Source organism: Amblyraja radiata, chromosome 4, assembly GCF_010909765.2.
Source record: "Amblyraja radiata isolate CabotCenter1 chromosome 4, sAmbRad1.1.pri, whole genome shotgun sequence".
In the NCBI taxonomy this organism is placed as follows: domain Eukaryota; kingdom Metazoa; phylum Chordata; class Chondrichthyes; order Rajiformes; family Rajidae; genus Amblyraja; species Amblyraja radiata.
This window is the reverse complement of record NC_045959.1, coordinates 44,355,319-44,427,407: the sequence shown is the minus strand read 5'-3', so window position 1 is coordinate 44,427,407 and position 72,089 is coordinate 44,355,319. Positions and strand designations below refer to the sequence as shown.

General features: G+C 43.9%; 1 long non-coding RNA gene across 1 annotated transcript; it reads right to left on the bottom strand.

The window, feature by feature from the left end:
* Positions 1-19,211: 19,211 nt before the first annotated feature.
* LOC116972023 lies at positions 19,212-36,959 on the bottom strand. The gene is made up of 3 exons (XR_004411699.1): positions 36,949-36,959; positions 30,454-30,458; positions 19,212-19,408 (listed from the first exon to the last, which is right to left on the bottom strand). It is a non-coding gene; the product is annotated as an uncharacterized LOC116972023 (long non-coding RNA).
* Between the last annotated feature and the right edge of the window lie 35,130 nt (positions 36,960-72,089).

Genomic DNA, 72,089 nt, shown 5'->3' with positions numbered 1-72,089 from the left:
CCTCCGCACAGTCTGCTTAGGACCTCCCAGTTGCTAAACACTTTAACTACCCCTCCCATTCCCACACTGACCTTTCTGTCCTGGGCCGCCTCCGTTGTCCCAACACTCATGGAAGGAACAGCACCTCATATTTTGCTTGAGCAGCTTGCAACCCAGCAGTATGATTTTTGATTTCTCTAACCTCACGTATCCCTTGCTTGCCCTCCTTCTCTGTTTCTCCCCCACCCTAGTTTGACTAGTTTCACTGCCCTTCTGATTAATTTTACTGACGGTATGCCTCTTAGTTACCTTTCCCTCGGCTTCTTCTTCTTATCGAGTCCACACACAAGATTAGAAGTTGTTCAGCCAGAGCTGAACACACTTCTCGGCATCCGCATACAATGATGTCTGTCTTGCGCTTCTTTGCTTCTTGTGCGTGGTGGTGGAAAGATTGGTGGAAACATGGCCGCGACATGAATGCTTTTTCCTTGACCCCCTTCCCACACCTAACAATGAATCATTCTACATTTCTGTGTGCTTTGATCTGTCATTTTCATACTCAACTTTTCCATATCTCTAGTCTCCCTCTCCCCTGACTCAGTCTGAAGAAGAGTCTCCATCTGAAACGTTATCCATTCCTACTCTCCAGAGATGCTGCCTGTGCCGCTGAGTTACTCCAGCATTTTGTGTCTGCGACTTTATAATGAAACACATTTCCATCTGCGATGGTGGCTCAGCCTGGTTGATATTTTTCCTCGATTTTTAAAAAATGTCTTTCCTCTGGGAATGGAGGAAAAAATAAAGGCCCTGTCTATCCAGCCGGGCAGGACCTCCTGTATTTCACACCTGCATTCTTCTGTCGAGTTTTCCTATGTACGTGTTTTCACTTTCCCCTCACTGATCAGATAACCTTGTTTACAGTTTATCCCTTTGTCAGCCCAGTTTTACCCATCAGAGGCACCCATCAACCCAACGCTCCCACACTATATTTCTTTGATCTCCTCCCCAGTTCTGACAAATGGTTTTTGAACAGAAACATTAGCTCGGTTTCTCTTCCCATGGATGGATGCAGCCTGACCTCCTGAGTATTTCCAACATTTTCTGTTTTTATTTCTTATGAAACTATTTGGGGAAAATGGGGTTGGGCGTAGTAATATACAGCATGAGAATACACGTGCTGCTCATTGAATAAACAAGTATGATTACGTCAGTCAATGGGAACTGTATTTCTTCCCCCTACCCACCTCTCTCCTGTGCCACACCTAGATTAGTACATATTTCTCCTCCCTCCAGTATCCACATCCTCTAACTTCACAATTTACAATTCTTCAATCTTTCTGTCTTTTCATCTCTTGACTTTGTCCACCATCTGCCTATCAAAAGCCCCATTCATCTGTATTAACCTATTGGGAAGGTTGGCCGGTTGGGAAGGGATAAGTGAACCAAGTAGTTTTGGAGGGCGTAACCTCTCCAGTAAACTGAAAGATATCAGAGATAGATAGATTCTTGATTAGTACAGGTGTCAGAGGTTATGGGGAGAAGGCAGGAGAATGGAGTTAAGACGGAGAGATAGATCAGCCATGGTGGAATGTTGTAGTAGAATTGATGGGCTGAATGGCCTAATTCTACTCCTATTCATGACCTTAAAGGGGTGGGGATAGGAAGATGTGACTAGCAGTGGGATCACATTGACGGTGACGGAAATGTCGGAGAATGACATGTTGGATGCTGAGGCTGGTGGGGTGAATGGTAAGGACCAGGGGATCTCTATTCTTGTTGTCTGGGAGGAGGAGGAGCGAGAACAAAATTACGGGACTCAGAGATGATAAGGGTGAGGGATCCATCAAACCCATGTAAAGAAAGAGGACATCTCGGATGTCTGAGAGTGGAAAGCCTCAAATTGGGAGCAGATACGGAGGAGGTGGAGAAATTTAAAGTAGGGAATGGCGTCTTTGCAAGAGGCAGGGTTGGAGGAGGTGTAGTCCAGAGAACTGTGGGAGTCAGTGGGTTAATCGTAGATGTCAGTCAATATCCTGTCCCTGTAATTGAGACAGAGAGAAAGGGGGAGAAAGGTGTCAAAGATAGTCAAAGTAAATTTGGGGGCTGGGTGGAAATTATTGGTAAAGTTGCCAATGTAACAGAGGAAGAGTTGGGGGTGGTGCCATTGCTCCATTTGATATAACCAACAAAATGGAAGCCATAGCTGTGGCCCATTTGAGTGCCCATGGCTACACCTTTAACTTGAAGAAAGTGAGCAAAGTCAAAAGAGATTTTCATGTCAAAATCTTCCTCCTGAATCCACCTATCACTAGCCTGGCGCTGTCTTGTCCCAATCTCCCGGCTTTCCTCCTCTGCTACAATCAGTGTGAAGAAGGGACCCAACCCAAAATGTCACCTATCCATGTCCTCCAGAGATGCTGCCTGAGCCATTGAGTTACTCCAGCACTTTGTGTCTATTTTTATAAACCAGCGCCTGCAGTTCCCTCGGTCTATTTGGCACATAAGATTCACCAAGATTTAATCTGTCTGAGAGACCTAAAGTTGATGTAGCACATTGAGTTCAGAAAGCACGCTCAGGGATTGGAGCTCCACCAAGACAGATTATCCTGAAATTTACTGACATAGCAGTTCTTGAAGTCATCATGAAGAAAGTGACAATCGGAAAAAACCTGCTGTTTGAAGGAGAAAGCATAAGATTCTTCAGAGATTATCCAGCAGAGGTGGTGATGAAACGTGTCCTTTTTACGAAGACTCGTCTGATTCTTAGAGACATTCCAAACCTGAGATATGGATTAATGTATCCCGCCAGACTGAGGGTCACATATGAAGGCTCAGAGCGTTTCTTTATTGACCCAGAAGCCGCATTCAAATATACCCAAGACTTAAAAAAGGGACTCTAAAGGATAAGTAGAATGCCACGGCTCTGTTTGATTAGCAGGGCTACTGAATGCTTACTGAACCCGTGGGCTAAACCGCGTGTTTAATGTACACCTTAAATATATATATTTATAAGGGGTAGTTTGAGAGAATATGTTTTTTTACATAAAAAGATATATAAAAGTTGCAAATAAGATGGCCGACAAACTCGCACCTGCTTATCTCTGACACTCTTATCATTGATAGATTGGAATGTGAGGGGATAGAATGTTCAAGGCCCTCGTGTTTACCAAGAAAAGGTCCAAGACTCTTGAATTATGCAGCATAGAAAACAATTTAAACCGATGGGAACGTAATAAACTACAAACAAATTATATAATTAATTATATCATTAACACATAAAAAACTAACAATCGTACTAAACCATTTATTTTAACCTAAAACCTAATGTTATAACCTAATACCAATCCGTTCCTCTTTAAAGCTAATACTGAATAGCTTCTAGATTTATGACCTCTAGCCTATGTTCATTGTATCGGTATATATCAAAAATATATTTAATATCTATTCGTGGGGGGAGGTTGGAGCTTCCAGAAACTGCCAGGCCAAAGCGAGAGAGAGGCGTTGGAGCTTGGAGATGGGAGGAGCAAGCGAGAGAGAGAGCGAGACTCGCTGGGCGGGCAGGCAGGCCGGAGATTTCAGTTAACCCCTTCAAGCCAGATGGTTTCATTCGAGTATGAGTTTAAGATACGAATACCAATAAGTATGATATTTTGTTAATTAAAATCGGGTATTTTAATAGTAAATACCCACTTAGACCTAGTTAAGAAATGTACTCCTCTTAGAGGGAATTACTCACAATCCCACAGTCTTTCACACTGTTTAACACAGGATTATTAATAAGCAAAAAACATTTTCTTTTAATTTAAATACAGCATTTAAATAGTAAATACCTACTTAGTCCAACCTATTAGATGAACTACTTACAGTACATGTTCTGTTGTTTTTTCTGTGCATATAATATCCGGTTCTGGCCTGTTTTTTCTTTTCTATAATATTAATTTGTAAGGGGCGGATCTAAATGAGATTTACACCTACGGAAGATCACATGAATTTTTCCACCAGTGGGTGGTTTCAAACAGTATACTTAAATACTGCTTTTTTTGTATAATTTATGTTATTTAGCACCTTTTTCGCTTTTTCTTTATAGGGCACCTTTCTTTGGGATATACCATCAGTTCTGAAATTGGGAGCACCCACCCAACACCCAGAAGGTTGAGTTATTGTGTTGCACCATCTGAAACAAGGGAAACCATGTAAGCTATAATGCAAGACGACCCTCTGAAGAAAACTGGAGGAATTTCTTTCTGTAGCTGGAATATTATGGGCGCTAATGAGCCAATTAAAAGGGGTAAGATTCTTGCCCAATTAAAATCAATTAATGCTGACATAATATTTTTACAGGAAACGCATCTTAAAGCTCAAGCTCAGACCAGGCTGTAGGCCAATTGGATCGGTCAAATATATCACTCCTCCTATCTCTCCAAATCCAAAGGTACTGCAATTATAGTCCGTAAGGGAATACCATTTAAACATAAAAACACCATTGTAGACAAAGATGGGAGGTATGTCATAGTCTCTGGGGAGATATATTCTACCCCACTTACTATGGTAAATATTTATGCTCCTAACTTTAACAACCAACAATTTTTTAATAAAATCTTGAATATAATTTCAGATTCCACCCAGCAAAACCTGATAATTGGGGGAGATTTCAATTGCGTTTTGGATCAATAGCTCGATAAATCCGCTCAACAAAAGAGATATAATACAAAATGAAAATCCAGTCAACTCTTAAATACGTATATAAGAAATACAAATATAACAGACGTATGGAGGATTGCAAACCCATCCAGAAGAGAATACTCCTTTTACTCATCAGCACATAAAACCTATACACGTATTGACTATTTTCTAGGGGACACTAAATTAATGCCTTTCACAATTAATCCCAAATACCATAATAGTACTATTTCCGATCATTCCCCGCTAACCTTCTCCTTAAAACTAGAAGGAATGTTTAATAAAAAATCGTTCTGGAGGTTTAACCCTCAAATACTAAATAATCTGGATTGTAAAACAACAGATGGAACTCTTTTCTGAGACCAATGACACCCCAGGTATTTCACCCTCGTTATTATGGGAATCTTTTAAGGCTTTTATTAGAGGTTCTATCGTTTCATATCAAGCATATCAAAATAAAAAGAATAGGACGGAACAGTTGCAATTAGAAGAACAGATCAGACAACTTGACTTAGAAAACGCGATAGATTTAGGAAACATACATCTGCCCCTACTCTTAAAATGTGGATTACAAACATGTCTAATACGCTACATCTTGAAAATATTAGACTTGTCTTAGCAGAAAAACCAGAGCATTTTTCGAAGACATGTACACCATTCATTGATCTATTACAAGGATAGTATGGTGCAACACAATTTTGGAGTTAAATCTAATTACGGGTTGGGTGATGGGTGGGGAGGGATGCGAGGCAGGTATATCATCACCTTTTGTTTTTCTTTCTGTTTTTGTCTTTTTATTTCTCTACGTCTTTCTTATTTCTTTTACTTACTCACTCTTTGGCTTCACCAATTTGGTAGTCTAGGGGTTCTATCCTTGCACATCCACTTTTTCTCTCTCTAGATTTTTCTCTTTTCTTTTCTCTTAAATATAGCTAAAAATTAAAATTGAAGCTGTACAATAACTGTATCATGTCATATGCCGCGGGTTATATTTTTGTATACTGCTTCTAATAAATTAAAAAAAAAAAAAAAAAAAAAAAATCACCAAGAGACAAGGAGTTACATTTCATCAAGGCTGGTTGAAAGATAAATGTAGCCAGTTCCATGAATTTGTTCCGAAGATAGACATAAAATGCTGGAGTAACTCAGCGGGTCAGGCAGCATCTCTGGAGGAAAGGGATGGGTGACGTTTTGGGTTGAGACCCTTTTTCAGAGCCTGAAGGCTCTGGGCAATCAGGGCAATCATGCTTGTTTTTACAGTCCATTTCTGAATGCTATTGCAACAAGATGAGGATTTGTGCTCTTATACAGTGCAACATTCAGGCCCACAGTCATAGAAACATAGAAACATAGAAAATAGGTGCAGGAGTAGGCCATTCAGCCCTTCGAGCCTGCACCGCCATTCAATGTGATCATGGCTGATCATCCAACTCAGTATCCTGTACCTGCCTTCTCTCCATACCCCCTGATCCCTTTAGCCACAAGGGCCACATCTAACTCCCTCTTAAATAAAGCCAATGAACTGGCCTCAACTACCTTCTGTGGCAGTCAAAGTATCAACAGGAATTAGGAATCCCGCAGTGACAATGGCTTATATTTCCAAGCACAAATGAACTGAAAATATCCATGAAATGCATGCTTCCTGTTTCAAATAATGTGGAACAGATATTCCAAAACCCGTCTGTATTTTCATGAATATTACAGTAATATAGAGAACACAGCGATATGTGTAGGTAAGCAATACACACCCATTGTCTAAATCATTAAAAATCACAAGTTTGGCACTTATTTGGTGCTGGAAAAGTTTTCTTAGAAAAGAGATGTTTACTTTGTTAATGCATTTGTTGCAAAATGACTTTTTCAAAAGCAGAATCTATTATCTTGGAACAGAAAGGCGGTGCATATCAAACCAAGTAAAACTGCTCAGCAGATAGATTCAGACCACCCAGTGCTGAGGGAGGCAGACAGGGCAAAGAGGAGAAAAATGTGAAGAAAGAAAAAAAATCAGTGGGCACGTGTGGATCGTGGATCTCTGGAACTCCCTGCCACAGAAGGTAGTTGAGGCCAGTTCATTGGCTATATTTAAGAGGGAGTTAGATGTGGCCCTTGTGGCTAAAGGGATCGGGGGGTATGGAGAGAAGGCAGGTACAGGATACTGAGTTGGATAATCAGCCATGATCATATTGAATGGCGGTGCAGGCTCGAAGGGCCGAATGGCCTACTCCTGCACCTATTTTCTATGTTTCTATGTTCCCTTTTCTCTATCAATTGTACTTGTTTGATTTGATTGTATTGATATTCAGTATCAATCAATCAGTTTGGATAGCATGCAAAACAAAGCTTTCTGTACATGTGACAATAATAGCCATAAACGATGAATGATACAGAATTTAACTAACCAATAGATCAGTAATACTACTTCACCACTGTGCTGCTCTGGATTTTGAAAGGCAATCCTATTAGTTGCCGTCCCTTGCTCTTTCATCATAGCTCTGCAAGTATTTCATTTGGATGCATACATCTAATCCCCTTTTAAAAGATACTAGTTTCAACTACCCTTTTGGTCAGTGGGTTCCACTAAAGATCTTTCCAAGCACAAGGTCATGTCAGAAAAAATAGGAGTAGAATTAAGCCATTCGGCCCATCGAGTCTACTCCGCCGTTCAATCGTGGCTGATCGATATCTCCCTCCTAACACCATTCTCCTGCCTTCTCCCCATAAGCCCTGACACCCGTACTATCAACAATCTATCTATCTCTGCCTGCAAAATAAGCATAATAAATATCTGAGAGCTGGATGGCGAAGGGATAGGTGGTAGATGGGAAAATCAGGAAATATAATTCCAAATGCATTTGCATTTACTGTTCATCATGTGCTTGTGTTTTGTAGCAGAGGTTTTCCATGAGATTGTTGAAGAGCAGAAGCAGAGTAGTGTGTGCTCAACTGGTGCAGGCGGAATTTAATTTAAATGTTCAGGTTAACCGACTGGCACTGTTCAAGGGTGGTGATTAGTTGCTGTTGAGCTCTGCATCCTCAGAGAGTATATTGAAACAATGAACGGAAAGATATCTAAAAACGACACTGGTGGGGAGGCAGATGGACTGTGAGATGAATTAGCACTTCCATAGAAACATAGAAAATAGGTGCAGGAGTAGGCCATTCGGCCTTTCGAGCCAACACCGCCATTCAATATGATCATGGCTGATCATCAGTACACCGTTCCTGCTTTTTCCCCATATCCCTTGATTCCGTTAGCACTAAGAGATATATCTAACTCTGTCCTGAAAATAGCCCGTGAATTGGCCTCCACTGCTTTCTGTGGCACAGAATTCCACTGATTCACAACTCTCTGGGTGAAAAAGTTTTCCTCATCTCAGTCCTAAATGGCCTGCCCCTTATTCTTAAACTGTGACCCCTGGTTCTGGACTCCCCCAACATCAGGATCATTTTTCCTGCATCTAGCCTATCCAATCCCTTAAGAATTTTATTTGTTTCTATAAGATACCCTCTCATCCTTCTAAATTCCAGTGAATACAAGCCCAGTCGACCCATTCTTCCCGGGAATTAATCTGGTGAACCTACACTGCACTTCTGATATCTGACATTATAATGTAGACTTGCAGTGTGCACAAGACAACATTGTGCTCCCTGGATGTCTGGACTTTATACTCTCCAGGGTGTCAAGATGAAGAGGACTACCACTTCTGTTCTCCAAGTCAATAGACAATAGACAATAGACAATAGGTGCAGGAGTAGGCCATTTGGCCCTTCGAGCCAGCACCGCCATTCAATGTGATCATGGCTGATCATCCCCAATCAGTACCCCGTTCCTGCCTTCTCCCCATATCCCCTGACTCCGCTATTTTTAAGAGCCCTATCTAGATCTCTCTTGAAAGCATCCAGAGAACCTGCCTCCACCAGGCAGAAAATTCCACACTCACCACTCTCTGTGAGAAAAAGTGTTTCCTCGTCTCCGTTCTAAATGGCTTACTCCTTATTCTTAAACTGTGACCCCTGGTTCTGGACTCCCCCAACACCGGGAACATGTTTCCTGCCTCTAGTGTGTCCAAGCCCTTAACAATCTTATATGTTTCAATGAGATCCCCTCTCATCCGTCTAAACTCCAGAGTGTACAACCCCAGCTGCTCCATTCTCTCAGCATATGACAGTCCCGCCATCCCGGGAATTAACCTTGTAAACCTACGCTGTACTCCCTCAATAGCAAGAATGTCCTTCCTCAAATTAGGGGACCAAAACTGCACACAATACTCCAGGTGTGGTCTCACTGGGGCTCTGTACAACTGCAGAAGGACCTCTTTGCTCCTATATTCGATTCCTCTTGTTATAAAGGCCAACATGCCATTCGATTTCTTCATTGCCTGCTGTACCTGCATCCTTACTTTCATACACTGATGTACAAGGACCCCCAGATCCCGTTGTACTTCCCCTTTTCCCAACTTGACGACATTTAGATAGCAAATCATGAAGGTTGAGGCAGCTACACTTCACGCTGCTCAGTAGGCCCCCAGCATAATCAAGGATGTGTCTCACCCCAGTCACTCGCTTCTCTCCTCTTCCATCAGGCAAGAGGCACAGAAGTTTGAAACCAATCCAGGTTCATAGACAGTTTCTTCTCCATCTGTTATCAGGCAATTGAACCATCCTATCACCAGCCTACCATCTACCTCATTGGAGACCTTCAGTCTATCTTTAATCAGACTTTACTGGACTTTATCTTGCACTGAATGTTATTCCCTTTATCCTGTATGCGCACACTGTGGAAGGCTTGATTGTAATCATGTACAGTCTTTTCGCTGACTGGATAGCATGCAACACAAAGGTTTTTCACTGTACCTTGATTCAGATGACAATAAACTACTCTCAACTAATATAAACTAGCTCCTCAGCCAAATGTTTTACAGTCCCTCTTGGTAAGCACTCTAAATCAGAATGTAGTGAAAATGTTGTGGAGATATAACCATACAAGGTTGAAGAATGTGGTGGTTCTCAGCATGGGATAAAAAATGCAGGCTATGTTTTTGTAGGGTATGTGGAATCTCAGAGTTAAGTTAGTGCTTGCAAATGATATTAAACTGATACCTGCCCCGCTGGGACGACAAGTGAACAGACCTGGGAATCTCTCAGGTGCCTCTAGAGGGCACTGCTGGGCGTAATATTTTCTTTCAAAGGTGCAAACCATTTTGAGGAAATTCTAAAGCACGGTGGTAGCTCCCCAAAATTAGATGGAAATTCTAGCACAGAAACAGGCCATTCAGTTCCACTGGTGTTTATATGCCAACTCCCACACCTCAGAGCATTCACTTATATAATGGTACGATGCTGGTCACAAACGAGCTGCACACTGCGAGAGTAATAGCTTTATTTAATCAAGGGATTATGACATTGATGAAATCTTTAACTTCTGGGATGTGGTGGATATTACCATGCCGCAATAAGTTATTTATGCAATGTATAGAAATGTGTTAAGTGGTTCCTTGAAACTGACTTGAACTTTCAGTGTGGGGGTTAACAACTCCGGAGGCTGGTTTTCTACTGGTGTGTTTATGATTCTGCACAAATGAGGCAGAAATGATGGAAAATGGAACATATGACATCAGCACAACATTACCGTCCCCTGCCCAGTCATTCATTGGAAAACTGGGCTGGCTCGCATTCAGATGGAGATCTGGCAGCGTTTTTCGATGCTTCCAGCCTCCTAGGCCAAGTAAAGTGCACGGATGGGAGGAGGTATGCTTATCATCACGGGTGGGTCTCCATCCAGGGCAAGCTTTCTGACTGGGAAAAATGCAACTTTTGGCGAGACATCTGTATTTAAACGATGAAGTCAGAGATCACACACAGTTCTAATGGCTTTGCCTTGCGTCAAGATCTGATACAATAGAATTAAAGGACTTGCATTAAACGGTGCAGGTAAAATGTAAAACTGGCCGACATGAAGGCATTGTAATCCGGTTAGTTTGGTTTGGCTGCAGATCATGAAAGAGGACATTTTAAATTCTGCTCTGGTAAGAGGGGTAATGGCATTGCTGCCAGAAGATTCCACACATTAATGAAGAGGTGGAGGGAATGGATTGACACACATTACAAGGTCAGAATTGCATCTTCTAATGCGCAAGTTGATGTTCACAAAGGACGGAACCCTTGAGATCATTAGCGGAAGGTTGTAAAATCTGGTGTGCACTCTATGGCCACCTCATTGACTCTACATTTCCATAGCAGAGCTAAAAGTTGTTTAGAGTGTCCGCTAGGCATTTAAAATATGCCCATGAATAGTCATCGGTGCACTGCAATGACCACGAGGCATCTTTTGTATGACATGACAATTTCTCGGTTCTACAATGAAGGTGGGAGAGTCTGGTCTCCGTGATGCACTGGGCTACTTCCACAACTCTACCATTTCCCATGGTCATGAGTGGACTTGTTGTCAAACTGAGTTGTGATGCATCCTGAGAGGATATTTTCAATGGTATATGTATAGACATTGGTAAAAGTTGTTGGAGACATGCTGAACTTCTTTTTAATTTTTTTATTTGAGCCCACCAGCAATTCCCGCATATTAACACTACCCTACACACACTAGGGACAAATTTATAATTTACCAGGCCAATTAACCTACATACCTGTACGTCTTTGGAGTGTGGGAGGAAACTGAAGATCTCAGAGAAAACCACGCAGGTCACGGGGAGAGCATACAAACACCGTACAGATCCCATGGTTGGGATCGAACATGGGTCTCCGGCGCTGCAAGCGCTGTAAGGCAGCAACTCTACCACTGCACCACCGTGCCGTGATGAAGTAAAGGTGCTTTCTTCGACTTAGCTTCACTGTGGTTCATCCTTTTGCCCTTCATTCAACAAACCTGCCCAATTATAATGGTTATGGTAGTTGCTTTTATATTATAGTAGAAACTTTTAAAATCTTTCCCCTGCACGGAGAACCCGACCTTTTCCCTGTCGGGTCTCCGTTGTCATTGGGGCTGCAACGTGGAGCGGCCTCCAACCGGAACGACCTGGGGCTCCAGTCGCGGAACTGCGGACCTACTCACCATCGTGGAGCTGGCCGGCTTCGGAGCGGGTGGAGCTGTGGTGGCGCTCGGCTGCGACCCGACCCCGGGGATTCGGAGGCTTACCGCAGGTCCGGTGGACAGTGACACCGGGAGCCCGCGGGTCCCTGCTGGGAGACCGCTTTTTGGGGCTTCCACAACGGCGACTTCACCCGCCCGAGTCGCGGGGTCGAGGAGTGCCTGGAGCGGGGCCTTACATCATCGCCCGGCGCGGCTTCAACGGCTGCGGGACTTTGCTAGCGCCCGCCGGGGGCTCCAACAACAAGACCCGGAGCGCGGCCTTGCATCACCCGGCGCGGCGTTAATGGCCGCGGGACAATTGCCATCGCCCGCCGGGGACTTTGACTCTGACATCGGGAGGGGAATGGGGAGTGCAGCGGAGAGATAAGTTTTTTTGCCTTCCATCACAGCGAGGAGGAGATGCGCTGTGATGGATGTCTGTGTAAATTGTGTTGTGTCTTGGGTCTTTTTTTCTTGTGTGCATGACTGCAGAAACAACATTTCATTTGAGCCTCTATGAGGTTCAAGTGACAAATAAATTGTATTGTGTGTATTGTGTATTGTTGTGAGATCCGTCCCGTTGACGGCGTTAAAGTCGATTTTTAATTTACTCCAGCAATTAAATTATCCAGCGATGTTTTTAAAAATCGATCTATTATTCTTCAGCAGCTAAACAGCCTGACAAAGATCGACTTCGACAGGCAGGAGAAAACGGCATTTGAACCCCGCCCCCACCTCTCAAAGGCGCCGAAGTCGCACACACGGCCAGTGGTAGAACTGCAGCGCCGCTGAAGGTAAGTTTCGTAACATATTACAGGAAGTATGTGAAGGGTATGCAGAGGGTGCATAGAGGTTTATCAGAAAACCTACGCAGTCACAGGGAGAATGTACAGACTGCATCCATCGTCAGGATCAAACCCATGTCTCTGGCGTTATAAGGCCGCAACTCTTCTGCTGCGTCACTGTGCTGCCCTATTCATTTTCTCCATGTAATAGTGTCATGTCCTCTTTGAGCATGTCGCTTTTATGCAAGTCACTGCTCTTCTACAAGTACATTTGGACCTGACACATGAAGTGCAGCAGTTAACAGCGGGCCTTTCATGATCACAGGCTAAAATATGTTGTTACTGAATGGCCATGTAATGCAAAGGCCAATGCCCATGGTGTTCTTGATAGCTGGTCACCACCCTCCTGGTTCAATGCCTAATCCCTTCCAAAGCCAAGATCAATGTCTGAGATCTCACACTGAGATCAAAGTCAGGATACCAGCAACACTAATACATCAATGAGAGTATGATCAAGACTTAACAGCAAACCTAAAATGTATCCATATCAGAGAGTTCAGAAGACAACAAAAAATAAGTCATGATTTCCACCCATTATGTTCTCTTGTCCCTGCAATTTCAAATGGTTCAATAACTCACTGGTTCATTATTTGTCGCATATGCAACTGAACAGTGAAATTCATGTTGCATATATTAAACACGCCTCTTTTGGCGCCATGATTCAAAGTCCAAAGTCCTGTTGGCCCGTGCGCTCTGAATACTGGAGCAGTTCCCGCTAACCGACGACCCTCTCTGCTCCTCGTCAGGCCATCGTTGGGTCCCGGGGGGTGTCACCTGCAGGCCCTTGCTCCTCGCATCCGACATCTCCTGCTCCCTCCCGGTTAATGTTAATGAGTAACCTAAGAATTATCATTTTTTAAATGTAGGGAGTGGATTATCTACTTTAGTAGAAATAATGTTGGATCTTTACTGACTATTAGTGCTACAAGCTACTCAGCAAGTGCTTCAATGGCATGTCGTGCATTGTGGGAGATAAATTGAAGACTTCCAGTGAGGTTCAAGCTGCATAGAAAAACATAATGACCTGTGAACACTCCCAGGATGTTGATTCAATTAATATCATGGAATCCAATAAAGTAAAATAACATTTGGTATCAAGGACAAGAGCGTCCATCCATTTCGTTGCTGAGTAAAGATTGTTTTTGTGATTCTACAGGTATTAATATGATAAAGGACCCCAAAATACTATTATAGTTATGTTGCTGCCTGTCAGAGGTGGGCATGTCTACTGCCAATTCCCAGGATGATTCCCAGAATTGGAGCTGTGAATATGCATCATGATTTTCAGAATGATTTCCATTTTCCCTATTTGAGTTCATGAAACTTTGCCTCGTGACCTTATCAAATGTGTTTCCCTTAAATCTCAAACCTCCTTCTATTACTCAAATTTGAACCAATGAATATATAAGGAAGGCAAGAGTGCCCTCTTCGCTTTCAGAACAAAATAGCGATGGCAGCTCATTTAAAAAATGTCCTGGTAATCGTTAGATATATTGGGGGACACAGAAGCCAATGTTACATTTACTTCCGACTTGATGGATTGCTGCTGCCTTTCATTGCGCTGTGGCAGAAGTGGTAGGGCCAGGGAAGGTATAGATCCTCCCCATTTTCTTACTTCTCTCACCTCCCTTCTAGCCTTTGCATTTACATGATTATGTTACGAGAAATTATATGAAGCAGACAATTTCATGGTATTTACTACACCTAGGTGAATACATTGTTATTTTCCAGGCTTCCTCAGGAGTTGGGTGATTATGAGATGAGCTCATGCCATAAATTATTCGTATGGATCTAGAAGGAGTTACTGAGCTTTTTGGCCATAATGGAATGAGAAAATAAATGGGGAGAAACATGATGCGAAGAGGCTATGTAGATAAAATAGCAAAGGAAGGACAGAAGAGAAAGAAAGGAGGGAGAGGGACTGTGAAGAGAGACAGTATGAAAAATGAAGAGGCTAAAAGGAGTAAATGAAAGAGAAGATACAGGTGGTGGGGGGGGGGGGTTTAAGGATGAGAAGGGAAAAGTTAGGTGTGGATAAAAGGGCAAGATATAAAGAGGGAAAGGGAAAGAAAGAATGAAGAGGGAGTGGGCAAAGGATAGTGGATGGGGGAAGAGAAAATGGGGGAGAAAGAGAGAGAGAAAGAGAGAAAGAGAGAGAGAGAAAGAGAGAAAGAAAGAAGCAGAGAGCCTGGTTTGACTGACGCCGGGTCTTGTTTCATTTGGTCTGTATTCACGCCACTGACTAAGCTTGGGGCCATCCCCCAGCATGGGTCTGGCGAAAACTGCTTTGTCTCTGGATTTGTAGCTCTGTTGAACCTGGATCCAGTCCAGAGTTAATTCACATTCTTCACATTGCCCCTAAATTGTCTGCGGTTTACTTTCATCATGTTTAACCACCAAGCCCTGGAACAGGTGAAGAATGTATCAAAAGTCAAGAGTGTTTAATTTCATTTGCACCAGGAACAGACCAATGAAATTCTTACTCGCTGCAGCTTCATAGACCAATTAATGCAATAACATAACAATAAGTATATGATAATCAATAAAACTAAATTAATAATCAGTAATACTAGACATGACCACAATAGTGCAAAAACTGAAGTACGTAGTTCAACAAAAACAAAGTCCATTGTAGATTGTTGCTGAAATAGGGGTGTGGTTAAGGTTGTGCAGTGTGGTTCAAGAGTCTCATGGTTGTTGGGAAGCCTTGGAGATGATGGTTCTCAGGGTCCTGTACCTTCATCCTGTTGATAGCAGAGAGATGAGAGCGTGGCCAGGGTGGTGTAGGTCTTTGAAGATACGAGCTACCTATTTGAGGCAGTGTTTCTTGTAGATCACTTTGACAGTGGGGAGATCAAATACTCATGATGGACTGGACAATATTCACCACTTTATGCAGTTTTCTTTTTTTGTGAGCATTTGAGTTACTGAACCAGACCATGATACAACCAGTCAGTATGCGTTCTACTGTACACCTGTGGAGGTTTGATAAAGGGTTTGGCGGCATGCCGAATCTCCTCAATCTTCCAAGGAAGTAGAGGCATTGGTGAGCTTTATTGTGATTAATGCGCTGGGCCCAGGACAGGTCTTCAGTGATATGTGCACCAAGGAATTTGAAGTTGTTGCTACCGCTGTTCTGGTAATGATGATAGATTCATGGATCCTTGGCTTTCCCTTCCTGAAGTCAGCCATCAGCTTCTTTGTCTTGCTAAAATTGTGAACAAAATTGTTGTTCTGGCACCATTCGGTCAGATTATCAATCTCTCTCCTTTACTCTGACCAATCATTACTCATTATTCTTCCAAGAATGACTATTGTCGTTGAACCATCTGTGGATTCGAGGGCAAGCACGGCATAGATTGCAACCTCCCACACAAATGACTTTAAAGTAGAAACAAGGAACTGCAGATGTTGGGTTACAAAAAAGGACACAAAGTTGTGGACTAACTCAACGGGTCGGGCAGCATCCTCTGGTGATCGTGGACAGGTGACGTTTTGGGTTGGGGCCCTTATTCAGACTCAAATAACCTTGGGCTATTTCTCCGATTTCATCTTCCTCTTTTCTTGCAAAATCTTCTTTGTGAAAAACAATATTCGTAGCGCGTAAGCTTTTGCACTGAGTATTTAATAGTTGGTCTGATGTCTACCATTGGCGGGATGAGAGATATGGGAAATGTGCAAGAAGCTGGAACTGGGGAATACAGCAATCTGAGGATTGTAGTACAAGAGATGGTTGCATAGCTAGAGAGGTGAAGCCCATTCAATAATTTTAGCAAGATGAGCATTTAAAGTGCATCATTAAATGTTATTAAGCTAAACAAAGCATTTTCCATTGAACAGATCAAAATATTGTTCGATAGTGAGATTAGAACAGCATTTTCAAAAAATGTGTTACTTTTGACCTGTTAATGGCTAAGCAAAGCCATGGGATTTTAAAATAAGTTAATATTGATCTTTGTTTCAACATGTACTTGTATAGATTATGATTTTAACCACAATGTTGATTTGGGTCAAATATTTACTGTTACAATTAGTTCACCTTGCTTTTATCTTCCTTCGTATAATCCATTTAATGTAAAACATGGCTTTCAGTGAATACTTTGGGTTTTGGTGTGTTGGGACGTTTCTCTCTTCTCTTTCTTTTTATATATCATTTTATGGGAACAAGTTATGTGAAAGAAAACAGAGCTGGGAAATGAAGGAAGTATTGTAAGGACATGTGGATATTGGCCAGCATGCTAAGCCAGTATCAACAGGATTGGATCAGCACTAAGCTGCCAGAATAGAGTTTTTGTTATAGGCTGTCCATGCTGAGCTGTTTCAAGAGTTTTCAGTTAACATGATTGTTGTGGCATCCACTTACATGTAAAGATGCATTTTTCATGTATTTACTTTGAATTAGATAAACTATTAAAATCATCATTGCTTTTCTTTGCTAAAGGAAAATCATAATGATTTTTAACGGTGTAAATCAAGTGTAAAACAGGATAATTATCAAAATATGAAGCAAAAATGAAACATTCTAGTAAAACTTTTATCAGTTGCTTAACAACCATAATGGAAGATGAAATACTGGATTTAGTCGATTTTTTGTTACAGGTTGTGAGGATTGTTGGTGAAGGTAGTATTTAGTTCCAATCTCAAAGTGTCCTGTACTTATGAGCTGCAGTTTGGATGTTGTTTAGAGAGGTTACAGTGGCAGATTGGAAATATGCTGTTGTAGGGGGCGCTGCACTGGCAGCAGCCTGTCGGCAGCGTGTCCGTCTTTTTTCAACTTTTTTTATTTTTTTAGTATGTTTAAAAGTGTGTTTTTAATGTTTCTTTGTGTGTTATGTGTGGGGGGTGGTGAGGGGGGGTAAGGGGGAAACCGTATCGGCCGCCTCTTCCATGGAGAGGCGACTTTTTCAGGCCGCCTCCCCCGTGGCCTAACAGCAAGGATCGGCGCCGACTTTCCCGGAGACGCGCCCGGAGCTTCAGCGGCGGGCACAGCGTGGACTCTCGGCGCGGAGCGGGTGAGACCTTGCTGGAGGGGAGCGCTCCGTTACGCTGGCCCGCGGCAGCCGGCAGCCTGAAGCAGCGGTCTGCAGAACTCCAGCTGGTGCGGCGTCTACAGCCCGGGATCTCACGTTGGGGACCCGGGTGGAAGAAGCTTCCACCGCCGGCCCGCGGCCATCTTCTACCGCGGGCGTGGTATGGACTTAACATCACCCCTGGAGGGGAGCTTCGACCGCCGGCCCTGCAGACTGTGGTGCTTCCGGCTGCGGCACGGCAGGTACTTTAAAACTTTGACCGCCGGCCTGCGGCCTACACCAGCCTGAAGCCGCGGTCTCTGGTTGGGAAGAGCCGATCCTGGACTCACCTTGACTTTGACTTTGTCCCTTACCATCTGGACGCCCGCAGCAATGGCTGTGGAGGGTGGTGGTCCCGACCACGGGGGAAAATGGAGAAGGACTGGCCAAGCTCTGTGCCATCCACCACAGTGATGAATGCTGTGGTGGATGTTTGTGTAAAATTTTTAATGTGGTTGTGTTCTTTATTATTATACCGCTGCTGGCAACCCAAATACCACCGACCTTGGTTGTGTGGCAATAAAATTATTTATTTCTCATTTCTATATATTTAAGTCAGGATAGTCTAATGCATGTGGTGTCCGTGTCAGAGCCGATGATCGACTGGCAGTGTTTACTAATTTTTGTAGTCTTTTCCGCTCCAGGGCGCACAAGAACCAAGCCACAATTCAACCAGTCAGCATGCTCTCTACTGTGTACCTGTAGAAGTTAGAGAGAGTCCTCCTTGACATACCGACTCTCCGTAATCTTCTCAGGAAGTAGAGGTGCTGATGTGCTTTCTTTATGATTGCATCAGTGTTCTTGGGCCAGGAAAGATCTTCAGAGATATGCATGCCCAGGAATTTGAAGCTCTTGACCCTTTCAACCATCGACCCGTTGATATAAACGGGACTGTGGGTCCCCATCCTCCCCCTTCCAAAGTCCACAATCAGTTCCTTGGTTTTGCTGGTGTTGAGGGCCAGGTTATTGTGCTGGCACCATTTGGTCAGTCGGTCGATCTCACTTCTGTACTCTGACTCGTCCCCATCAGTGATACGCCCACAACAGTGGTATCGTCAGCGAACTTGATGATGGAGTTCGCACTATGACCGGCTACGCATTCATGAGTATAGAGTGAGTACAGCAGGGGGCTAAGCACACAGCCTTGAGGTGCTCCCGTGCTGATTGTTATCGAGGCTGACACATTTCCACCAATACGAACTGACTGTGGTCTGTGAATGCGGAAGTCGAGGATCCAATTGCAGAGGGATGCGCAGAGACCCAGTTCTGCGGGTTTGGTAACCAGCTTGGAGGGGATGATTGTATTAAATGCTGAGCTGTAATAAATGAATAACAGCCTGACATATGAGTTTTTGTTGTCCAAGTGGTCCAGAGCAGAGTAGAGAGCCAGCGAGATCGCATCCACCGTTGATCTGCTGTGGCGGTAAGCGAACTACAGAGGGTCCAGATTTTTGTCGAGGTGTTGATTTGCGCCATGATCAACCTCTCAAAGCACTTAATCACCACAGACGTTAGTGACACTGGTCGATAGTCATTGAGGCACGTCACCTTACTCTTCTTGGGCACTGGTATAATTGATGCCCTTTTAAAGCAGGTGGGAACCTCAGACCTCAGAAGTGAGAGGTTGAAAATGTCCGTAAAAACTCCAGCCAGTTCATCCGCACAGGTATTTAGAACACGACTGGGTATACCATTAGGTCCAGGCGCTTTTCGAGGGTTCACCCATCTGAAGGATTTTCTGACGTTGGCCTCTGTGACTGTGACTGAAATACCATCACAGCGAATGGGGGCTCGAGAAGGCACATCAGTGCTCTCCCTATCAAAGCTTGCGTAAAACGCATTGAGCTCATCAGGGAGTGATGCTTCGCTGACATTTGAGCTGCCTCCTGATCTCGCCTTGTCGGAGGTGATTGCATTCAAGCCCCGCCACAGCTGCTGAACATCTGTCTCATCCTCCAGTTTGGAGCAGAAGTCTCTTTTGGCCTTTTTGATGGCCTTACCAAGGTCGTATCTGGACGTCTTGTAGACCACTGTATCATCAAACATGTATGCCCGGTGTCTGGTCTTCAGAAGAGTGCAGATCTCATAGTTCATCCAAGGCTTCTGATTGGGAAACACTTGGAAGGTTTTTGTTGCGATGCAGTCCTCCACACATTTCTTTATGAAGTCTGTAACGACTGTGATGTATTCGTTCAAGTCCGTTGCCGAGTCCCTGAACATTGCCCAGTCTACAGACACCAAACAGTCCTGGAGTTGGTCCTCAGCCGCCCCCCCCCCCCCCCCCCCCCCACCCCCCCCCCCCCCACCAGCTCTGTGCAGTCCTCACCTCTTCATTTGCTGCCTGTAGAGGGGGAGGGAGGAACCCCCGTTCCCTAAAGAATGAGGACACTCTGATGCCCTGGTTTGGAACACCTCATCCTGGGTGCAGATGCAGTGTAGACGGAGGAATTGGGAGTCGGGGATGGAGTCCTTACAGGAAGCAGGGTGGGAAGAAGTGTTGTCCAGATAGCCATGGGAGTCAGTGGGTTTATAGTAGATGTTATATATGTGGACACTTCGGGTAGATGATTGGTGATATTCGTGACTGGAACAGCTTGGATGGAGATGCAGCTATGTAGCTTCCACCTGTTGAAGAACCAGTACGATATTGTTCATCAAAGGTGCTGATACCAAGTTAGTCATAAACGATGCCTATCGAAACTTTGACCTCGAGGACATTCTGTGCTCTTGCTGGTTTTAGTGCTTCTTTTAAGTCTTGTTCCACAAGGAGGACACTGATTTATTAGTTGAGAGTCATCATGAACTTTACCCATATTTGATCTGATTCCAAGAGACTTCATGCGATGTCGAGCCAGCTTTGAAGACTCCTCGAACAATTCCTTTGAAATGTTATCGTTCTGTGGTGCCATCTCTGCCCCATCAATGGGAGGAGTCCAGCGTGAAGATGATTAATCCAGTCTGCTTTCAGGCTGTGCGCTGGGATGGTTTCCTTGATTTTGGCAAGCCCGTGCAGATTTATGAGAGGAACTTTGCCTGGTCGACTGGGCTGGCAGTGTCTATGTTTTTAGTCACATCTCCTGCCAATTTCAATGCTGGGTGGCCTGTCCAGTTTGTTCATTTTGTTTTTTGATATAACCAAATAGCTTGCTTGGTTTTATCGGAGGGCAGATAAGAATAACAATGTTGTTGCCCTGCAGTTACCGGACCTGGGAACTTACTGGTTGTGTGTAGGACGGAGACGTCTGGTGACTTCTGGTGACAAGTCTGATGAAGGATCTCGACCCGAAACGTCACCCATTCCTTTTCTCCAGAGATGCAGCCTGTCCCGCTGAGTTACTCCAGCTTTTTGTGTCTGACATCTGGTACCAAGTCTGACGAAGGGTCCAATTGACGCACGTGGACCTGAAACTTAGTTTAGTTTAATTTTGAGGTACAGCTTGGAAACAGGCCTTTAGTCGACTGAATCCGCGCCGACCAGCTATCATCCATACATTAGGGATAATTTACAGAAGCCAATTAACCTACAAATCTGCATGTTTTTGGAATGTGGGAGGAAACTGGTGCACCTGCAAAAAATTCACGCGGTCACACGGAGAATGTACAAACTCTGTACAGACAGCATCCGTAGTCAGGATCGAATCTGAGTCTCTGGTGCTGTAAAGCAGCAACTCTGCTGCTGTGCCATTGTGCTGCCCCTGGGAGAGGGGACGATGTGTGACAATTGTGGCGTGAGAGATGTAAGCAACCTCCCTGCTGCTTCCCACCCGTTTTATTGAGCTGTCTCCCAATCCTTCCTCATAACTCTAGCCCTCCTGTCTAACTAACATCCTTGTGAATGTTTTCCATACACTCTCTTGCTTAATCACATCCTTTCCGAAGCATGGTAACACAAAACTCCAAGTACGATCTAATCAACATTTTATACAACTCAGACGTGATGTCCTAACTCTTGTACATGTTGCCTTTGCTGATGAAGGCAAGCATGGTTCTTCATCACCCTGTGTACCTGTGCTTTCACTTTCAGGGAATTATAGACAGTCTCTTTGTTCAACAGCACCCTCCATGGCCCTGTCATTTGCTGCTGGTGTCCTGGACTGTTCAGCTTCACAAAATGCTTAACTTCACATTTGTCAAGTTAAATTCTGTCTGCTATTCCTTTGCTTGCAATTGCAGTAAATCAAAATCCTGTTGTAACCTTAGACCTCCTTCTTCACTGTTCACTATACTGCCAATTTTGTTGTCACCTGCAAACTTACTAATTATGCTACGTACAATCTCATCCAAAACATGAATATATGTGAAAAATAACAAGAATCCCAGCAACTATTTGTACGGCACATTACTTGTCACAAGCCTCCTAACTGCAAAACAACCCTCCACTACCAACTTCTGCTTCTTTACCACCAAGCCAATTTTGTATCCATTTTTTCTAACTCAGCCTGGATTTCCTGTGCTCTAACCTTCTGGTTCAGCCCACCATGTGAAATCTGTCTACGGCCTTGATACCTGATAATTTAAGTTCAATGAGTAAATAGTTTTCACCTAAAGCTAGAGAGAATTGGAAAGTTAGAAACATAGAAACATAGAAAATAGGTGCAGGAGGAGGCCATTTGGCCCTTCGAGCCAGCCCACCATTCATTGTGATCATGGTTGATCGTCCCCAATCAATAACCCGTGCCTGCCTTCTCTTCGAACCTCAAGCTGTTTTCTCCATTTTTATGGTCTGGGATATATTTTATCCAAGCTTGGCAGTTTATTTTTAAAACTGCTGTCTAACCTCAATATTTCCTTTCACTATTTAAATCATAACTAAAATACTTCACACACACTCCATAAATACATAACTGCACCATCCCCAGTCTTTATGAAGCCATGTCCAAAGTATTAATTTGGAATCTTGATGTGGCAGGCAATGAGGCCCAGGAAATTAATGTGCAGGAAGAGGTTCGGAAGGTAAATGGAGCTGGTAGTTATTGTGAGAGGCTTGAGGTAGAAGAGTAAGGAAATCTTGCTGCAATTTTACAGGGGTTTGATTCAATTGTTCTTATTGTCATGTTTACCAAAGGTACAGTGAAATACATCTTTTTGCATATAGATCAGTGTGATTATTATCATACATAAAGACAATCCCTGATTAAGTAACCCAGGCATGGAAACAACCCACTGAGCCCCTATGCAATAGTCGCCAGATTTTGGTGCCATTTTATGCAGTCCAAGCTGCAGCTGGCCAAAAAGGCCCATTGCAGACATCACCTCATTCAGATCACCAGTGATCCCTCCATCTCCTCTCCGGGCCTTCATACCTCAGGAGGGCTCCTCCCACAGCCAACCTCGAGGGCGTTGAAACGTTTTGCCGGACTACACTGTACAGTTTTGATCTCTGAATAGAAGATAGAATATTTTCAACTTGGAGGCAATGGAAGATAGATTCACCAAATCGATTCTCGCAATTGAAAAATTAGTCCACGTTCATCAGAGATTAAAAGAACGTGAGGCATATTCTGCATATTCGAGCAGATTAGCAGAGGAACTGGCAAACCTGATGCTGTTCCTTTACACTGGAGAATCCAGAACAATTTGTCTCAATGTTCATGTTCTCTGTTTGAGACAACTGTTTGAGTCTCCGGCTGGTGAGAAGGAAAGTGGTGAAAGGGCAGGTGCTACACCTTCTATGGTTGCACGGAAAAGTGCCTTAAGACAGGGAGTGATTGGTGGGGGTGAAAGAGTGGTCCAGGATGATGTAATGGGAACAGTCCCTTTGAAATGCTAAGAGGAAAGTGGAATGGGAGGGGGGTGATATATGTGGAGCTGGAATATAGTTGGAGCTGGCAGAAATAAGCTCCTAAGTTCTAGGAGCAGAATAAGGCCATTTGGCCCATCAAGTCTACTCCACCATTCAATCATCTACCTATCCCTCTCAACCCCATTCTCCTGCCTTCTCCCCATAACCTCTGACACTCATACAAATCACAAATTTGTCAATCTCTGCCTTAAAAATACCATTGACTTGGCCTCCATAGCCTTCTGCGGCAATGTTCCACAGATTCTCCAGCCACAAATCTGTCAAACATGAGCCTGATAAGATGAAAAGTGAAGATTAGGGCATCTCTCTCCCCGCTCCATCCAAAGCAAGGTGAGAGCAGATCAGAAATAGTCAAGTATTCTGTAACAAGGGAAGTCATGGGTCAGGAAGAAATGTTTTTTTCTTTCCATATTTGCCGTCAGATTTGAGTGTCTTTAACATTTTCTATTTCCATTCCGAATTTCCAGCATTTGCAGATTTTTAATTTCATCCAAGTTATTAGTCTATTTTTCCCTTTCTTCATAACTATACTAATCCTGAATGAATAAATGATCGCTAGCATCAAAATGCTCTCCACTGATTTCCTGTCCAGCTGCACACTATCATTTTCTAAAATTAATTCCAAAATTGCTCTCCCTTGATGGCTATGCATTGCGCTGTCCTCTGTTTCAGGTTGCACTTGAAGGGGATGTGTGGTAAGCACATATGTTCGGGAGAACCGGTTATTAGATGAGCCTCATTGCCAGGTCAAAGCACCGAATCTTACCGGCGTGTCCCACTGTTCAATTCTGCCACTGCTCTCCATCAATATCTCACAGTGTTGAAGTTGAATCCTCAGCCTTACAGGCCCAGCACTGTAAATTCACACCCGCGATGAACTGGAAGGTAAAAGACAGCTGGCACAGTTACGGTGTCCTTTGGAGAGCGCGGAGGGGGAGAGAGGGGGAGAGAGGAGGAGAGAAGGGGAGAGAAGAGGAGTGAAGGGGAGAGAAGGGGAGAGCAAGGGAGAGAAGGGGAGAGCAGGGGAGAGAAAGGGAGAGCAGGGGAGAGAAGGGGGAGAAGAGGGGGAGAAAGAGTGGAGACATTTTTAAGAAGCCAGACAACTTTAAAGTTTAGTGGGCATTCAACATTACCGGTCGGTTTACTTACCTTTTCTTTCTCAACGAGCTTTACCTTCGACTACGTTTGATTACCTATGATTGCCTTTGATTACCTACGATAGCATTGCGACCTACTACGACCTACCTCGAGTAAACCTACGAGTAACAAAATATAGATTTTTTCCCCATGGCGACATTTTTTTACTCGCGGGCATTTTTCAGCATGTTGAAAAAAACGCTGCGACGTAGCTGAGGCCTCGAGTACGCGGGAACTACTCTCGAGCATGAAGGAGAGTTACAAAGACCTCCTAGGACCTCGTGTCGACCATGCTGCGAGTATGTCGAGGGCAAACTCTTCTAAACTTGCGAATTAGGTCCTCAGAGTAGGACAGGCCCTTTAGTCAGTGATTCTTGAGCTCTTTGGGACTTGTCCCATCCACAAACATTACCATAATAATAATAATAATAATAAATTTTATTTTTGGGCGCCTTTCAAAAATCTCAAGGACACCTTACAGAGATTAACAAGAATAATAAAACATAAAATCGGAATAAAATAAATAATAAAGACATCACCAAAACACAAATTAAAAACAGAATTCAATCCAAAGACAAAAAATCAAAAACACAATGTGAAGAGAGAGCAGCGGCAGCTAAAGCGCGCCAGCGTCCACTCTCCCTTCCGACAGCCATCTTGGACACAGACTAACATGTTTACTTACACACAGAAAAATCATCCCCCCACAATGGTTACCACTGTGGGGGAAGGCACAATGTCCAGTCTCCATCCCCAGTTCACCCAAAGTCAGGCCTAATAAGGTCACCTCTATTGTCTCTACTGAGGCCAGATGTTCCTGGCCGTTCTCACCGGGTGGTGTTGCCCCGGCGTCGGGAGAGTCCTCTCAGCGGCTGGGCCACCTGGAACGGCCGCTTCCTGACTGGGGACCGCGGCTTCCGAAGCCGACAAGGCCCCTCCGGTTTGGAGCTCCCAGGCTCCCGATGTTAGAGTCGGCGCCGCCCGCTCCGCAGATCCGCAGCCCGGAGGTGTTGATCTCGGCGGTCACAGCTCGGCGGTCACCGGAGCTCCAGCGCGTCGATCCAGCGCGGCGACCCAGGCAAGGCATCGCCCGCTCCGCTCCGCGATAGCGCCCCAGCGCTGCGCCGCCACCGAAGCCGAGGTGCTGGGCGGTCCCCGCCAGGAAACGGCGCTCCACGCCCGCTGGTAGGCCACGAGGACGGGTCGACGGGGCAGCCCGGAGCAAAAGCTGCCTCACCGACCAGGTAGGGACCTAGAAGTATAATTACATCCTTCCCCCCACATTAAAAAGTCCATTCTCTAACAGACAAAGGACAGGACTTACTAAAACTCCAAAAAAAAAGTGAGTTAAACGGACGGCTGCTGGTTAGCAGCCATTCCCCAAGATGGCTTCTCCTCCACTGTGACCTACACCATGACCCATACACCATCCCTAAACCACCATAACCTGTTGAAACACTGCTGCAAGTGGGGATGCGTAAGAAACTTCTGCAATAATTTTGAATTTCCAAATATCTTTAAGCACCTCTAAAGCCTTAAAAGAAAAATACTACAAGCTTCCTAAAAAGTTACATGCTTTAAAACAAAAGCTAACATATTTTTAATAATTTTTTAAGATATTTGAAATGTCAAACACAAAATCTTCTCTACTTGCAGATAGGATTAAAGGTAGCTGATCGTTACTTGGATAAATCTTAAATATAGCTCAAAGCATAAACTGGGCAAAATCAGTTTGCAACCTATATGTGCACTTGACCATCTCTTTTATAAAGGCTTGTTTGGGATTATTCTTCTGCTGAATGCATTGTGTTAGTTGGAGTGTTGACCTCTAATTGTCTAGTACAGATGTTGAAGCAGATTTGCACACTAATCAATGTCAGAATCCATCTGCCCTGGACACAGCTAATGGTTATTTGTGTCGAGTGCCCCTCTCAATATGGTGGCCAGTATAAATCGTGCTACAAGCATGTGTGTAGTTATCAGGCTTTTGATCAAATTTGGAACCCATATTGTGCAAACAGCAGAGACCTCATTGTTAAATTTGGCTGCCTCAGTATTTGAACATTTCCCGATATTTACGTAAAGATGAGTTTACTTAATGCCGTGACAGTATTTCTTTGCTAAAGAACATTAAGACAGCAGTAGTGGAGCCTCACTGCCAGGCCATATGGGCAAAGTGCTGACAATGGGCAAGTGTTTAAGATGGTGCTTAGTCAACTGGCAGTGAAATGCCAAACCACAATGGCAGCAGTTAACGTTGTTTCGGCTGCATGTTGCCAGTTGGTTCCGTTCCACCTTAAACATACAGGAAGACTGGAGACATATTTTATAGGAACGTCACTTTTCAAAAACAGGTAACCTCATGAGTAAGTGGAAGCCATGTAATCCTTCTCTTTACAATTTCACTTAGTTGGCTCCATTACTCATTGTACCACCCCCCTCTGGCTTCTGATTCCAGCTGAACCAGCCTGTGCTTGTATACTTGTTCTATTTGAGCATTAATTGGAATTACCAACCAATATTCTCACCATTACACTCGCTTGGGACCCACGGATCTCTGAACACTTGCTGCAACCCTCATATATGGGTTGTTATCACCAGACTTGTTAATTTATCGCAGTCAACTAAGGCAGCCCTATTCTAAGCTAACATCACACACTGTAATCCATCGCCATGTGCATGCTAACTTCAGCAGTCAAAAGATTCTCTTCCTTATATTGGTTTGGATGAAAACGATATAGTTAACAAAGTTATAAATTTAATCCACAATTCACCCAATCCTATCTTGGTAACCTTTGCCTACTTTCCCAACACTCTAGAAACTCACAAACCTTATACTATTGAGCATTCCCCACTCTCTTGACCCCATCCTCTGGGTCCTAAGCCCTATAGTTGCCTCCTTAAACCTCTCAGCTGGTCAACTGTTCTGCCTCTCTTTCCTCATTTCTGTTCTGAAATTGTATTAATGTTATACGTTTGTCAGAGCTTTTAATTACTTGTCTCAACATCTGCCTTATTTTCTGGCTGATCTTAATTTTACCTCATTACCTTTCTGTGAAAGACCTTCTCTTTAAGACACTATAGAGATGCAAGTTTATAGTTTCTTACATCAAAATCATTGTTCCTTAGCTTTACTGGGTGAACTACAGTACCAGCCTGACAATGAAGAGAGTCTCTTTTGCGTTGGGCTGAGTGGATCATGAGCCTGGTGATGAATGTACCAATCTAGTTATAGTCCAGATCAAGAACTATTGGAAAGACTGGAATAAGCCCTAGAAACTACAAACCAAGAGGGCCCTGCTGAAGAAGGAAGGCTAATCCCCTCCTCAACCCCTTCTCACCACCATCCACTGACCTTAGATCCATAACACCTAGGCTGCTGGCCAAAGCCAAGGGGTAATTGGAGAACTATGGCAAGGCAGGTGCCTAGAAAGCTGACTATTTAGTTCCAGCTCACTATAATTTATTGGCATGAGAGAGAGGTCTGGCTTATTGAAATTAAATAAACTAAGGGCCTGTTCCACATATGCGACTTTTTCGACGACTGCCGGAACCTGTCATTGGTCGTTGCTGCTATCCGAAAATTTTCAACATGTTGAAAATCCAGCGGTGACCAGAACAAGGTACGACTCTTTGGGCGATTACTCACGACCATACAGGCTTCACCCTGTGACACATGTCGCCAGGGTGTCGCCTGTATGGTCGTGAGTAGTTTCCTCAGTCACCCAAAGAGTTGTAGCGTCTTTCTGGTCACCGCTGAATTTTCAACATGTTGAAAATTTTTGTGGACAAGCCCTATGATGGCTGCCGGAAGTCGCCGAAAAAGTCGCGTAAGTTGGACAGGCCATGATAGACACAAAATGCTGGAGTAACTCAGCGGGACTGGCAGCGTCTCTGGAGAGAAGGAATAGGTGACATTACGGGTCGAGACCCTTCTTCAGACTGAGAGACCCCCAGGGGAGAGGGAGACTAGAGGTATGGAAGGGTAAGATGTGAAAACAACAGATCAAAGCAGACGATAATCAAGGAAATGTAGAATGGTTCAAGTTCAAGTTCAAGTTCAAGTGAGTTTATTGTCATGTATCCCTGTATAGGACAATGAAATTCTTGCTTTGCTTAAGCACACAGAAAATAGTAGGCATTTACTACAAAACAGATAAATGTGTCCATTGAATTGAATTGAATTGAATTGAATTGAATACCTTTATTTGTCATTCAGACCTTTCGGTCTGAACGAAATGCTGTTGCCTGCAGCCATACATGTAATAATAACAAAACACAATAAACACAAATTAACATCCACCACAGTGAGTTCACCAAACACCTCCTCACTGTGATGGAGGCAAAAGTCTTAGAGTTACTGTCTCTTCCCTCCTCTTCTCCCTCTGCGCCGAGGCGATACCCCACCGGGCGATGGCGGCCCGGGGGGTGGTCGAAGCTGCCCGCAGCTGTTGCAACGGGTGCTCCGGAAAACAGGCACCAGCCAGTGACCTGCGAGCTCCCGACATTGTCCTCCACCGGCCCGCGGCCGAGCCCAGGATCCAGGTCGCCGCCGCCTCAGCCGCCGTAGCACCGTCTCCGCTCCGCACCGGGCCACCCACAAGGCAGCGTCTCAGCCCCGCACCGGGCTGCTCACACGGGAGCACCTTCCAGCCGGGAGCCGGTCCGCCCGCACAGGAGTGTCTCAGCTCCGCACCAGGCCGCTCGCTCGGGAGCGCCTTCCAGCCAGTAGTCGTGCCGGCCGCACAGGAGTGTCTCAGCCCCGCACCGTCCGCCCTCACCGGAGCGCCGAGTCGTGCCGCTACCCGGACGTCGCCACAGCTCGAAGACGGCCAGCCTCGCGTTGGTGAGTCCTGGCTGGCTCTACCTCCGGACCCTCGAGGTCGGTCGCAGGTTGGAGGCCGCCAGCTCCGCCATTAGGCCTCAGCGCAGACGGGGGAAGAGAAGGGGGATACGACAAAAAGTCGCATTCCCCCGAAGGGAGAGACAGAAAGCTCTGTTTCACCCTCCCCCCACACACATAACACCACCTAATAACCAAAAAAATTACTAAACTAGACAAAAAAAAACGACATAAAAAGTAAAAACAGACAGACTGCAGGCGAGCCGCAGCTGTATCACAGCGCCGCCACTTCCATATACCATGATATAAATATATACACACATGAATAAATAAACTGGTAGTGCAAATAACAGAAAGTGGTTGCTAATAATCAGAGTTTTGTCCGAGCCAGGTTTAATAGCCTGATGGCTGAGGGGAAGTAGCTATTCCTGAACCTGGTTGTTGCAGTCTTCAGGCTCCTGTACCTTCTACCTGAAGGTAGCAGGGAGATGAGTGTGTGGCCAGGATGGTGTGGGTCTTTGATGATACTGCCAGCCTTTTTGAGGCAGCGACTGCGATAAATCCCCTCGATGGAAGGAAGGTCAGAGCCGATGATGGACTGGGCAGTGTTTACTACTTTTTGTAGTCTTTTCCTCTCCAGGGCGCTCAAATTGCCGAACCAAGCCATGATGCAACCGGTCAGCATGCTCTCGACTGTGCACCTGTAGAAGTTAGAGAGAGTCTTCCTTGACAATCCGACTCTCCGTAATCTTCTCAGGAAGTAGAGGCGCTGATGAGCTTTTTTGATAATTGCGTTAGTGTTCTCGGACCAGGAAAGATCTTCAGAGATGTGCACGCCCAGGAATTTGAAGTTCTTGACCCTTTCAACCATCGACCCGTTGATATAAATGGGGCTGTGGGTCCCCCTCCTACTCCTTCCAAAGTCCACAATCAGTTCCTTGGTTTTGCTGGTGTTGAGGGCCAGGTTATTGCGCTGGCAGCATATGGACAGTTGCTCGATCTCTCTTCTGTACTCTGACTCATCCCCATCAGTGATACGCCCCACAATAGTGGTGTCGTCAGCGAACTTGATGATGGAGTTCGCACTGTGGTTCACTACGCAGTCATGGGTATAGAGTGAGTACAGCAGGGGGCTGAGCACGCAGCCTTGAAGTGCTCCCGTGCTGATTGTTATTGAGGCTGACACATTTCCACCAATACGAACAGACTGTGGTCTGTGGACGAGGAAGTCGAGGATCCAGTTGCAGAGGGATGCGCAGAGACCCAGTTCTGCGAGTTTGGTAACCAGTTTGGAGCAGTCTGTCTCGTCCTCCAGTTTGGAGCAGAAGTCCCTTTTGGCCTTACCAAGGTCGTATCTGGTCTTCATGTAGGCCACTGTATCATTGGAGGTGAATGCCCTGTGTCTGGACTTCAGGAGAGTGCAGATCTCAAAGTTCATCCAAGGTTTCTGATTGGGAAACACTCGGAAGGTTTTTGTAGGGATGCAGTCCTCCACACATTTCTTTATGAAGTCTGTAACGGCATATTCGTTCAAGTCCGTTGCCGAGTCCTTGAACATTGCCCAGTCTACAGACTCCAAACAGTCCTGGAGTTGTTCTTCTGCCCCCCCCCCCCCCCCGACCAGCTCTGTGCTGTCCTCACTTCTGGGGGTGCGCTCTTTAATTGTTGGCAGAGGGGAAGGTTACAGTGAGGCATACAATCAGTTTAGTTTAGTTTAGAGATACAGCTCAGAAACAGGCCCTTCGACCAACCAAGTTAACAGCGATTCCCACACATCAACATTATCCTGCACACACTAGAGACAATTTATACTTATTACCAACAAAATTGTATGTCTTTGGAATGTGGAAGAACACCGTAGATCTCGGAGAAAACCCATGCGGTCACGGGGAGAATGTATAAACTCCGTGCAGACAGCACCCTTAATCAGGATCAAACCCAGGTCTCTGGCACTGCAAGAGCTGTAAGGCAGCAACTCTACCACTGTGCCACCATGCCGCACTAAAAATCCGCCCTAAATCAGTAACGTTAATCAGGAAGTCGGTGAAATTAGTTGGAGAACTAGGGTGGGGGAGGGACTGAGGCAGAGGGAAAGCAAGGATTACTTGGAAGTTAGAGAATTCAATATTCATACTGCTGGGTTGTAAGCTGCCCTTAACTAAGGGTTTCCTTGAAGAATTTGGGGAGGACCTAAGGTGATAATAACTGTAGATGGTTATTATTAGTGCTCCGGGACGGGATCATCATCAAGGGTCACAAGGTGGTCGTCCCTGCCTCCCTGTACGACTTGTACTACAACGCTGCCCACATGGGGCATCCCGGAGCCGATGCCACTGTCTCACATGCCCAAGAACAATACTATTGGCCCGGCATGGCAAAGTACATTAAGGCCCGAGTAGCCTCCTGTCCTGATTGTAACACTCTTGCCCCACATCAGCAGCGCCAGCCACTTCTGCAGCAGCCCACCCCTGCTATGCCCTAGTCATCGCTGGCTGCCGACATATTCGAATGGCGTGGAAAGCAATACCTAGTGTTGGTCGACTCCTACTCGAACTGGTTTGAGGTGGACCTTTTCCCTGCTATCACCTCTGAAATGGTCATCAGTAAGCTGCGCCGACACTTCGCCACTTTTGGGTCCCGGGTCCGCTTACGGCCGTCAATTCACCAGTGCAGAATTCAAAGCTTTCGCTGTGAAGTGGAACTTCACTCACTACACCAGCAGCCCTGAATACCCGCAGAGCAATGGCCTGGCCGAACGTGCTGTCCGCAGTGCCAAGAATTTGCTCGAGCAGTCTCGTCTCTCCAATGGTGACTTCTACCAGGGTCTGCTAAACCTTCGTAACATTTCCAGGGACACTACCATGCGATCCCCTGCCCAACGTCTGATGTCCCGCGTTCTTCGCCCACTGATGCCGATCGCCCAGCAATCCCTAGTGCCCAAGGTCCTCCAGCCTGCTGCCGTCCAGCAACGGATTGCTCAAAGGCATGAAGTACAGCGCCGCTCTCACGACAAGTCCTGCCGCCCGCTCTCACCACTACTGCCTGGCCAGGTCGTCCGCATGCAGACAGCCACCGGATTCTCCCGACTCGCAACCGTGGTTGGGGTGGACAATTCACCCAGATCCTACTTGGTGGACTTTGAAGGAACTATCTACCGCCATAGTCGCCAGCACTTGTTGGCCGTTAACAAGCCTCAGCCTCCTCCTGCGGCCCCCTATGCTCCTCCGTTGCGTTTCGAGCCTCCCACTACTAACTACCCCTCAGCTCCCTGCATGCCCCGGTCAGCCCGCTTGCCGCGTTCTCCTCCCTCTGCCCTTCCGGGGTTCTCCTCCCCTGCCCGCTCTCCTTCTCCACCTTCTCCCCCGTCTCCTTCCCCAGGCTCGCCTGTGCCGGTCGGGTCTCCTTCCGCATTCCCGGTTGTGTCTCTGCCGGCTTTCTCCTTCCCGGCTGATATTGTTCCTCCTCCTCTTCTTTCGGGTGGGGAGGGTGAGGGTGCCATGCGCACTCGCTCGGGTCGGGTTGTCAAACCTCCTATCCGTTACGGTGATTTCGTTTAGATTTGCAGGTGTTGTATAACCACCCTGCCACTGTTATAACTTCAATTTTAAATTTCTAAGGGAAAGGATGTAGATGGTTTATGCATGCAACCTATAATGTAGCTACCTCAATACCACTAACCACGCCCAGCCATATCAGTATAACTGTGATATCCTCCCCTTGTTCCTCCCTGTTTGTTCCAGTACGCCTGAAGACTAGATGCAGTCAGTACTGGGACGTGTGTGACATGTGCCTTAATTAAAGACTCAGTAAAGGTTACAGATGTCAGACTTGACTCCTTTACAATAACCATGTGCCAAAGCCCAGGATAACAAGAGAACCAGTGCTAGGATCTCATCAGCTAGTAAGGCAATTCAGGGTTACATGATCTGCTTGCTTATGGCTCAAATGACCCAGATTGGCTAGAGATTACCCTCCCTGCGAAATTATATGCCCCACAGTATGATTGATAAAAGCTGAAGGATGGTGAGTTTGTGCAACGTACCTGGTCTTTGAGAAGATGTAATGTGCAAGAGCAAAGCATTGAGCTGTCGAAAATCAAGGCCCAACATGTGATGAGGTAACACATTGAAACAAAGAACTGCAGATGCTGGTTGATACCAAAGATGGATGCCAAGTGCTGGAGTAACTCAGCGGGTCAGGCAGCATCTCTGGAGAAAAAGGATGTGAAACGTTATGGGTCGGGACACTTCTTCACAAAGCTGGAAAAGTCTTTCCTGAGAAAGCATGTCAAAATATTCAGAAGTGGGTAACCATGATAACCGTTGCCCCAGCCAAGCAAAAGGGTTTCTTCATTGTTGATAGGCAATGAAACCGAGGTGGCCGCCCAGTTCCTGTAACTGCAAATGCTTCCGTACAAAATAATATCAGAAGTGAGTGTTGCCATATTTGAGACTTTGGAGTACGGTCCCAACAGGAGGAATAATCAGGTCGGTTGGCAGGAATGATGCATATTTCATTCGCTTTGCTAAATAGTCTAAAGTCGTGGGTGCATAAAATAAAAATGGGTTAATAATCTCTGAAGAAATTAAGGAGATAAGTCCAGCCAGAGTTTCACCATGCCAACCAGACAAGCAAATTACGCAGGCTGAAAATAATTTCTTCTCAAAACCCTTGGAAAGCAACTCCTTTAACTTTCAATGCAAGCCGACATTGTAACAAGCACATTTCGATCATTGCAAACTCAGCCTGGAACTGATGGATTCAATGCTGGAAATATAAGCAGACACATTAACGTTACTTTACCATGTTTCAATGGTCTTTGAACCCCCCCCCCCCCCCCCCTCCCCACAGCAAACACATTTGGAATGTGTGAAACCAAGCATTACCCTGTGATCTTTGAGGCGATAACAGAGGGATAGGTGGATGCGTAGTGTAAGAGGTCGGGCGACTAGGGTGTGGGAGGGACGGAGAAGGAAAGAGAATGCAGGGGTTTCTTGAAATCAGAGAACTCAATATTCACACCACTGCCCAAGCAAAATATGAACAGTGCAGCATGGAAACAGGTCCTTTGTCCCGTGTTTTTGTGCTGAACATATACTAAATGAAAGTATTCTTCTCGTCCATGTGCTCCATTGCCATCTATTCCCTACATAGTCATGTGTCTATTTAAAAGATTATTAAATGCTGTAAGATATTACGACAGTAGCATGTAGATAGAAACAAGCACAGGTTTTCAGTATACGCTATTGCCAGCGTGGGTCTTCTTTATTTTACAGAGGTACACTGCGCATACTCACACAATTTCACAAGACTACTAAGATAATGAATATATCGCATGACACAAATTACACCATTCTGGTACTCAGTTCTTAAAGTTACAGTTACCATTGTATACACTATTATCTATATTACTAAAAGTAAGATCTTGACCACTTCCTGTTTTTCTGTTTCATGATTTTTGAAAAAACGCTGCTGCTTACGGCTGTGATTTTTGGCCATCTTACTCAGAGTCCCCCTCTGCTGCACAGGGCAAGAGGATTTTTTCCATCGATGAAAAATAAAAGAGTTATTAATGTTTAAAAAATGTTGACATGTTGCCCCTGCTGGTGGGAGGGGGGAGGGACTATAAAACCCGGAAGTGTTGTGCCTCACTCAGTCTCTGCAAGATGGAGGAAGTGAGAGGGTCACGTCTCTCTGAGCTGTGAATAACACTGAACACATGTCTACTCAACTGTGAGTGCCCTTAATGTGGAAAATGAAAATGTGGTTTGAAATGCTGCACTGCAAATTGTTGTTTATGGTGTTAACTGCTTTGAAATGCTGCACTGCAAATGGTTGTTGGTGGCGGTAACTGCTTTGAAATGCTGCACTGCAAATGGCTGATGGTGGTGGTAACTGCTTTGAAATGCTGCACTGCAAATGGTTGTTGGTGGTGGTAACTGCTTTGAAATGCTGCACTGCAAATGGTTGTTGGTGGTGGTAACTGCTTTGAAATGCTGCACTACAAATGGTTGTTGGTGGTGGTAACTGCTTTGAAATGCTGCACTGCAAATGGTTGTTAGTGGTGGTAACTTGACAACTTCCTGTTTGCACTGTTTATTGATTTTAGATAAAACGCTACCACTTTCGGCTGTGATTTTTGGCCGTCTTACTCAGTCCCCCTCCGCTCATCAGGTGCAGTGGATTCTTCCCATCAATGAAAAATAAAAGTGTTATTCGTGTTTAAAAAATGTTGAGAATCTCTCTCCTGTCAATCACGCCATGAAGGCCACGCCCCTTCCGTTGGGAGGGTGGGGGATTATAAAACCCGGAAGTGTGGGTGTGGCTGCAAGATGGGGGAGGGAGACGTCATGACTCTGTCTGAGCTGTGAATTAACTGAACACACTGAATGTCTACTGAACTGTCAGTGTGGTGTTTATGTGGTGTTTTGTGTGGTTTTATGGTGGTTTCACCCTGCTTAAAATGGTGTGAAACTGCATTTGAATGTGGTGGCCTTGCACCCTGCATGAAATGGTATGAAACTGCACTTGAATTTGGTGGTCTTGCACCCTGTTTGAAATGGTATGAAACCGCACTTCAATTTGGTTTTCTTGCACCCTGCTTGAAGTGGTATGAAACTGCACGTGAATTTGGTGGCCTTGCACCCTGCTTGGCATTAAACAGCACTAGCATTTGGTGGCCTTGCACCCTGCTTGAAGTGATAAGAAACTGCACTTGAATTTGGTGGCCTTGCACCCTGCTTGAAATGGAATTTCAAGGAATAGCCGTGAGTCAACTGCTCACCCACCAGCTGTTAGTGAGCTGCCGGCACATCAGGCTTGAGTGACTGAGCTGTTACCCCAAGAATCCATTTGGCCCAAAATGTCCATACTAGCCCTCTGGAAACCAGTCCCTTCAGCCCACAATACCCATACTAGCGCTCCAGAAAGCCCCCCCCCCCCCCCCCCCCACTGGCCACCAATATTGGAATTGGTGGAGAGATGGAATATTGCGTTGGGGGACCAGCCCTCCCGTGTGAACATAGGACCCAATGGGTCCCACTTAGCCTAGTATACACTACAGTGTTCTCCCCCTAGAAAGCAAATAACTTGTAAATTAGCCAAACAAAAATAATTGTATAAATTTAATCTGACGACTGGTTATCGCAGTCTTTCTGATCTCCTGAGTGGTTTTGGGGGAGTGTCAGGTTGTGGTTCTGAAGGAGAGTTACGTTCAGGATAATTTACCTTTGTCTCTGCTTTCTTTGGAGATTGTGATCTTACATCTGAACTTGAAATAATACCAAAGTCTGACAGATATACTTCTTCGTCTATGCTTTGTTCTTGTACCGGTTCATCCCTTGCTGGGATCATATGGTTTATGTGCACAATTCTAACACGTCCTCCAATTTCTACCAAGTACCCCCTCTTCAACTCCCATTTGTTTGCTTTGTAAGGGGGTCTGAGAACACAAACCAGATCATGTGCATTGATCCTATGTTCCTTTTGACTTCCACCATAACGTTGACGTTTCTGATCAAATTATTTGCGTTCAACATAAGGAGACGGGTTAGGTAGAACCAAACTCAATCTAGTTCTCAGCCTTCTTTTCATGAGAAGTTCAGCCGGCATATGCCCTGTGGTAGAATGTGGCGTGGTACGATATTTGAGTAAGAAACTAGCTAGCTGCTGTGACGTGTTGAATTTTGAATTCCCTTCAAGAAATTGCTGCTTTGACTATCCTAACTGACGTTTCAGCTGCGCCATTAGAGGCCGGATGATAAGTTGGCACTAAGGTATAGAAACATAGAAACATAGAAATTAGGTGCAGGAGTAGGCCATTCGGCCCTTCGAGCCTGTACCGCCATCCAATATGATCATGGCTGATCATTCAACTCAGTATCCCGTACCTGCCTTCTCTCCATACCCTCTGATCCCCTTAGCCACAAGGGCCACATCTAACTCCCTCTTAAATATAGCCAATGAACTGGCCTCAACTACCCTCTGTGGCAGAGAGTTCCAGAGATTCACCACTCTCTCTGTGAAAAACGTTTTTCTCATCTCGTTTTTAAAGGATTTCCCCCTTATCCTTAAGCTGTGACCCCTTGTCCTGGACTTCCCCAACATCGGGAACAATCTTCCTGCATCTAGCCTGTCCAACCCCTTAAGAATTTTGTAAGTTTCTATAAGAGAGTATAAACCAAGTCTATCCAGTCTTTCTTCATAAGACAGTCCTAACATCCCAGGAATCAGTCTGGTGAACCTTTTCTGCACTCCCTCTATGGCAATAATGTCCTTCCTCAGATTTGGAGACCAAAACTGTACGCAATACTCCAGGTGTGGTCTCACCAAGACCCTGTACAACTGCAGTAGAACCTCCCTGCTCCTATATTCAAATCCTTTTGCTATGAAAGCTAACATACCGTTCACTTTCTTCACTGCCTGCTGCACCTGCATGCCTACTTTCAATGACAGGTGTACCATGACACCCAGGTCTCGCTGCATCTCCCCTTTTCCTAATCGGCCACCATTTAGATAATAGTCTGCTTTCCTGTTTTTGCCACCAAAATTGATAACCTCACATTTATCCACATTATACTGCATCTGCCAAACATTTGCCCACTCACCCAGCTTATCCAAGTCACCTTGCAGTCTCCTAGCATCCTCCTCACAGCTAACACTGCCCCCCAGCTTCGTGTCATCCGCAAACTTGGAGATATTGCCTTCAATTCCCTCATCCAGATCATTAATATATATTGTAAATAGCTGGGGTCCCAGCACTGAGCCTTGCGGTACCCCACTAGTCACTGCCCGCTATTGTGAAAAGGACCCGTTTATTCCTACTCTTTGCTTCCTGTTTGCCAGCCAGTTCTCTATCCACATCAATACTGAACCCCCAATGCCGCGTGCTTTAAGTTTGTATACTAATCTCTTATGTGGGACCTTGTCGAAAGCCTTCTGGAAGTCCAGATACACCACATTCACTGGTTCTCCCCTATCCACGCTACTAGTTACATCCTCGAAAAATTCTATAAGATTCGTCAGACATGATTTACCTTTCGTAAATCCATGCTGACTTTGTCCAATGATTTCACCACTTTCCAAATGTGCTGCTATCCCATCTTTAATAACTGACTCTGCTAGACTAACGATGTTAGGTGTTAGACTAACTGGTCTGTAATTCCCCATTTTCTCTCTCCCTCCCTTCTTAAAAAGTGGGGTTACGTTTGCTACCCGCCAATCCTCAGGAACTACTCCAGAATCTAAGGAGTTCTGAAAGATTATTACTAATGCATCCACTATTTCTGGAGCTACTTCCTTAAGTACTCTGGGATGCAGCCTATCTGGCCCTGGGGATTTATCGGCCTTTAATCCATTCAATTTACCCAACACCACTTCCCGACTAACCTGGATTTCACTCAATTCCTCCAACTCCTTTGACCCCTGCTATTTCCGGCAGATTATTTATGCCTTCCTTAGTGAAGACGGAACCAAAGTAGTTATTCAATTGGTCCGCCATATCCTTGTTCCCCATGATCAACTCACCTGTTTCTGACTGCAAGGGACCTACATTTGTTTTAAGTAATCTCTTTCTTTTCACATATCTATAAAAACTTTTGCAGTCAGTTTTTATGTTCCCTGCCAGTTTTCTTTCATAATCTATTTTTCCTTTCCTAATTAAGCCCTTTGTCCTCCTCTGCTGGTCTCTGAATTTCTCCCAGTCCTCTGGTATGCTGCTTTTTCTGGCTAATTTGTACGCTTCATCCTTCGCTTTGATACTATCCCTGATTTCCCTTATTATCCACGGATGCACTACCTTCCCCGATTTATTCTTTTGCCAAACTGGGGTGATCAATTTTTGTAGTTCATCCATGCAGTCTTTAAATGTCTTCCATTGCATATCCACCGTCAACCCTTTTAGAATTAATTGCCAGTCAATCTTGGCCAATTCACGTCTCATACCCTCAAAGTTACCTTTCTTTAAGTTCAGAACCATTGTTTCTGAATTAACAATGTCACTCTCCATGCACACACTATTATGGTCACTCTTGCCCAAGGGGGCACGTACAACAAGACTGCTAACTAACCCTTCCTCATTACTCAATACCCAGTCTAAAATAGCCTGCTCTATCGTTGGTTCCTCTACAAGTTGATTTAGATAACTATCCCGCATACATTCCAAGAAATCCTCTTCCTCAGCACCCCTGCCAATTTGATTCACCCAATCTATACGTAGATTGAAGTCACCCATTATAACTGTTTTGCCTTTGTCGCACGCATTTCTAATTTCCTGTTTGATACCATCTCCAACTTCACTACTACTGTTAGGTGTCCTGTACACAACACCCACCAGCGTTTTCTGCCCCTTAGTGTTTCGCAACTCTACCCATACCGATTCCACATCCTCCAAACTACTGTCCTTCCTTTCCATTGCGTTAATCTCCTCTCTAACCAGCAACGCTACCCCACCTCCTTTTCCTTTCTGAAGCTATGTTTGATAACGTTTAGCTTCATGAAATTTTGGAACAGTGCAGCATGAAAGTGGGGGCCGTTGTCAGAGACAAGCTCTTCAGGTAAGCCTTGACATGCAAAGATAGACCACAACGCGTTCATTGTTCTTTCTATTGTGTTTTGCATGTATATCCTTCCTTATAGACCTGTACACAATTGTCCAGATGGGATCTCACCAGGGCCCTATAAAAACATTGCATCATAATGATAATCACACTATAAAGTCTAAATTCTAGTCAAACCTTCCTAATTGCTTCCTCTACCTTTATATTAAAGTTCAATGATTTATGTGCATGAATGCACAGATGCTTTTAAACATCAACATCTCTCCATCTCTCTATCATGTCTATATAAGTGGAAGACCTCACTTTCTTCCTTATTATATTCCATCTACCACACCCTTGCCTTTTCACGTAACCTGTCTTTGCTCACCTGCAGCTTTTCTCCATTGTCCTCATGGTTTACTCTGTCACCTAACTTTATATCATCAGCAAATTGTGATATGGATCATATGCAGGCAGATGAGATTAATTTATCTTGATATCATGTTTGGACCAGACATTGAGGTCCACGGGGCTTGTTCCTGTGCTGTATTGTTCTATGTTCTATGTTCTAAATGTAGATGTATCACTCATGAATGATTCCCTCATCAAAATCATTGATATAGATGGTGAACAGCACTCTCTGCCGTATCTTATTGGTTAAAACCTTTCAACCTGAAAATTCCCCTGTTTATTCCTTCTCTTTCTTTTTTTTGTCCATTACAAAATTTCAATCCTACCCAGTAGATCACCCCCAATACTGTGAATTCTAATTTTGTTTAATACATTCTTGTGTAGCACTATATTGAAAGTCTTCAACAAATCCACTCAAACCACATCAACTGGTTCACCCTTGTCTATTCAGCTAGTTGCAACCTCAAACCATACAAACAGATTTGATAAACATGATCTCTCTTTCATATATACATGTTAATTCCGCTCAATCCGGTTATTATTTTCTGTGTGCTGTTACCACTTCCTTCGTAATACATTCCAGCGTTTAAATATGAATTTATTACACTAAATATCCACGACTGAACCTTTCACATTACTTTCAAAGATATGTAATTTAGTTCCATTATTAAATTACAGTTAATTAAATTACGGGTGGCATGGTGACATAGCGGTAGAGCTGCTGCCTTACAGTGCCAGAGACCCGGGTTTGATCCTGACTATGGGTGGTGTCTGTACGGAGTTTGAACGTTCTTCCCGTGACCTGCGTGGGTTATCTCTGAGATCTTTGGTTTCCTCCCATACTCCAAAGATGTACAGGTTTGTAGGCTAATTGGCTTGGTATAATTTTAAATTGTCCCTAGTTTTGGATATTGTTTGTGTGCGGGGATCGCTGGTCAGTGTGGAGTCAGTGGGCCGAAGGGCCTGTTTCCGTGCTGTATCTCTTAACTAAAACTAGTTATATAACTACAGTAACAATTAGATTATAATTCCACATTTAAGATAAGTCAATTGTTTAAAAAATATTGGCACAGAAATTGGTATTGCTTGTGCATATTTATGAATATGCATTTGCTACAAATTATACTGATTCAGGAAATTAAATAGTTTGTGCACAATCTGCATTGATATTGGTCGTATTTGCTAAATTTGAGTGGTCTTTTAAGGTTACATTTTCAGGCAGATAATTAAACTGTTTAATAGATGGTTAACCGTCTAATGCTCATAGAAGAACTCTATGTGGATGAAGTTGACTGCGTGTGCCAAGCTCAGGATTCAACGGTGGCCCTGAAAGGCTATCAAAGGAAACACAAAAGTGAGATAGGCAGGCTAGTTCTTCTTTGTGTCAGTTTTATGGTTAATCTTCACACCAACACTCCAACCCCATCTCTTTCCTGTGTCCCCTTCTAGTTTGTTTTTCAGCACATTGGAAAAGTACTGAAAACAGACAGGCAACACTGTGCCAGGGCGACATTGTGGCGCAGTGGTAGAGTTGCTGCCTTATAGCTCCGGAGACCCAGGTTCGATCCTAACTCAGATTTTCTCTGGGTGTTCTGGTTTACTCCCATATTCGAAAGAGTTTGTATTTACAAGTTTGTAGGTTAATTGGCTTTGGTGAAAAAAAATAGTAAATTGTCCCTAGTGTGTAGGGTAGTGCTGGTGTACAGGGTGATCGCTGGTTGGCATGGTCTTGGTGGGCTGAAGGACCTGTTTCCGCACTGTATCTCTAAAGTCTAAATTCTAGAGTCAAACATGACATTGATCTCTCTACTGATCCATGAGTTTCCATTCATTCTTGGGCACTTGCATTCAATATGTTTTAATGTCGATTATCCAGATTATGTTTTCACTACTTATGCAAGATTCTTGCAATACTGCTACATATAAAGCTGATACTGCATCAACATACTACATTAGGATGTACAGTACTACTTAAGGAAGAGCATGACTGTAGTAAGATTGGTTTGATTAGTCATACACTCCAAGCCGAGGCAATATCTCAAACTTCATACGGTGCTCAAAAGTTAAAACCAGATGCGTTGGCAGTCTTTGACTCCTGTCTAAACCTTGTAACATTTCCACACCCATTTGCACGGTGCCCAATTACATAATATTTTATGACTAAAAATAACTTTTTTTCAACAAACATGTCGTTTGTTTTTCCTCATTTAAAACGTTCTGACAGAACATCAATAACTGCTTAAAAGATTATTGAAATCATAATTAACCAGCCGGGACTGACCAGTCATATCACCTCAATGTATGGACTGTGCAAGGTGAATATGTGTGAGGTGAAAGATATCAGATACAGTTCCATTATGACTAGTTCCCAATAAATCACGAAGAGGTGCTGCATGACTGTTGTGTTCTTTCCAATGTCACGGGCCAATTTCATTATTTAATTGAAGCCCTTCATTTCTGTGTCTTTATGAGCAGAGATTCCAGAAACTGGGACTGGACTCCATGCCATGCTTTTCTAACATTACTTTTAAAAGATTAAGATCGCTAAAAGTAACCAGGTTCATTCCAAACTGTCGAAGGATTATTTTAAATGCGTTTCCTTCAGGATGAACTAAAAATACACAAATATTTTATTAAAAATGATTTGCATCTGCTGGATGATTTTTGCAGCAAAGTAGGCAGAAGGGTAAGAAAGCAGACTTAGGCAGACTGTTCTCTCATTAAAACCTACAGCAGCCACTTTCAGTGGTGAGAAAATGGCAGGTTTTGACATGTGTGTACAAAAGGACAGTTATATTTTTCTTTCAAAGCACACATCACTGGATTTTTCAATGCAAAATACACAATTACCTTTCTCCATCACACCTTATACATATAACTAGAATTCTATGCCAAAATAAAGCCAACATGACCTGAATTTATAACATTTAAAATTAATTGTGAAATTAAGGAGACTGGCTATATTTTCCTAAGGATATTGAGGAATGATCTGAATAGCATTTTGCTAGGTAGTCTCACCACACTCAGGATTAGCTTCTTCCCTGTGTTATCAGGCTTCTGAACAGTCCTTCCATAAGCTAGAGTACTGTCCTATTCTCCTTCATCACATTGTGGATATTGGGCTCTGTCTCTGGAACTGTGCTTTTTAATCCTTGGAACTATTTTCTGCACTTTGTTCCTTTTCCTATTGTATACCTATTGTATTTGATTTTGGCTTCATTGTATTAATGTGTAGTATTATCTAATTTGATTCGATAGCATGCAAAACAAATCTTTTCACTGTACCTGTGTGCACAATGATGCTGTTTTCTAATAAGCATTAAGTGGTTTTCAACAGTTTAGTTATGTAGTATTATATGAATTGCCAGGTTACACAAAAATCTAATATGGTAACATTAAGAAAGGTAAAAAGAAAGGTAAAGGCATAGAAGAGTAAGTGAGGCAAGGATGTGGTGGTGGGGGTGGGGGGGGGGGGGGGTGAGAAGAGGTGGGTTAGTTTGTGGGTAGCAGAGGCCGACAGTGGAAACCACCGAGTCGGCGACCACAGACGACCGTGAGACCCAGTGGACTGCAACCGACCATAAGGTCCAGGGGACCGTGGCCTGCAGGGAGTGGCCGCCGAGCCAGCCCATGCTTGGAGGTCCCGGCAGACTGCAGCCTGGAAATGGAGCCCGCTGAGCCGCCACTGCTCGTCCCAGAAGACCAAGGAGGATGGATCCGCTGGTGTCGACAGATGCAACGGGATGAGAAGCGAGGCTGGTAGGAGGGGGAGAGGGAAACAGGGTCGGGCCTACCGAGTCTTTAAGGTCGGCCATGGTAGGCGACCCTGAGGCACAAAGTTGGACGGGCGATGAGAGGACGTCGGTTGCTGGTTGACAGAGGAAGGCGATGGCTGGAGGCCCGCAGCAGCCTGGGGCCTGCCTGAATCGGGCACTGCTCATAACAACTGGAGCGTGGACTGGACTTGGTAAATGGCTCGAAAACAAGGCGCCTCTCGCATGCGGCCTAATTTCAGACTATATCAGTACAATTGCTAGTTGGGGATGTGCTTCGGTACAGGTATATTCTACTTGACTGTAAGAAAAGCATTTCATTTTGCATATGCACTTCACTCGTGACAAAAAAGCACTGTTGAACCATTGAATTGAACCATTTGTTCAGTGAAAAAGCACTATTTCGAAAGTGATGAATTTCATTCCACCTGCATTACACCATTTGCTGATTGTACACATCGGTAAATGCAGAGGCTCCATAACTCTATTCCAATGTCGTTGAATGGAGAGATAGATGTCTATTGATTGAATTGAATTGAATCCTTTATTTGTCATTCAGACCTTTCGGTCTGAACGAAATGCTGTTGCCTGCAGCCATACATGTAATAATAACAAAACACAATAAACACAAATTAACATCCACCACAGTGAGTTCACCAAACACCTCCTCACTGTGATGGAGGCAAAAGTCTTAGAGTTACTGTCTCTTCCCTCCTCTTCTCCCTCTGCGCCGAGGCGATACCCCACCGGGCGATGGCATCAGTCCCGCGGTTCAAGCTCCGCGGCCCGGGGGTGGTCGAAGCTGCCGCCCTCCAGTCCAGCGGACGCAGCTGTTGCACCGAGTGCTCCGGAAAACAGGCACCAGCCTGTGACCTGCGAGCTCCCGACATTGTCCTCCACTGGCCCGCGGCCGAGCCCCGGATCCAGGTCGCTGCCGCCAGAACGCCGCCTCAGCCGCCGTAGCACCGTCTCCGCCCCGCACCGGGCCGCCCACACGGCAGCGTCTCAGCCCCGCACCGGGCTGCTCACACGGGAGCACCTTCCAGCCGGTAGCCGTGCCGCTCACACAGGAGTGTCTCAGCTCCGCGCCGTCTGCCCTCACCGGAGCGCCGAGTCGTGCCGCTACCCGGACGTCGCTGCAGCTCGAAGACGGCCAGCCTCGCGTTGGTGAGTCCTGGCTGGCTCTACCTCCGGACCCTCGAGGTCGGTCGCAGGTTGGAGGCCGCCAGCTCCGCCATTAGGCCTCAGCGCAGACGGGGGAAGAGAAGGGGGATACGACACAAAGTCGCATTCCCCCGAAGGGAGAGACAGAAAGCTCTGTTTCACCCTCCCCCCACACACATAACACCACCTAATAACCAAAAAAATTACTAAACTAGACAAAAAAAACAACACAAAAAGTAAAAACAGACAGACTGCAGGCGAGCCGCAGCTGTATCACAGCGCCGCCACTTGTGTAGCATTACTACATTATTTGGAACTACAACTATACTGATTCAATCATAGCTTTAGTTACGGTAGCATTACTTAAATCATATTTGGGCCTTCCTTTTTCCTTTTCAATACGTTGCAAGTCAAGATATGAAGTATCTCCCCTGACTCTTGGTCTGAAGAAGGTTCTTGAACCGTAACGTTCCCAATTCCTTTTCTCCAGAGATGCTGCTTGTCCCGTTGAGATACTCCATCATTTTGTGTGGCAACTAGCATCTGCAGTTCCTTCTCACGCATAGGAAGTCAAGATGGAGACAGCGGAAGGTGATGGTGAAGGCTGGCGGCTATGAATGTCCCAAACTCATCTCGGAAAGTGCCCTAAAATTCTGTGATCAGCTCGGGAAATGGGGCATGGTGGCCTCAGTGCACGGATGTGGAGGGTAGCTCCTGGAGGCGCCTGATGGCATGGTTTCAGTGGCTACGGATCATGGTGTTGACTCGGGAGGTCGTACTGCAGCCGAGTGAATGAGTGGATTGGGCGCAGAGTTGCGTGGGGTTATTATTTATCAAACCAGTGCTGCCAGGATACCGGGCATTAAGATGAGAATATACAAAGTTACATATCTCCTTAGACCAAGATTGGAATTTTCAGAGACTTGGAAGTTGCAAAAATGGCTCCAGAACATGGCAACACACTGCATGCTGGCGCAGAAGAACACCTATTGTACTCACGTATAGTGTGATTTGCCTGAATAATATACAGAACAAGCATTTCACTATCTCTGTATACATGACATTGACGGCCTGAAATAGGTAGTAAGCCCTTAGAATCATAGAGTGATACAGCGTGAAAACTGGTCCATCGGCACAACTTGCTCACACCGGCCAACATGTCTCTTCTACACTAATCCCACCTACCTGCATTTTGCCCATATCCCTCTTAACATATCCTACCAATATACCTGTCTGAATGTTTCCTAAATGTTGCAATAGTACCTGCCTCAACTACCACCTCTGGCAGCTTGTTCCATATACACACCACCCTTTGTGTGAAAAAGTTACCCCTCAGGTTTCTATTAAATCATTCCCCCCTCACCTTAAACCTTTGCCTCTGATCCTCGATTCACCTACTCTGGGCAATAGACTCTTTGCATCTACCCGATCTATTCCTCTCATGATTATATCTCATGATTCTATTAAATCTTTCCTCCTTCACCTTAAACTATGCCTCTGGTTCTCATGCTCGTTCTCCTTGTTTGCATTATTAAAGAATCAATGCATGTTTCAGACATGGGATCTAGAAGGCAATATAGAATTCTTTACCGATTTAAAAGATGTTGTACTTGGGGAATGAATGACCACACTGCACTGACTGCATCAAATGCACAAACAAGTATTTACACATAAGAAATTGCAACAGCAGAGTGCAATTTATTTCCCCTTAATTGCATAGTATTTTCTCTTTCATTCCTGTGGCAATTTTGTAGCTGTTAACCCAACATTTGAAGGCTCTCACTTAATTTACAGATATTAGAGGGGTCCTTGAACGATGATGCATAATGGAAATGTTAGCAAAGGGTCTGATAAACTAAATGCTTCAATTCCAATGTTCACTACATTTTCATTAGTCCTTGTGTAAAAGAAGGCATATTAAAGCCATAACTACTCATCAGAAAAATTTGAGTGTATCTATATTATATTACTAAAACTCTCATCTCGTTTGTTTGTGTGCGTGTGTGTGAGATCCCGAAACCTCGTCAAAACGGGACACGAAGCGCCACCACTTTTAGGCCTACCGTAGACACCATTGTCCTGGGATGTAAATGAAACATGTTACGTTCAGATTGATGTTATAGTTTACAAGTTATTCACATTTTAAACTTAACAAAAAACACTTTTTAAACCACTATGGGGGAGGACAGTGGGGGAGGAGGGGGATAGAGGTAGAGGGGGTAGGGAGGGGAGAGGGAGGGGGAGGTGAGGAAGGATAGTTGGGGAGGAGAGGGGATAGAGGGAGAGGAGGGGGGGGAGTGGGGAAGGTACGGAGTGAGGGATAGAGGAGGGCAGTGGGGGATGAGAGGAGGGAGAGTGATGGAGTGGGATAGGGGGGAGGTGAGGAGTGGAGGAGCAGCGAGATAGAGGGAGAGGAGGGCGGTAGGGAGGGGAGAGGGGTTATGGCGGGAGGGAGGGAGTGAGTGAAGGTAGGGGAAAGGAGAGGGAGGGAGGGGTGAGGGAGAGAGTGGGGGAGGGGAGGAGGAGAAAGATGAGGGAGGGTTAAGAGGAGGGGGAGGGAGTGCTGGGGATGAGGGGGAATGGAGGAGGATAGGGGTAGGAAGAGGTAATGGCAAGGTAATGGAGGAAGGGAGGGGGAGAGAGAGAGGAGGGGAGGGAGGGGGTGAGGGGAGGAAGTAGAGAAGGTTTGATGGAGGGTGAGGAGAGGGAGGATAATGGAGGGGACTGAAGAGGGAGAGTGAGATGCATTCACATTGATCTTATTTTTTTAATGTTATTGCCATTTTGAACTTTAAAAACGTTTCAGTCGCGCTCACACTTGCCTGCTGCACCTGCGCAGTTGGGGAGGGTTGCCGTGACTCGTGTCACAACGGGGATCTCTGGCGTCACAACAGGAACTCGTCAGCCGCGCCTGCGCAGTTGGGGGCTATGGGTCAGTGGTGGAATATTGCCTTGTGGGACGAGCCCAACGGGTCCGCAGCTGGTCTAATAGTTCTTACTATTCTGATATACTCCTTCATAAGAAGACTAATCTTACTGCTATTTTTAAATAATAGGGTGCTTCATCCCAGGATAAACGGTGATATTTGACGTGATTGCTTAAAATAACACTTTTTCTGATTTCTAATTTTGTTTTCAGTAGGTGTGAGGTTGGGGTAATGGCAAATGAATTTTAAACAAATGTATACATTGTGCTATGTGTGGGCTGTTCCCTTGTCTAAACAGTGCAGCACCAAAGTGAGATATACATACATAAACTAAATGAAGGCTTTCAGTTCAGTAAGAGCAAAGCACAGCAAGATTTCAGCTTTGTAGATTAGATCGTTTTCAGCTCATTTGATGTAGAATATATACAAGGCTTTCTCAGAAATCACCTCACAAGTAACTACAGTGTTACACATCACAATATATATACTGACAGCTGGAGGAATTCAAGTACTGAACTCAGGGAAAGTGCTGCATTACCCCTGCATACAGCAGTTGTTGACTTGAATGATGGGGGTTTAAAGGGCAAGCATCATGGGCCGGTGGGGGATTTCTTTCTTTTGATTAATTTTAAATGATTGGGTGTCAATGGCAAGGCCTTAATTTAATAGCCATCTGCGATTGCCCTTGCGGAGGGGGTAGTGAGCTGCTTTATTGAATTACTACAGACTTTCAGGTCTACAATGCTATAATGAAGAAGGAACGGTGATATATTATCCAGATGATGTGTGACTTACAGTGAGTGGTGTTCAGATACAACTGCTGTCTTTGTCTTCTTGCTGGTAGAGGTTGTTGATTTGATAGGTGTTAGCAGAGCAGCAGGTGGGTCACTGCACTGCAGTTATTGAAGGGAATACATTACAGCTTCAGTGCGTTAAAGGGGAATGTTTAGGGTGTTGGACAGGATGTCGTCAAGTACGCAACCGTGTCCTGGATTTGTTGGGCCTCTTGTGTATTGTGGTAGCTGATCTCACCCAGGCAAGTGGAGAATATTCCATCGCACTCTTGACCTGTGTGTTGTAAATGATGGAAATCTCTGGGATGGAGTTGAATCACTTTCCACAGGACATGCAGCCTTTGACTTGTTCAAAGCTATGTTATTTATCTGGCTGGACTGGTTGAGTTACTAGTCAAGAATATTGATGTTGAGGGACTAGGGAATGAAATCTATTATTTCCTAAATTTAGATGTGCAGCAGCTAAATTAGTTAAACGCAGTTAATATTTATGAAATGTTCCCATTTCTTCTCTGTGCTTTGTCCGCCTTACAACATTATAGTCAACTATTCTATCATTATTCTGGAAAGCAGGTGACACAACTTCTTCTACCATGAACTATCTAAAACCTTGTCTTCTCCAGTCATTAATAACAAATGCAGGTGCTTCGTGAAGTTTTTTGTCACAAATTATCTGCTCATTTTGTCACCTCCTTTGCTTTTCCATGGTGGCAGAGACCAGATTCGATCCTAACTATGGGTATTTGTAGGTTAATTGGTTTTGATAAAAATTGTAAATTGTCCCTATTGAGTAGTGTGTGCTAGTGTAACGAGGATCGCTGGTCAGCGTGGACTCGGTGGGCTAAAGGTGCCGATGTTTCTGTGCTGAATCTCTAAACTAAACTAACCCCTTGTGTAGGAAGGACCTGCAGATGCTGGTTTAAACCGAAGATTGACACAAAAAGGTGGAATAACTCAGCGGGTCAGGCAGCATCTCTGGAGTAAAGGAATACGTAAAGTTTCGGATCGAAATCCTTCTTCAGACTGGGAGTCAGGGGAAAGGGAAACAAGAGATATGGACGGTGACATTGAGAAATGTAGAACAAATGAAGAAAGATATGCAAAAAAGTAACAATGATAAAGGAAGTAGGTCATTGCTAGCTGTGGGCAAGGTGAAAGCAAGTTACAGACAATGAGACTCAACAAGACAACTGAAGCTGGTACACCCAGGTCACATTTATTCCACAAAAGCACCAGCAATATCCATCTCCAATAAGAGAGAGTCTAACAACTATGCCCTTCATGTTCAATGACAATACCATCTGTGAATCCTCTGACATCAACATCTTGAGGAGGTCCTTGATAAGAAGCTTAACTGAACTAGACACATAAGCAACATAGTTACGAGGGCAGATCAGAGGCTGGGTGTCCTATGACGAATGACTCAACTTGACATCTTGAGAGTCCAGAACTAGAGGTCATAGCCTCAGAGTTAAAGGATGTTATTTTAGGAAGGAGACGAGGAGACATTTATTTATTCAGACGGTGGTGAATCTGTGGAATTATTTTCCACAGAAGGCTGTAGAGGCCAAGTAGGTGTATATTATTAAGGCAGAGATAGATAGATTCTTGATTAGTACAGGTGTCAGAGGTTATGGGTAGAAGGCAGGAGAATGGGGTAAGGAGGGAGAGATAGATCAGCCATGATTGAATTCTACTCTAATGGCCTAATTCTACACCTATCGCTTATGACATTATGATCTTGACATCTCAAAGTCTTTCCACTTTCTACAATGCAAGTGAGGAGTGTGATAGAGTACTGTTCACTCGAATGAATGAATAAGTTTATTGGTCAAGTATTCACATACAAGGAATTTGCCTTGGTGCTCCGCCCGCAGGCATCCTGGCAGAGGGTGGGTTCATCAGCCTGACCCAGTAACAGAATCTCGGGAGCAACAGGCTATCATGTCAGGTGCTGGTAGATGGTCACGGTGGCGGAACAGTAGCGCCGGAGTAGTGCCTTACAGTGAATGTAGCGCCGGAGACCCTGGTTCGATCCCGACTGCGGGCGCTGTTTTTACAGAGTTTATACGTTCTCCCTGTGACCGTGTGGGTTTTCTCCGAGATCTTCAGTTTCCTCCCACACTTAAAGACATACAGGTTTGTAGGTTCATTGGCTTGGTGTATGTGTAAATTGTCTCTAATGTGTGTAAGGTAATGTTAATGTGGGGGGGTTGTCCCACTGCGGAAACCTAATCCTCGAGTTCAGAAGAGTGTCTCGACCTTCAAGCTCGAGGGCACTGCCTGGAAAACCTCAAGCTGGATCGACCGTCAGCGATGAAACCGCGAGCTGGATCGACAGTCCGCACACACAGACACACACACACACACACACACACAAACACACACACACACACACACACACACACACACACACACACACACACACACACACACACACACACACACACACACACACACACACACACACACACACACACACCGCAAAGACAGGGGCCAGGGAAAGCGGGGGAGTGCTGTCTGAAATTCACACCCGCGATGAAGAGGAAGGTAAAAGACGGCTGGCACAGTTACGGTAAGTCCTTTAGAGAGTGCGGAGTGGGGGGGGGGGGGGAGTGGGGGAGAGAGGGGGAGAGAATGAATGAATGAATGAATGAATGAATTAATTAATTAATTAATGAATAAATGAAAACTTTATTGTCATTCAGATATACACCTAGACACAGTGCACCTTGAACGAAATTGGAGAAGTGGAGAGAAGGGGGGAGAAGGAGTGGAGACTCTTTTAAGAAGTCAGAGAACGTTTAACAAAGTTTAGCGGGCATTTAACCTACCGGTCGGTTGAGTCAGTCAAAATGCCCGGTCAGCGAAGGAGATTGCCTACGGCTGCCCTTGATTGCCTGTAACTAATTAGTGACCCCACTCCACTGCACTATGAGTTAAAAAGAACCATGCCGACCAATTTTTACTTGCGGAAAAATTTTCAACATATTGAGAAATTTTTCGCGAACTAGCTGAGGCCGCGAGTATGCGGGAACATCCCTCAAGCATGAAGAAGAGTTCCAGTGACCTCCTAGGACCTCCTAGGGCCTCCTAGGACCACATGTCGACCAAAGATCCTATAGCGGAGCAAGATAGATCACTCCTGCTAAATGCAATGGGCTGACGTGTAGTACACAATGGAACGGAACGTGGGCCTTTTTTTCATCCATTTCAGTAACCGGACCTGATCCGACCCAACTCGCAGTGTAATCAACGTTGCAGGGGAACAATTTGTGTTAATAAATTAAAATTCTGAAAATGAGGAGAAGATTTTTACCAAATAACTTTTATTTTTACGAGGACGTTTCCGTAACCGGCTTCTGCCTCCGCACTAGTTATCTTTGGGAAATGGGATCTTTGGTGCAGAGACGGAAGCCGGTTACGGAAATGGGGCCTAAAGTTACCCATGAATCTGCCCATGAGCGTACTACGTCTTTTTCGTTGAGTGATCTATCTTGCTTGCTATAGGATCTTTGGTATCGACCATGCTGTGAGTTTGAGTCGAGGGCAAACTCTTCTAAACTCGCAGATTAGGTCGCCGCAGTGGGACAGCCCCTTAAACATGAGCAACCTCCTCACTTCTGAATCTCCAGGTCATGTGTTTGGAATGGCTGTCAATGTCACATTAATGCTTGCAGTGACATGTCATAATGAGCACGTGCTCAGGTCTGCTGAACTCATTGGCTGCATTGCAGCATGGAGGACATCTAATTTATTTTGCAGTTCATAAGATCATAAGTGATAGGAGTTGAAAAAATAGGCCATTCGGCCCATCACTTCTGGCACCCCTGATTAATCTGGAGCACATAAGATGTTTTGCAAATGGTTACTCAAAACAGAAAAGTAGTTCTGTATTTTCTCTTCATAAAATGAAAGTTATATTGAAAGTTCAATTACACAGCATGCCACAATAACTTTTAAACTGTACTGCTGGCCAACCAACAATTCCACTGTGTGAAGGTCTGCTGTCAAAAGAAGCAGGGAACCCAATTAATGAGCGCCTGTATCTGAGCATTGATTGAGTGCGCTGCATCCACTCCACACCTGAATATATTGGCCTGTCAAGTGCAGAGTGCAGTCTATACCCCCCATTAAAATTGAGCAGGCAAGCTGCCAGTATTTATTGGGCTGCTCATCGGAAGCCCACTTCAACAGGATCCCAGAAAATGACACTTGCATAACATTACAATGTTTAAGACAGTGTGCACCTGCTGAATCTAATGTGTTCTTTGGCTGCAGCTCTGTGAAGTCTGCCTCAGTCACTTCAGATTTGCCTGAAACAAGCATTGCAAAGGCCAGCAGATCATGCGCTGAGATTTCCTTTGAAGATTGGGGTGTAAACCTCCCCCCAGAACTCCCTGGTTCATTCATCCCCCCCCCCCCCCCACCCAAAACACCAGCTCCCCAGGTACCTTCCCCTGAAACAGCAGGAGATGTAACACCTGCTCCTATACCTCCAACATTACATCCATCCTGAGGTTCACATGCACCTTCTCTAATGCGATCTACTGCATCCGGTGCTCCCAATGTGGCTTCCTTTACATTGGGGGAGCCTAAGCAGAGACTCGGCAACCATTTCACCAAACACTTGTGCTCGACCCATCAAGGCCTGCTGGATTTCTTGGTTGCAAATCATTTAACCTCCCCTTTCCATTCCTATACTGAGCTTTCTGTCCTGGACCTCCTCCATTGGCAGAGTGAGACCACATACAAACTAGAGAAACAGTACCTCATGTTCTGCTTGGGTAGCTTACGATCAAATGGTATGAACATTGAATTCTCCATTTTAGGTAACTATCTACAACCACTCCCCATTTCACCCCTCTCATCCCTGTGCCCTACCTCGATGTGCACCCATATCACACTTTTCCCTTCCCCCGTCCTGTCCATCTATATTCTTTCCTCTGGCTTCACATTTCATGCCTCTTCTCTCTTTATCTCACTTCTTTAATTTTTGCATCTCTGGACTTTGTGAAACATCTGCCAAGTAAAGTTTCCTTTGCCTGGATCAACCCATCACTTTCCAGGCTTTGTTTAGTTCTCCCCCCTGTCTTCCAGCTTTCTTCCTCCCTGCTACAATCAGTCTGAAGAAGGGTCCAGACCCAGAACGACACCTCTGCACGTTCACCAGAGATGCTGACTGACCCACTAAGTTACTCCAGCACTTCATGTCGTTTTCTGTTAATGTTGAACCCTGACTCAGAACCTACAATATTCTCTGTCTGAAGAAGGGTCTTGACCCGAAACGTCACCTATTCCTTTGCTCCATAAATGTTGCCTCACCAGCTGAGTTTCTCCAGCATTTTTGTCTACCTTCAATTTTTCCAGCATCTGCAGTTCTTTCTTAAACATAACCTCTAGTCAGTTCAATACAATCTTTAGCTTCAGTACTCAGAGTCCTTCTGTTTCCCTTGAATCTTTGGTATTCACTGCTGGACCCCTTGCTCCACCCTTCTTCTGGTATAATTCATACACTGCTGATTTTCTCACTATTTCCCTCAACAAACTGGAGGAGAATTAAATCGTATCTCACCATTTTATTACTGCAATCTGAGAGAAAACTCTCCTATTTTTTGAACTGCATTTCAATGCAAGATGTGACTTTAGTAGTGAACATGCTGAATATGAGACCTTTAGCGATTGGATGGCTAGTAAGCAAACAAAAGATACCACTTCAGTGTACACATTCAATCACAAGCACTTTATACGTTATACTTTAGAGTTACAGTGCGGAAACAGGCCCTTCGACCCACTGGGTCCGCTGCCAACCGGTGATCACCCCTTTAACTACCCTACAAATGGGACAATTTACCATTTTTTTTAACCAAAGCCAATTAACCTAAAAACCTGTACGTCTTTGGAATGTGAGAGGGAGCATTCGGAGAAAACACATGCGGCCACATTGAGAACGGACAAACTCTGTACAGACAGCTCCGTCAGGATGGAACCCGGGTCCCTGGTGCTGTAAGGCAAATAACCAAATGAAGATCTATTCCTGTTAGAACATAGAATAGAGAACAATACAGCACAGGAACAGACCCTTCAGCCCATGATGACTGTGCCGAACATGATGCCAAATGTCTGCAGGCGTGTGATCCAATTCAATCCTTTCGCTGTGTATTTATTAGTTTAGTATCCTTTAGAGATATAGCATGGAAACAGGCATTTCAGCCAACTGGGTCCAGTTGACCAGCGATCAATCAGCGATCACTAGTTCTGCCCAACAAATATGGAGACAATTTTATAAAGCCAATTAACCTATAAATCTGCACATCCTTAGATTGTGGGCATTGCAACAGTTTCTGCTGCTGCTGCACAGCTCCAGGGAATCAGTTTTGATCCTGACCTTGGGTACTGCTGTGTGTAGTTTGTACATTCACCACACGGCCTTCTTTGAGAGGAAAGCACTAGATGCTCTACTTCCCTCGTGAAAATGTGATTGGTTTCTGTCAATTCTCCCTACATGTGGGGAAAAAAAATTGGTGAAGAGTGATTATTGTGATGTGAGGGAGAATGACATAGATTTATAGGGACTTAAGGAGGGAGGGAATGGGACTACTCTGCAGGGGTACAGTATGGACTTGGTTGCCAAATAATCTCCTTCTTTGTACGCAATTGATAAGTAATTAATTGCATAACTCTGAAATATGATAACTGAACAGGAAAAAAAATCTGTCCCTGAAGCATGTCCAGGATTGTTAATGGGTGCGGAGGAGATTATTGGAGTGCATGAAAACTGTACTGTAAACTGGAAGATTTCTGGTGGGATGTCCATCAGAGGAGTTTGTCTGACACAAATGTTTTGGAATAGTAATGGGTTGCTATACCTGCACCAAAAGCTCCAGTTCTGCCAATGATACGGAAACAGATGCTGGAGAGTAAACAATTACCTAACACGAAGGAAAAATCAGGCAGCCAATTAAATCAATTCTGACAGCATGTTGCCAACAAAGGCAATCTTTGAAAACGTAAAACAAAATCATTCTGGTCCAGAGCTCAGACAAAATTAGATTGTCTACCTCAGGAAAGGCAAATAAATGTACAGTAGTTTTCTGGCGTTGGTATTGCATACCCAAGAATCCTAGATTATTTTGTAATGAGGTTATTTAGGTAGACAAAGCAACCATTTTACTAATAGCAAAATGCCGCCAATAACAAAGTGATTAATGGCGATTTCAATGTTTCTAGTAAAATTAATGGAGGAAGGAATATTGGCCAGCACATCATCTTATGATACCAGGCAGGTGGGAATAAGGGAAAATAATTGTTCGGCACGGACTTGTAGGGCCGAGATGGCCTGTTTCCGTGCTGTAATTGTTATATGGTTATATGGTTATATAGTTATTCTTCCTCAACTGCTACAATGAGATGTGTGTTGGCCACTTGGACAAGTAGAAGGAACATTAGTTTAGAATCTCTTAAAAAAATCAAATGCAACAGTTAAGGAGAAAGTGGCTTTTCCTGCACAGAATGTATTATTTATCACTGTGATCATTCCTTAAGTGCCAAAGTGATAAATTACGTATCCACATGACACTATCTGAAAAACCTGCTCAATTTTGAGTCCATTCGTAGAATCATGATTTTTTTGATGTAGATGCATGGAACTGCAGATGCTGGTTTACACAAAAGGGCACAAAATTCTGGAGAAACTCAGTGGGTCAGGCAGAATCTCTGGGGAACATGGAAAGGTGACATTTCTCCAGCTGTCCTGACCCTAAACCTAACCCCATCACCAATCCAGAGATGCTGCCTGACCCGCTGAGTTGCTCCAGCACTGTGTCCTATTCAGTTTTTTAATATTTATCAATTTCCGCGCATCATAGCACAAATGTCTACCTTGCTGCTCTTTCCCACGCACAGATTTAAACACAGGACTGTTTGCGTGGTTTCCCCCTGCCTCCATACACTTGAAGTCATGCAAAGCTGCTGCCAAAGTCCAGACTCTCCCTTACTCCCCCCCCCCTCCGCTCCCTCAACCCACCCTACCACATGCCTGAGTTTGATAGATCCCACCTCAAATTAAAAATTATCATCTATGTTTTCGATTGATCTATATAATCGATCTAAAATTACGTCAGGCTGTTGTTTATAGATTACAGCTCGGCATTTAATACCATCATACCTTCCAAGCTCACAGAACTGTTGGGGACCTGGGGTGGAGGGTATTGCACCGAGGTGTTCCCTGCAACCTGTTTCTCTCGCGGTTCACAGACTCGCCAGCCGCCTGCCACTTTTGCAGGCTGGAAGAGTCTGTGTACCACGTGTACATGGAGTGCGTGAGGCTGCAGCCACTGTTTGAATATCTAAAGGGGCTGCTCCTTGCCTTCTGGCTGCATTTTTCACCCACCATCCTCATCTTTGAACACCCTGTGCGTAGGGGAGAGGGTAGGGCTGAAGATGTCCTGGTTGGGTTGCTCCTGGGCCTGGCCAAGCTGGCCATCCGCGAGTCACGGCGCCAGACGGTGGAGGGCTCTACCCGAGCCAGCTGCCTGCCCCTTTTCCGGGGTTACGTCCGTGCCCGGGTGGGATTAGAAAGGGAATACGCCCTGTCTGCAGGCACCCTGAGGGAGTTCCGGGACCGCTGGGCTCCGCAGGGTGTTGAATGTATCCTCAATAAGGATTGTATCATAGTTGTATAGTAGTTTATTACATGTTTGTATTGTATTGTGGTGGTGGGTTCTGGCTTGTTTTATTGTAGTGTAATATTATTTTTTAATAATTGAATAAATTTATTAAAAAAAAAAAAAGCTCACAGAACTGGGCCTCTGTGCATCCTGCAATTGGATCCTCGACTTCTTCATCCACAGACCACAGTCTGTTCGAATTGGAGGAAGCACTTCATCCTCAGTAACAATTAGTAAGGGAGCATCTCAAGGCTACCTGCTCAGCCCCCTGCTTTAATCACTCTATACCCATGACTGCGTTGCCGGACTTAATGCGAACTCCACATCAAATTCGCCGACGACACCACTGTGGTTGGATGAGTCACAGATGGGGACGAGTCAGAGTATAGAAGTGAGATCATGTCTCTAACTTTCCACCTTTAAATTCTATGACCTGACCATCTGCCTTTTCTTCCCATATCCCACAACGTGGAATGATAGGAAGGACCGGGGTGGGGGTGGGGGTAGGGGATTGGGGGTGGGCGGGGGGGAGGGTGGGGAGAAGTCGTACCCTCCGTGCTGCGGGAGGTGTCTCCAGTGGATGGAGGTTTAAGGTGGTCGACCAAGGAGAAGGATGATGGTTTGCGGGACGACCGGATGGAGGTGACGGTTGCAACAGGCTTTATTGCCAGCAGCAATTGGGACTATGAAACGGCACCAAAACCTGGAGAATATTGCACATAGACTCTGTGGGCAGTTTGAATGAATGAATAAGTTTATTGGCCAAGTATTCAAATACAAGGAATTTGCCTTAGTGCTCCGCCCGCAAGTGACAATGTGACATAAAGTGACAGTGAGGAATGACACGTTAAACATTAAACATTAATAATAAAACATTATTGATTTTCTATGCAAGTTTTTGTGCATTATGTACTCAACTGGGGATTGCACATATGTTTGGCAATAAACTTACTGATCTGTATGCAGAAAAAAGAAACAGTAAGTTTGGTACTTTGGTACACATGATAATAAAGGAAACAATGAACTATTGAACCATTAAAGGTACCATTTAGTTGGAATCTTGTCAGACCGCATTTGGAGTATTTTGACCAGTTTTGGTCCCCATATCTGAGGAAGGGTGTGCTGGCGCTGGAGAGGGTCCAGAGGAGGTTTACATGAATGATCCCAGGGATGATTGGTTAACATATGATGAGCGTTTGATGGCACTGGGCCTGTACTTGCTAGAGTTTAGAAGGGTGAGGGGAGACCTCATTGAGAATTACCGAATAGTGAAAGGCCTGGATAAAGTGAATGTCGAGAGGATGTTTCCATTAGTGGGAGAGTCTAGGACCAGAGGTCACAGCCTCAGAATTAAAGTACGTTCCTTTAAGAAGGAGATGAGGAGGAATGTCTTTAGTCAGAGGGTGGTGAATCTGTGGAATTGATTGCCACAGAACGGTGTGGAGGCCGTCAATGGATAACTATGTGGTGGAGATTGATAGAATCTTGATTAATACGGGTGTCAAAGTTATGATGAGAGGGCAGGAAAATGGGGTTGAGAGGGAAAGATTGATCAGCCATGGAGGGGTAGACTTGATGGGCCGAATAGCCTAATTCTGCTCCTACAACATAAACTTATGAACATGAATCAATCGTTGTATTCCACTGGGAAGGCTTCAAGAATATATATTGGTGTTTACAGTATGTGCTCGGGGGAGAGATAAAGAAAGATAATCAGGCTTACAGGAGGGAAGTTACATTAGCAACAGCTTGGAAAAAAGATTCCAGATCTTAAGATTGTAATGGCCTGAAACTGGGCAGCTGGAGCCAAAAGATAGCAAACATGGCTAAGGAAAAGCAGGGCAGATTAACAAAGTATATTTTAGTAAGGGATTGATGTTTACCATGGACAACTACTTACGGAGGTATTTTGCACTTGTTTGAATTTGATCCTGTGCAACAATTCAATTTGTTGGAGATTGTATTCCTATTGTTTATCGTTCACAGAAACATCCTTGCCAAATTGGCATTTTAAACCATGTCCCCAGTGAATTGCCAGACTTCATTTATTTTGAATGAGCAATTAACAGATTTGTATGGATCCAAGTATTATTGGAAAAGTTACCAAATCAACATACTTTTCCATGTTCTGTATACAGCCAACTTGGCACATCTGTATCTACACCAAAGATGGTGGCCTCATGGGCTATGACTAATGTTGTTATAGGATCTTGACAGGCCAAATCATTTCTGAACAAAGTCAAGTGCTTACAGGATTTTGAGCGCTCAGAATTTGAACACAAGTCCACAGATCCGTGCAGCAGTTGAGATGCTTTTTATTTTGGCGTTCCTTTGTGAAACAGAACCTCTTCTCTGGACATTTATTACTTTCTCGTCATCAGCCCCACGTGTACAAAGCTGACTTGATTGGCAAGGAACTCTGGTTTGACAAGCAGTTTCCATACTGAAGGATTGAACAGAAATGTTTTGCAAAGCTGTCACCCAATCTGCGGAGGTGAATGCACTGCCAAACTCTACAGTTCAGCTTGCTTGGGTAATCCTGGCATTTAGTTGCCCGCCTCTTTAATTCTCCATTTTATTCCCATTCTGACTTATCTATCTATGGCCAATTACACAAAGGGTGGTGGGTGTACGGAAAAAGCTGCCAGAGGAGGTAGTTGGGGCAGGGACTATCCCAAAGTTTAAGAAACAGTTAGACAGGTACATGGAAAGGCCAAGTTTGGAAGGATATGGACCAAGCGCAGGCAGGTGGGACGAGTGTAGCTGGGACATGTTGGCTTATGTGGGCAAGTTGGGCATAAAGTTTCCACACTGTATCACTCTATGACTCTACACAGTCGCAACAAAGCCCAATGTTAAACTTAAGACACCATACCTCATCTTCCATATGGCCACAGTGCAGGCTTCATGACTCAATATCATATTCAATAATTTCAGATTACTTGATTTTCCTGTTTGTATCAGAATTGGCTGAAACTAGTTATGTTTAATCCTAATTTGTTTTTATTCACTCCACAGATACATGGCCAGATCCCATGGCTATTATCAGTGTTTCTCTTTGGTTCCTGGTTTCAGCAACAGTTCTAACCTGCACTCCACTGTTTCACATGGCTCCTTCTCTGTTTTCTCCTTCCTTTCTCATGAATACATTAACTACAGACTTTGTGATTTGGGCAACACTGCCCTCATCTTATTAGAGATACAACTTTATTTATCCCGGAAGGAAATTGTTCTGCCAACAGTCCAAAGATAAAGTTACAAGGCATTGAAAGTGTGCATTTTAATACTAATGAGATTTAAGTGACCAATTATTGCATAGCACATATGTATCAAACATGAAATTTAAATTATCCTGTGGAACAGACCAGGATGGGAGAGGGGAGAGGGGGGGGGGGGGGGGGGGGGGGAGGGGGGGAGGGGGAAGGGGAGTTAGTCTACCCACAACAGAAGGAAGATAAGTTGTACAGTTTAAGAGCCACAGGGAAAAAGATCTCCTATGGCGTTCTGCGCTGCACCTTGGTGGGACCAGTCTAAGGGACAATATTCCCTTAGTCTTCTCTGTAATTTAATATTAGCATGCTTTCTCTCCTGCCTGATTATGACAAAGAGTCTTCAGCCTGGAACTAGAAAGCCGATTCTGTTTCCACAGATGCTGTTTGACCTGCTAACTATTGGCTGTTTTCATTTACGAATTCCAGCAGCAACAGTTTAGTGATCTTCTGCTTCTATGCCATCTTGGTGAACTCGCTTTCACTTGTTGCATCTCCTAGTCTTCCTTAGCTAACGCTATTTTTAACTCTTCCTTCTTCCCTATGTCCCTGTGCATTATTTCCTCTTCTCACAGCTTCTATCTACTACTGAATCAGGAAGTTATATTTATTCTATTCACTCTGGTATCACTATGTCGTGTGGTGCTATGGTTCTCTAATCCAGTAGCTAAAGTACCAACACCATTCACCACTGGTTACATCATTCACAGTGATCATACCGGACGGAATTTAAGAGATGTCTCTTCACCCCGAGTTCCTAAATTTGCATGGGAAAATCCATTTGATACTTTTACAGGCCTTCTTCAATGGAAATAGCATGTACAACATAATATGGTGCATTCTTTTCAGCGTCCTTAAAACAAATGCTTTGAAGGTCTCTGCAAGTTATCGAACAAATAGGTTCTTGTTTGCAGTTAGTGGGGTCACTGGAAAAATCCTGATCACACAACGTCCTCTCTTAATCTGTGTTCCTTTGTCTTACATGCTGTGTGCTGTATGGCTCATGACAAGGTGCACTGTCAGTTCCATAACCAAACATTCCTGTGCTCTACAATTAAATCTGTAGTAATTTCTTATCATTGTTAATCCTATTTTAGAATGGGAACCTTGATACTTTTAACAGTAGTAACTAAATTGATGTCAGAGACCAATATAAATCAGGTTGATGTAGGTAGATAATATACTCTTAATGATATTTCCTTCGCTCCATAGATGCTGCCTCACCCGCATTTTTGTCAACCTTCGATTTTCCAGCATCTGCAGTTCCTTCTCAAACATACTCTTAATGATACTGTCCAACCTGATGAATGAAGCATTAGTAATTTGATCAAATAGGTTTTGTTGCTTCAGCTTTGTGAATGTGCTGATTTTATACTTTTATTACAGGTGTACTACCATAAATAAATGCAAAAATAGTTTTAAAATTAAGCAATATTTTTCAGTTCATAGAAGTCTTTCATAATGCTAAAGTCTCTGATGTCTATTTGATGCCCTCCAACCTGATTGAATCTGGAGTTGATTTATAGGAAAATGTCAGAAGCAGGAGGGCCATCCAAGAAAGTACATGTAAATAGAATGCGGAGAAATGGAGGAGGAACCAGGAAGTCCCAGCAAGCTCATGAAAGGCTGCTTTCTTCCAAACCTCCACAGATCTTCTTTTATATACAAATGTCTCCCAGAATGTTGTGCGAAGCAGAATTATGCCAGAGATTCAAAGACTGGTAGGGTTACATCCCCATTCCAGAAAAATCAGGACCACCGAGCCAAAACAAATCCAGTTGTTGTGAAGAAGGGTTTCGACCCGAAACGTTGCCTATTTCCTTCGCTCCATAGATGCTGCCTCACCAGCTGAGTTTCTCCAGCATTTTTTGTCTACCTTCGATTTTCCAGCATCTGCAGTTCTTTCTTAAACAACCTGTTGTTGATTAACTACTTGATCCTGTGGTTTATTTCGGCTTTTGGAAACTGCCTGACAGAGGACACAAATTGGCCACGCATTGTGCTGATGAAAAGGCTCTGTGTGCTTTTTATGTTCCAGTCTTATTTACGTTCACCAAGCAAATGCAAGGGTGTCAAACAGGTATCTAGGCAGTGCTCTCTGGATATGGCAAGGAAAACTCTCAGAGCTGTGCTGAAGAAAGAAAATTAAGGGAAAGATGAGGGGATGTTTAGGCTCTTGGAAGGCAAGGGGTTTTTGGATGGCAAGCAACCTATATTAAATTTGTGGTTTCCCAGATATTTACCTCTGTCCTCTTGATGTCCTCTTGATAATTTGAGGACCAACTTTGCTGGCTTTTTATGTGTGCTTATTCAACTGGACCAAGCCTGCAACGGGGCATAATAAACTGAGGACACGTCTGGTGGCATTGTCATTGTTTCTATTAATTGATGGTGATGGTACTCTGTTTTATTTAACGCTGTTTGGAATTTGCTTGTTAAATTAAATTTACTTTGTGCCATGCCTCGGTATTTTTTGTGCCCACTACTTTTCATTGTCACGTTTTTCTAATTTGGTTTGTGAATGCATTTTTTGGCCCTTGTCTTACTTCTCCGAGGATTGCCAACAGCAAAGATCATTTCATTATAAGGATTTTGGCATTTCCCTTTGACGGAGTTACATTCAACCCTCTTACCTGCCAAAACAATGCCTTGGAACTTGTCATGGTATAAAGCATGTGGTCATCGGTCCATTTTATAAATTTCATTTCTTTCCATGGAGGATGTTCTCATGTAAGATCATTGACCTGTAAGATTGTTTTCCAAACTCGGCATGTACTATCTGACGTGTTGAGTATTTCTAGCATTTTCTGCTTTTACTTTAGATTTCTGGCATCTACAGTATTCTACATATGCATTATTTCCAGACTTCCATTTATTTTTTTGCTGTCTTGTCGCCATAGATACAGACAATGCCCAGTACTGGGAGCCAGGTTATATTACTTTGCCCGATAACTGCAATGCTTGAAGATGCATCAAACATTCAGGAGAAAATCAGGTTTGACTGGATGCTGACAGATGTGGCCAAGTGCAGTAATTAGGGGTTCCAAAGAAGAATAGATGGATAAATTTCTGCCATCTGCAAAACATCATATTTCCCTAGCACAATACTACACCAAAGGCGATAATGCTCTGGAAAGGTAATCTGGTTAATTTTTCTAGCATGATGTTCCTGCCGCCCCAGTTTTATGTAAATCTGCTTGTAGTCAGAATTCAGTTGAGAATCTGCACAGGTGAGCCAAAGCAACAATACACCTCGTCTAAAGAAGGGTTCCGATCCGAAAAATTACATATCCACGTTCTCCAGAGATGCTGCCTGATCCACTGAGTTACTGCAACACTTTGTGTCCTTTTTAGTTAACAGTGTGGAAACAGGCCTATCGGCCCACTGAGTCAATGCCGACTATCGATCATCCATACACTAGTTCTATGTTATCCCACTTTTGCATCCTACACACCTGGGAGAATTTACAGAAGCCAATGTCTTTGGGATGTGGAAGGAAACTGGAGCACCTGGAGAAAACCCACTGTCAAGTCCTATCGAAGGTCCTGAGCTCGTGAAAGGCACGATTTCAATCTGAGATAGACATAAAATGCTGGAGTAACTCAGCGGGACAGGCAGCATCTCTGGAGAGAAGGAATGGGTGACGTTTCAGGTTGAGACCCTTTTTCAGACTCAATGGGTGATGTTTCGGGATGAAACCCTTCTTCAGTCTTGACTCGAAACGTCACCCATTCCTTCATTCCGGAGATGCTGCCTGTCCCGCTGAGTTACTCCAGCATGTTGTGTCTATCTTCGGTTTAAACCAGCATCTGCAGTTCCTTCCTGCACTAATTAAATCTAACTCTTTTCCTTCCGTTGCCACCTCCAACTATAAATAAAACATGGGAAGGGAAACAGAAGGAGATATTGTTCATTTTACGAGCATCAATTGTTATTTTGAAGTATTATTATTAGTGTTTTGAGGATCAATATGCTCAAAAATGTTAATATAAATATAATGTTAATGTGAATATCAAAAATTAGAAGTTTGCTTACCCGACCAGAACTGGATCAGTCCCGATAATTATAGTCATAGATTTATGCAGCACAGAGAGAGACCTTTCTGCCCAACACATGCATGCTGACCAAGTTGCCTACTAGTACTATTTGCCTCTATTTGGTCCCAATCCTTTTAAGTCATTCCGATACATGTACTTATCCAAATGTCTATTATATGCTGTAATTGTACCCGCCTCTACCATTTCCTTGAGCAACAAATTCACATTTCTATCACATTTCCTGTGAAAAGATTGGCCTTCAGGTCCCCTTTAATTCTTAGCTCTCTTACCTTAAATCTATGCCCTCAAGTTTTAGTTTCCCTACCCTGGGGAAAGACTGTTACCTTTCCTCTTATCTATGCCTCTCATGATTTTATTGTATATCAATTCAGCCCTCAACCTCCTATACTTTAAAGCCCCTGTCTATCCTGTCTCTCCTTATAACTCAATCACTCCAGTTTTGCTAGCAGCCTTTTAAAAGTGTTCTGCTCTCTTTCCAGCTGAACACCATGCTTCTTATAGCTAGGCGACCAGATCTCCACACAAAACTTCGTACTATATTATTAACCTACTTGTTTGTTATTTACTTGTGCAGAAAAATCCCATGCCCACCTGTAGCAGGCAGGCCGGGGTGCCAAGAACCTTTAATATCAATATCCATCTCATGTTATTTTGTTATCAGTGAGTTTCCCAGAAGGTCAAAACAAAATGGCATCCTGATGGACTGATTGAAAAATCTGTGAGGATTAAACCATTCATTTGTCATGCAGAAAGAGGGACCAACATCAAGATAACTCCATCACGTAAAAGTCACACAACATGGTAACTGGAAGATATATTATACTCCTTCACTGATGCTTAGAGAAATAGCTCAGAATTCCTTCCTCAGCGAAAATGGCAAATAATCCTCACAAATGTGGGCTTCCATCTCAGGAGTAGTTTAGTTTAGATACAGTGCGGGCATAGACCCTTCGGCCCACCCAGTCCTCACCGTCCAGCGATCCCCCGCACATTAACATCATCCGAGGGACAATTTACATTTATATCAAACCAATTAACCTTCAAACCCACACGTCTTTGGAGTGTGGGAGGAAATCAAAGATCTCGGAGAAAGCCCACACGGTCATGTTGAGGACTTACAATCTCCGTACAGACAAAACCCATAGTCGGGATCGAACTCTACCGCTGTGCCACCGTGCTGCCCCTACTGCACTGTCACATGCGTTAGGTCATTTTGAATATGCATAAAATCTGACTTTGTCCTATATTTGAAGTATAACTAAATGAAAAGCTGAAACAAATTATTTTATGCTTTGATGTGATTAAAATGTCTTTCCCTGCCAGCCATGCAATAATAATTTCTACCAACTTTTTGTAATAAATGGCGACATGGATCCAGGACATGGAGATGGTCATAATTCTGCTCTGAGTAACACTCCTGTAATAAAAACCATGCAGCCGTGCATTACGAATTGTGAAATTTTGTCTGTATCTCCAACGACAGATAGGATGGATGCTAAGGAACAAAGATTAAGAACCATGGTCTCCTTACTAGCTACATAAATGATGTATTGCTTTGAGAATTTTGTTTTGCTTACAGCCACAACCTCTTTTGTGAAACATATGTGCCTCAAATGTCGATGCTTGCTGCCCAGGTTGTTCTTGAAGGTTAAGACCATCAGCTGAGTGTCTTCTTCTCCCTTCATCTTCTTCTTGGTTACCTTTAATTCCCAGCATTGGGCTGATCAAGACCCCCCCATTTATGGAAGTGACTATTTTTGGCAAACAATTCCAAATGCCAAGCAAAAGATTACAGGCCCAGCCATGTCCCTCCTTGCGGACTTAATGTCAATCAAACAAAGGTAAACACCAAAATAAATGTAAAACATATCAGTACCTGGAAGAAATATTTGAGTAAATTGCTAGTAAATTCATCATGATCACTATATAGAGCAGGAATGTTTGGTGAGTCCTTAATTTAACAATGTGTTCAGTTGCGTGAAGGTAAAACATGGCATTAGGAAACCAGGTATGAATATGTAAGTCCCAAATAAAATGAGTGTCACATCATGAACTGTTTGCTCTGTCAGATGTTGCCTGTTTTTAAGATTGCAGGCATAAACCTCTTCCCCAGTAGCACAACCCGCTCACTTCCTATCACAAACATCTGGATGCACCTTGAATTTCTATGGTTCAATGGTTTAATGGTTCTTTATTGTTACGTATTCACAGCGCAGTGAAATCCTTTTGCATAACCCACAAATGCACAGTTGCCATGGTTTGGCGCCATTTATAACAAAATAAAATCCAAAGTCTCAAGTCCACATGTTGGAAGTACTGGAGCACACCCGATCCAGCTAAGCCCAGTTTTCTGTAGGCCACGACCTTGTGTCCTAGAGGGCATCTCCTGCAGCCGACCTTGAAGGTACTGGAGGCAATACCCTGGTCCATCTCATACTGGCCCACTCCTCACGTCTGTGGTCGCCAGCGGCTCCCTCCTCGACTCTCCTGTTTTGGTGTCTTCAGGGCTTCTCACTGAAGGCAGCGGCCTGCCGGGTGTTCGTTCTTGGTAAGTTTCATTTTGCAATCAAGAATAGTGAGATAGTACCTTACAAATCTGTCTGTCTGTGGACACTGTTTTATATGCTTTTTGTTTCATTTTTGTAAATCGCTTTACCAACTTTTTGGAGAATTTGGATTAATTCCAGACATTTTAAAGTTTACTAATCAAAGGAGAATGTTTTGTGCTTGTAAATCTTTATCCCTAAATGACCAGTTTATGCATATTAATTTGCTCATGGTTTATGCTAAGCATGTTTATTGCAAACATCAGGTCTTTAAAATCTGTCAGGATGGCAGCTTCTCAATTATGGCAAGTCTGGACTGAGGTCTGCCAGATTTCAATCTGTCGTCAATTATGGAAAGTCTCAGCTAAGCCTCGACACATGTTGAACCTTACGTCTGTAATAATTTGTTGAATGTTTAGTGACCAAATAGGCAAATATATGAGGTCCAGGTTAATGAAGGGACACATCATTAGATTTGCTGGTGTTCATCTAAAATTAGGCCTCTATGGAAATGATTTGAACCTGAAAAGAAAGATATTCTTTTAAGGGAGCACATTATAAAAGGAATCAATTTTACATTTTAAAGAGAAATGTACAAGTTTGAATTATTTGAAACAACACAAGCTAACTGTACATGTAGGAAGGAACTGCTGGTTTAACTAACTCGACATAAGGCAATGAGGAACAGCACCCAACCTTGCTGCCCTCTGCAGCTGAACATTGTTTCTTGGTGATTCTTAAGACATGGGTGGGTCTTGCTCAATATAATAAATGATTTAATCTATCCATGCACTAAAAAAAATCAGATTGTTGATTCTGCTATTTGGTTTGGCTGAGAGATTGATGGCAACAAGAACTGAAGAGCATTAATTACTCCTTGCAATCACAACATAGTTTACTGGAGCGGCTCCATCAGCCATGTATGTTGCCCATCACTGTCAATGACACTGTGCAGTGGGGACAACGTGCAATGAGAGAGAGTCGATGCTTTAATGTGCAGGGAGGAACTGCTGGCTTACACCGAAGATATACACAAAATGCTGGAGTAACTCAGCTGGTTAGGCAGCATCTCTGGAGAAAAGGAATAGGTGACATTTCAGGTCGAGACCATTCCTCAACAGGTCACACCTCAAGCCCCCGAAACATCACCTATTCCTTTTCTCCAGCAATGGTTTAATGCGTTGTACTTTAGAATTAAATATATAAAGAATGAGCACAAATTTTAATACAGTCTATTTCAAACTAAGTTACTTTGGTAACATTCCCAAGTGATTAACAGTCGTAGGGAAAGTGTTCTGTTTCACCTCTTATATCCCCCCCCCCCCCACCACCCAAAGAAAAAACACACAAGTTATAAATTAATTGACCACACCAAGAAAATATTCAAAACATCAGTACCTCTGTTCCCTTCTCCCTCCATAGGGTGTCATGAACTCATTCTGGACATGAGAGTGAATGTCACCATAACAAGCCTACTGTGACCTCATGACACCAATATCTTCGAACAAGCATTTGAATCTTTTGACTGAATGATCAGGTCTGAGACCTCTGACGTTTGGCTTTGGACCCAGTTAGTTTGGTGCTGAGGATCAGCAATGGACTGAGAGGCCACACCATGTCCAGGGTCAGAGGATGGGATATGTATGGAGAGCTATAGTTTAGGAAAGGGTTGGGTGAAGAGGTTGGGGATAAGATGAGCAAAGTGAGTGTGGACTTTTGGCAGCGGAAGACATGTGGAGTTCAGAAGAAAATGTCATCGGCTAACAAAATGTGAAAAATCACTTTGCTCCATTTGACATTTTTGACACAATACAGTGTTGTGCAGATCCTGGAACAGCAATGTCAGGTATAACAATTATGTGAATGATTATTTCATATGATTGTGGGGTTGAAGGAAGTAAACAGGATTGGTAATGTTGAGGGGTGTGTTGAGTGGAGGTACTAAGGTGTGGGTTCACAATATGATAGGGCTTTAAGGGAATTAATGGCTCCGCAGCAACTAAGCAATTTTAAGTTGTTCTGAGTGTCCCTGGTCAAATAGGATTACAATTATATTATATGAGATAAGTATATTTTTCATATACACCAAGGTACAATGAAACCCCTTGTTCATCTTTCTGATCACATTCTTCTGCTACACCTTGGTCTTCACTCACAGTCTTCCTTGTCGCATACTGAATGTTGAAGAAATATGCCATTACTCCTACAAGTGCAATCTTCTCTTTATTGTGAAATTGGACAAACTTCAGCATACTTTTATTCCAGATATCTCATTCTGCTACGAAGAAGGTATCTAGGAGGTTCGTAGTCCTTGAAGAGGTAACAAAGATACGAAAGAATGAGACATGGAGAGATTTGAAAACAATGGTAAGATTATTATTTTTTTAAATTGAGGCATTGCAAGAACAATTGTTGATATAATTGGGTTAATGTCTGCGAGGTTAATGATCAGTTAGAATATGCTTAGCATTGTTTATGAAAAGTGGAGGTTGTGAGATGCCGCCAAATTTATGGTGTGATCAAAACTAGGGGAACTATGTGCAAATGAGTATTCTCCAAATCGAAGGAAGACAAAAAGGCTGGAGAAACTCAGCGGGTGAGGCAGCATCTATGGAGCGAAGAAATAGGGGACATTTTGGGTTGAAGAAGGGTCTCGACCTGAAACGTAGCCTATTCCTTCGCTCCATAGATGCAGCCTCACCCGCTGCATTTCTCCAACTTCTTTGTCTTCCTTCGATTTTTCCAACATCTGCAGTTCTTTCTTAAACAGTCTCCAAATCCAGATCAGTTTTCTCATCTGTTATTACTGAGATTAAATAAAAAGAATGGAAGAATATGAATTTTATATTAATGAATTTTCAATGCACCTACATTAATGAAACTGTATTTTATCTTGGGTTGGACAATTGTTATTGTAATGTGTTGGCCTTTTCCAAAGATATTGTCCTTGTCTAAAAATCTCAAGCTTTGAGAAAAAAACTGTTGAAAGACAACATTTTGCAGAATAGAACTTTCTTTCATCTTCCATACATTGTTTTTATTTCAGGAATAGAAATGATGCACCATCAACACAAAGTCAATTTCCTTTGAAGGCATATCTGTTAGATTGTTTTTTAGAGAAATGAGGTCACATATGGCTGATGTCACATTGTGGCTGCGTTTCTAATCTGTTGTGTGCACTCCAATCCAACACAATCCATCAAAAGAAATTCTAGTGCCAACTGTAAAACTGGACTGCTATTACTTGCATTATTGCAAGATTCATAATTTATTGCATCAGGCAGAAGTTGATGAAATAACTGAAACTGGCAATGGTTGCTAACTTGTTTATATTGTAATTGTATTTGCCAAGGGAACAGTTTTCCATTAGCGATTACTCATTGGTGAGTAGTTATTTGAATAAAACAAAAGCTCCTAAAAACCATTGCAGCCGGCCAAAACCACACAGTTTATAGTGGTCCCCTGGCAGAAGTAGTGAGTTGCCCAAAAGCTTTCCAAAAGATGCTTTGGAAAAGGGTCTGCTCAAACATCAGTATGACCTGTAACGGGCATCAAGTGGGTATCAAGGGCAAAGTCACAAGCTTTTATTCAGTGCTATTTTTATGACGTTCCCGCACCTTTAGAAAGTTAAACTTTATTATTTTATTTACCGGCCCCATCTCACATATGTTTATTACAGGTGCATATCAGCAACTTTTATCGAGAAAGAAAGCACTGCTTTATTCAAATCAACCACATACCAAAAGTTTAGCTTTTCTTTATACTAAATAAAAAAACCTATTTTCATTGACCCAATCAATATATTTATTAATTTAGAAGTTGTTTAAGTTAAAACATTTTTACAAGTGTAAATTTGGCTTAAGAAATGAAACACGCTAATACATTTGGGTTACTCTGAATTTTCTATCATGTGGATCGTGGGGTTATAATGCTGGTGAAACTATCAATGTTTGATCTTACAGCACTGGAACTGTCAACAAGTCTGATGTTGCTCCAAGTTCAGTCAACTATACAAAATGTAAAGGTGCAATTGGTGATCCCTTGGTTTGCATTAGGGTGCTCTGTTCCGCAATCTTCTTCAGCATAATATTTGGAAATGCATAAACTATTCACATTGTAAAATGGGCTGTAAACATTTTTCTTGACTAATAAGGCACAGATACTACATAACTTTCCTAGTCCTGAAAGCTTTATAACTGTAGGTTGTCAAGTCACATCAATGTATTATATTCTGCTACAATATAACACATTTTGAAGGCAGTGAGAGGTGTGGGTGCAACTATGAAGCATATCTAGTACTAAAGGCTGTGACTGAATTTCTAGATACCTCTATGTATTTACTATCTCAGCCTTTAATGATTATTTTACTTCGGAGTCACGTGAGTGACTACGTGAAGAACCCCACTAGGACGCATGCGTGTCATTACGCTACACGCATTGCACGAGTCATTTCGATGGAGGAAGGATGTTCCTCCTAAAGGGCTGGTGTATAAAACCAGCGA